The 60,948-nt window shown below is 36.3% G+C and overlaps 1 protein-coding gene across 1 annotated transcript; it reads left to right on the plus strand.

Moving 5' to 3' along the window:
- Nucleotides 1-23,272: 23,272 nt before the first annotated feature.
- Nucleotides 23,273-58,613, plus strand: LOC105439546 (GATOR complex protein MIOS). The gene is made up of 23 exons (XM_030990457.1): nucleotides 23,273-23,361; nucleotides 27,491-27,694; nucleotides 28,582-28,691; nucleotides 29,297-29,488; nucleotides 31,637-31,706; nucleotides 35,292-35,363; nucleotides 36,547-36,648; nucleotides 37,533-37,669; nucleotides 39,229-39,352; nucleotides 39,829-39,864; nucleotides 40,797-40,921; nucleotides 41,290-41,430; nucleotides 42,786-42,861; nucleotides 44,066-44,279; nucleotides 45,729-45,800; nucleotides 46,542-46,648; nucleotides 48,649-48,821; nucleotides 49,545-49,730; nucleotides 50,931-51,064; nucleotides 52,514-52,679; nucleotides 54,065-54,197; nucleotides 55,368-55,473; nucleotides 56,232-58,613. Exons 2-23 carry the CDS (start codon nucleotides 27,553-27,555, stop codon nucleotides 56,329-56,331), a joined length of 2,718 nt encoding a protein of 905 aa, XP_030846317.1. The 5' UTR covers nucleotides 23,273-23,361; nucleotides 27,491-27,552; the 3' UTR covers nucleotides 56,332-58,613.
- Nucleotides 58,614-60,948: the final 2,335 nt, after the last annotated feature.

Here is a 60,948-nt window from a genome sequence, read left to right on the forward strand (position 1 = left end):
TTTTATAGCTCATTCTTTTTCTTTTAAGATTGCTTTTTTTCACGTGTATTTCATCATATTTTATTTTCTTGCATTTATACCCTTATACTTATTAGCTTTATCTGACATTCATCGGCATTTAAGTTTGATTGATGGATTTAAAAAAGACTTGAATCTTCTTACTTGATGGTCTCAATATGTTTGTAAATTTTTATGTAACTTGTAGTAGTAGTAGTAGTAGTAGTAGTAGTCGTAGCAGTGGTAGTAGTAGTCGTAGCAGTGGTAGTAGCAGTAGTAGTAGTAGTAGTAGTGGTGGTAGTAGTAGTAGTGGTTGTAGTAGTGGTGGTCAGGCGCGTACGCAGGATTTTTTCAAGGGGGGGGGGGGGGTTTAACAATTTGAAATCGAAAAATTTCGCAACGCCTCAGCCAGCCGCTGAATAAGTGGGGGGGGGGGGGTAAGAGGACATATTTTTTAAATTTTTTGGGGGGTCCCAAAAATTCTGCAACGAATCAACCTGCCGCTGAATTAACAGGGGGGTGGTAAGAGGACATATTTATTTATTTTTTGTCTCAAAAATTTCACAACGACTCAGCCAAACGTTAAATAAGCGGCGGGGGGGGGGGGGTAAGAGTTTTTTGTTTTTTTTAGGGGGGGGGTCCCAAAAGTTTCGCAATGACTAAGAGGGGGTAAGAGGACATTTTTATTATCTTTTGTCTCAAAAATTTCGGAACGACTCAGCCAGTAGCTGAATAAGCGTAGGGGGGGGGGGGTAAGAGGACCAAACAAAAACTATGTTGTTGTTTTTTTTTACAAGGGGGTGGGGTTTTCATCAAAAATCACACACATAAAAAGTGAAAGGGGGGTTAAACCCCCACCCCCCCCCCCCCCCTCCCTCGGTACGCGCTTGGTGGTGGTTGTAGTTGTGTTTCCAGTAGTACTAGTAGTGGTAGTAGTAGTAGTAGTAGTAGTAGTAGTAGTAGTATTAGTAGTTGATTTCATATTTTTTCATTCAATTTCGTCCTGTAACTTCGGGATATTGTACATCTCGATGTCGCTTCCGTCGTTGATCATTCATTTTCTCACTTTGTCCTTAATTTTAATAATTTTGCATCCAATTTCGGCAAAGTCAAATCAAGTTTTGTCATCCCCGGCTGCCAAAGTACCATTGCACGAATCGATTTCTCTTTGGAATGATCTAAAATACGAATTAAGGATATGAAGTTTGGACACCAAGCCACCGTTTTAAAGGAATTCACACAAATAAGATATCGATTTCATAAGAGGAAAAAATAGGGCTTAGGAAGAAAGATCATTCGAGAAACAGTTTATTTTGCTCGCATTTTAAGTTGATATTATTTTGTTTGTGATAAAAGGTCTGTTCATTCTTTCATGATTAGATTGTGCTTAAATCCCCTTCAGAATTGTATCTTTTCCCCCTTATAAAATTAAACTTTTCGCACTACGATCAACCTCACAAATGTAAAAATAAAGAAAAAAACATCGCTCACAAATTAATATTCGGACCATCTCACCTGACTGCTATATATGATGCTAAAGCAGTATATTGAACCATGTTAAGAGAGAAGCAAATATTGTAATCATCCCTGATAATGTAATCGCAATATAGGGTTATCTACCAATGTCTAGAAGTTGTATATTTTCGCTTTGAAGTTTCCCTTTGTAGGTGCCAATTTTTTTTTGGTGCACCCCCACTTTGAAAGAAGCTCCGCCGCTCCTGCCATTGGATATGTGACATTACGAAATACATTGTTCATGCATCACTAATAAGTTGGACTATTGTAATGGTCTACTATATGGGATCACTGGCTCTCAAATAGTGAGATTGGAACTGGTTCAAAACACCTGTGCAAGGCTGATGCGTGGTTTTTCCAAATTTACACGGATCATCCCAGTTTTAAGAAATGTACAATGGTTACCAGTACGCCAGAAAATAACATTTTTAAATCTTGCTGATTGTACATAAAGCACTTCTTGGTCAAGTTCCCACTTATATCAAAGAACTGTTAAATTTTAAACTTAATCTACACAATCTTTTTGGAACACAACCATTGGAAGTCAGGAAATCACCATCTGTGAATATCTTTAAATCAAAACTGAAGCACATCTTCTCAATTAACTGTAAATCTAAGCATATCAGGAGCTCTTATAGCACAGTAGAATATATAATTAATGTTGGATAATTTCTGAGCTCTATAAAATGAATTTTTATCATTATTATTATTATTATTATTGTTGTTGTTATTATTACATTTTGCAAGGTACCGTTATGTGAGACGACTCTGAATGAAGTCTGACGACATTTAAAGGACATGTGTTGAAATCGATTGACCGTTGGCCAGCTTAAAGGACACACGACGAGGTTAACTTTGAAATGTGAACGTTAACGGATTCTCAGGATGAAAAAGAAGTGCACATTTATGACATTGAATGAAAAATAAGTGTTAAAATCGACAGGAATCCTGTAGTAGTGGTGGTAATAGTAGAAGTAGTAGTAGTAGTAGTAGTAATAGTATTAGTAGTAATAAAAATAATAATAGACGCAATTACCATACTGACAGAGCAAGCCATTGCCTGTTTGGTTTGTTCTAGGACTCCATGAAAATGATCCATCCTGATATGACAGTTCAATACAATCCCCTGAATTTGAACTTGGAAATGGATATTGCCAAAAAAAGCGTTCGATGTATTTCCCACCTGAGAAAAACAACGATCAACATGAGAAAAAAGAAAGAAAGAAAGAACATTTATTTCATCTTGGCATTTGCTATTTAGCCCGTCTTCCATTCAATATCTGTCCTGTTATTCTTGCAAACTTGCTTCTGAATACTATTTCTTCATTCATTTTTTGTGTATCATTATCATATTACTTAATCATGTTATTCGTGTTATATTTATTTAACTTGAAAAAGATAGAATTCATCAAATGTCATGTCGATGTACGTCTTACTCTGTTTAGAAAATACGCACGTGACTGCATCCATAATTTAGATTAAAATAACCATTTACTATAGAGAATCATTAAAGAGAATTTTGAGAAAATTTATCATTATTTCGTTCGGGAATTGTCCATTTTTGCATTACGAGACGGTAATCTTTATTCTGTCACACTAATAACCATTGCTTTTTTGTTTTGCCAATAATAGGCTACTGAAGATTGTGAAAATAAAAATACAAATGAACTTAACAAAGCTAGAGATAATTTACTATGTCTCCAAATCCAGTCTTGTCCTTCCATCGCTCCAATCCAAACACTGTTGCCGATTTGATCGCCAATGAACTCGACGAGAAACGTGTGTGTCTCAGCATCTTTCACGGTGGCAAGTAGCTCTCCGTCAGCATTGCAAAGGTCTAACGAGTCCATCCAATTTCTCGCATTACTAACACCACTTCGACGGTAACAAGTAAGATCTGAGTATCGTATGATTTCAGTGGATGTACCGCCGCAGTCCCCTTAACAAATAGAACAAGATTATAAAAATTGTATAACATTTTCTGACTGTTGAGTTTGTACAATTTACCATTTGCATCATCATATTTCATTCATTTTTAAATGTGTTTTGTAAATTGTGAACAATTGAGTCATGATCTGCTGATCACGATTTGTATTTAATCATTAATAATATAAGTAGAGCTTAGAAACTTTACATTTCTTTAGAGGTAGAGATAGTCATTAATACTAATAACGCAGTAAACAAGATCAAATATGTGGTCCTGGTTACAAAAGAATAAACCTCTAAAAAGGGAATCAAAATAGCTGCTTACTTTGACAAACGGGAGGATCGTTCTCCCAAGTGCCATTTTGTAGACATTTATTCAAGTTACTTCCAATCAGAGTGTATTCAGGGCTGCTGCATGAATATGATATCGTCTGATTTACCAAGGGAGCTTGAGCCAAGAGAGGATCGAACTCTGAATAAGCAGCTATGGGAGGCGATGGACACTCAATAGCTGAAGAAAAATGAGTACTGATTAATAAACATGATCACAGCTACTTTCCCAAAATCAATCTAAGGCAATGCATCAGTATACTAACATAATATGTATGGATGTTTCTTTCCTGGAGACCTCGTGACGAATTACTCAATTAACCTGTTAACAATGAATGAACTGCAATACTTCAAATGCAGTCTACATGCATTACTTGTTGCTATGTCGATTAAGCCTCGGGCAAGTTCTTGGGCTCTTAAAAACGACCTTTATTTAAACAGTATGCATAACACTTGACTATGTTGAGAACCGTTCTATTCCAATGGCCAATATGCCAGCATTACACTGACGCATTACGTAAGCAAAATATAAAATCTAATGGTCTGGCAATATGGTTCGAATTTAACTTGAGTAGTTTTCTCGGATGACTTATTGTCGCTATATTATTATGCCATCGATTATCTATCAGTTAATTGAATGAATTCGTGCCGCTTACTAACATGATTAACCTGTTAACAAAAATATCATACCGATTTACTCCATAAAAAACAAAAAGGATCATGATTTAGGAAATTGTTGTAGGTATAGGCCATTGAATTCCATAATTCAGAAAGAAAGATTAAATAGGGGTCCAAAAGCTTTAAGACACAAATACAATATCTACCATATAAACGTTGTTACATGGCTATTGTTTGTAAACTTTAGTCATGCATAGTGGGCTTTTTACTTCTAAATTTAAAGTGACATATATTTTCTTTAAATTCTCTATATTATGCGCTGATTTAGATTGATTTATTTGAGCAGGTCAAGCACTTACCCGTGCATATGGGTGTATGAGCCAGCCAAGACCCGTCCTCTAAGCACACCCATACAACTGCGTTTGTCAGGCCACCCATTATGTATCCATCAACGCATTCCCATGTGATATAAGAACCTGTATCCAGCGTTTGGTTCGGCAAGCTTGTTATGGTGTTATCTATAGGTCCTGGCATGGCACAACCAGCTGATATCAAACCTGTGGAGAGGATATAATGTTGGAAAATAATCGCAACTATACTTTAGAGTATCAATTCAAGGGCAAATTCAATACCCTATATCGTTGTCCCATAAAAATCATGCTCCGGCTACGTAGCACGTCATTGTCATGTTCACACATTTCAATGTATGACGATTTAATTGCCCTAGTTTGATTTTGTTAAAGTAGTTGCTATCGAAACAAAAAACCACCCCACCCCTAGAAAAAACACGAAGGTTTTCACCTCCCTAATGTCTTTTTGCAGGGGGAACAATGATCAATTTAGGGGGAACAAGGCTCCCTCTTTAAGGTACTATGTCATATTAGTAGGCCAAGAAAAATTAAAAGCTTAAATTCCGACCGCATTTGAAAGACAATACTAATTTAGAACTTCCCTCAAAACGAAAGGGCTTGAAAATGGCTCTTAGTGGGAAAATAACGACCATTAGTTGTCTAATCGACTTAAGTGATTGCAATCACCTAAGTAATAGCCTGATTTCAGACCCTTGTACAAAATGGTCGTACGTTTTGTGCTGCACAAAGATTCAATCGGTTCAATGTTGGCCATTAAAGTAGTGGGTTATTGATGTAGCGAATGCTCATGTACCTGTTACAGCTAAATTTGTGTATGTTATTACCAGAAAAAAAAGATGCCAGTCAATCATTAAATACTATCTGACAGTGAAGTCTAGAAGGTAAAGAGGTTTCCTTGCATAAATAGAATACTAGGACACTGCCAATGTTTATATTTTACAGATAGGACATACATGACATATTCATAATTCCTGCAATATTTTACAGAATTCGATGTTGGCTACAAAAAGGGACATAGTACTTTAAATGTCATCACGTATCAATTGACACCTGACCTGGATGAAGAGCGGCAAATTTAGAAAAACGTCTTATCAAAATACGATGATGCAAGGTTATGCTTTGAATAGCGTATCTTAAAACACCTTTACATTATTTTCATAGCTTTTCTTCTGTATAAAAAAGGGCAAGTCCACTCCAAAAAAAAAACCTTACTTTCAATAGAAGCAGAAAAATTAGCCAAACCAATCAAAAAAAGTTTGTGCAAAATCGGATTTCTAATAATGATTCTATAGCGTCCAATACATCGATCCAACGATGTGCCTAAGCGCTTTACAGATATATTATTGTCCCAGTCATCGGATTCAGGCTTACCCGCACACAATGTATGCACATTTCCCACTCCCTGGGAAGCATTCCAGCCAGTCGCCATTTTACAAGCGCACACTTGCTCGTCCAATCACAGAAACTTTCGCATCCTACCGGGTACCCATTTAACACCTGGGTGAAGAGTATCAAGTGCAGGTAAATATCTTGCCAAAGGATATTAGTGCCGTGTTGGGATTCTATATGATTAAGATAAGCCAAGAAACAAGAGACTACAGAAACTAAACACATGAATATACTTTTCCTCAGAAAAACGTTGTAAACTCACTGACACAGGCATGAAATAAATGTTAAACAACACATGTATATTATATGGCTCTATTTAGGAAAACTCATGATCATTTCCCGATGACATCCCTTAATCGAATGACTGCCTTTAGTATATATACTTACATATATAGTGAGACGATGTGACTACGTGAATGACGACAAATATGAATTGATATGACAAACACTTCATTTTGGCGATAGGTCAGGAAATCAGTAACAAGAGGAGGAAATCGCTGAAAGCACTTATTTTGACGTACGCAGGAATTGTGTCTGCTCGTATTCCCTGGCTATCATGAACAGTCATTCACCAGTTAACAAATCTGACTGAGTTTCTTCCGTGTTTATTCCTCTCATATATCCCGATGGAATGATCATATCATATCGAAATGATGTACGATATCCATGATCCATGGTATTTCTTATTTGCCTTGTCTATTGCTCTTGCTATCGATACATCCACGTGATCTTCGAGCAAGTGTGAGAACTGGACTGCCTTTATAAAGTGATTTTATGGAAAAGGGGAAGTTCCTTTGACCGTCAGTACACAAGTGCTTCAAGACCCTATCCGATGAAAATACAACTTGTTATTAATGGAAAGCTAAATGAACATAGAATACAAATACAAAGGAATTCAAATATTTCCCGTTCCAGCATTGCACAAGCCTTATTTTCTGCACCTCTCCAAATTACAGGTCAACAGGGGTCAAATTTGCAGCAGATACAGTGACGACGTAAGATGAACAACTGATCGGCTCGCCTATATAGCTGAGGCGATGAGCCGTGCTTAATCAATGCAAGGAATATACGTACTCCACAAACGATAATGTCATCAATTCGATAGCTAGTTTTAAGGTAAACAACTCCTGATTATCAAAGATTTAAATTTCGAGTTTTCAGAGATCTGTTACTCATCTGACTGGTACCAACGTATGTAATCGGTATTATTGTAATATATGGCTTGTAAGCTTTTGTTTGATAAATAATTTCTCTATTTCATTTTTCACTTCCGACAAGGTCTTTGAGACATGTGGAACTTAGGGTGCGTTTATTGACCAAATTTGTGCCTAGAATCAGGTTTCTCAAACGTCTTTCAGGCAAATTTTGAAGGTGATAAACGCAAAGCCTTTTTTAAACGTCTTTAGATATGGGGATATCTGAAGACGCAACAAGGTGTGTTTTGAATGTGACATACAGCCAGAATCACGTTTCTGAGAAATGATAAACGCAAAGCTGTTTTTTTACCCCACATACAAATCGGACCTTCCCAGGTTAATTTCCGGTTCGGAGGCTAGCGCGCAACATGTGCTGTGTACACGCATGCAAGCGCGTACACAGGGGGGGGGGGTTAAACCCCCCCCCCCCCCCTTTGGTATTTTTCTGTGTGTAAACACCCCCCTCCCCCCCCCCCCATAACCCCCTTAAACCCCCCCCTTTTTGTTTTTGTTTGTTTGTTTATTTTAAAAAAAAAAAAAAAAAAAATCCCATGGCTGACCTAAAAAAGCTGACCTTACCCCCCCCCCCCCCCCCCCCAACGGAGCAAAATGTCAAATTTTCAAATTTCGAGACCAAAAAAAAAAAAGTGTCCTCTTTTTTGCGCGGTTTACCGCGTCGTATATAAACGAGCGAAATAGTTATTCTGTTTTATTTACTAAATGTAAAGCGCTTTGAGCATGTTTATGTAAAGGCGCTATATAATTATTATTATATACCTCACTTAAGTAATCCAGCAATCTGATTGGTCGAAATTGCATTCATAAACTTTAACTGTTCCCGAAAATTCCAGGTAACCATGTTTAAAAAACAGTTCAAAATCCCAATAACCATGGTTATTGGGAAAATAGGTCAGTCTCCATGGTTACCCCATAGGTTTACATGTTAAAAAATGGTCTGAGCGATCGAGGATACCGTACGTGTGCGAAGAATTGGTCGGTAATTTCAATACAATTGAATCTCGATCGATCTTACCGACAATTTTATCTTGCATTGTTGACATGAAGACGAAAATAAACTTCCAAAAACAAAAAAACAACATCTGCCGATAGATCTTGATCTAAGTTCGTGCCAATATGCATTGCAAAAGTAAAAGAAGGGCCCGTTTAAAGTTGATACTCTAAGCAAATAAATGTCCCTTAATTTGTTACCTACGGCAAGTATATGTTATTTTTAAGTTTTTCAATTACTTAGTATATCACAAAAAAATTCTGTCTACTCGAAATCCTCAATTGAAATGTCTAAAATATCCGCCTCTCTTTGCATAGAAAATCAGTCACGACGTTGGTCTACTATTTATGACCTCACGTCCGGCGAAGCATCGACCACGCGAAGCCGTTTTCAATTCATTTTAATGTATATATTAAAGAAAACTACTGTACATGGTGACATAGCGCGCTGGCCGAGCGGTTTGAGGCGCTGACTTTATTATTAGCATCATCTTTGGTACGCAAGAGTACGAATCCCATCTCCGACAAAAGTTTTTTTTTTTTCTTTTTTTTTCTTTTTTTTCGGCATTTAAAAGTATTAATGACTGCTTTAATATTCGAGAAATAGTTGTTTTTATACGCTCTCGGGAAGGTTACAATTGGGCTATTCCCCTCGGCACGCCTCGGGTAATAGCACAATTCTAACCTTCCCTTGAGCGTATAAAAACAACTATTTCTCTCAAAGCAGTCATTAATACTATAATATGTATGTATGTAAACGATTTTTTCAAAAAGGCCATGATTAGCCTATTAGCTAATCATATTGAAATCATATTTCTCTTTAAATTTCAACGTTTCCTCTTCTTGCAAACATGACCTTTACGTATCTGTAATCATGTACGTTTGAGTTAGTTGCTAAACAGTGTGTACATGATATGCAATTTGTCGGGGTAGCTGGCCCATCTGTATGGCCTAGTTACAGTCTGCATTAGATGAACATCTATATACGTGAGTGTGAGCAACACTCCCCTAAACAAAAATTTAAAAAAGAGGGAAAAGGCAATATGGGTGTATGCTTTTTTACTATATTTGCCCTTCCATACCCGGGAGAGAAATGGGGACCCGGTAGGATGACGATAGCCTTTGTGTTAGTTATTGCAATATGCTCTCACGGTGACCATAACGTAGGAATACAGAATACAGCGAGTAGAGATGGTGCACATTGTGCGTGAATGAATCCAATGACTGTGGTACACAGTTAAAATTTTAGTGAACATGTTGTTTAAAAGTTTAAACAACTTTGGATTAACGGGTGACCTGATCTAAGAGTTGTTTAAAATGTTAAGCAACTCGAGTTGTTTAAAGTTTAAACACTTAGTTGATCAACATTTTGAACAACTTGTTTAAAATCACAATTTAAACAACCGGTGTTGTTTAAAGACGGTTGTTTAAAACGGAGCTGTTGTTCAGTGGGGGTTGTTTACACCAACTGGGTTGTTGAAAGAAAGTTGTTTAAAACGGAGCTGTTGTTCAGTGGGGCTTGTTTACACCAACTGGGTTGTTTAAAGAAAGTTGTTTAAAAAGGAGCTGTTGTTATTAAATAATAATAATACTATTGGATTCTTATATAGCGCACGTACCGACCTTGCAAGGTCCTCAAGGCGCTCCAACATTACCAGGCTATGCTAGGCTGCCAAAGGACATTAGTGCCGCGGCGGGACTCGAACCGTGGACCTTGTGATCGACAGTCCGGCGACGTTTCCACTCATCCACGATACCTCTACAGCTTGGTCGGCCATGATGTGAAACAAAGCTTTTAGCCAACGCGCACTTTACTGGCACGTGACACATGCCGTCATATGTAAACAACACTGTCTAAAAGCTCTCGTGTAGTAAATATAGCAGTCATTAAATTTTAAACAGCGAATGTTTAACAAAATTACTTTCGTTTCGAGCAACATTGTTTACAATTTGTTCAACTGTTGTTTAAGATAGTGTACAACTGTAAGTGAACATCACTTTTTTAAGCAGCGTTTTTACTGTGTAATAATGTCTCCAAAGCGCTTAGAAAAGGTTTTTCGTATTAAGCGCTACATAAATCGGGATTATTATTATTATTATTACTATTGTAATTTTCTGTTTTCGGTCTTGTGTTGGTTTCATTGGTGTGACAGAGATATTAAGCCCGAATGAAACAAGGTTGCGCATTGAATTTAGGTAAAAAAAGGAAAGAGGAAGTGAAATAGAATACATACATAACTACAATCATTTCGTCACAATTAAGTGGGTTTCTTTTAGGTAAATATTTGATTAAAGATATTAGTAACTATCTGTGACGTACAATCTGGGTCAATCTCCCACTTTGGTGTATTCGTTCACAGAACAGTACTGTTAATATCTACACAAATATTAAGTTAGTATGTATCTTCTTATTTCATTTAAACACGTTGTCAAACTACGCAATAATTTAATCTAATTCTTAACTAATAAGACCAATAATATTATTTGATGTTAGCGCTCTGAGCCTTATGGGAATGGCGCCCTAAATGTTCATTGTATTGTATTGTATTGTAACTAATAGGAAACAAAATATGATTAGTAAATCTATGCCAGTAAAAAATTACTGGTTTCACAATAGTCAGAATGTATTTTCTAGTACAATGAATTGTTTGCACCACTGTCAAGTCACATTAGACTTCATTTGCTGCCATGAGATCATTCATATCCGTATGCAAATCATATAAGATGTAGATTTGATCATTTTTGAGGGGTTCTTGCATAGCTTCAAGTTATATTTTCAATGAGTTGCCCTTAATTTGTGATTATTAGTACTACGTGATCAAACGCAATAAAATCGTTTTTATTTTCTGGCTTCCTATATTCTTTCCATTTTCCTTACATATTCTTGACGAAACCTACGTTTTATCCTGAACGTATTTCTTATCTTTACATGGTTTGTGTGTATGTATTATTATACATGTTGTGTTCTGGCATTTTCGGAATAAAGTTGAAATGAAATATATATATTTTTTAATACTTCCTTTCCCTACAGCCCAGTTCTTTCCTTTTTCTTTTCTTGTGTACATGTTCAAATGGGATTAGCCAACTCTTTTTATTTTTTTTGCTATGTAATTCAAACCCATGCCCATGTCAACACATTTAGTCTTATAGTATTCTCCCTATCCCCTATCTCTCTCTCTATCTCTCTGGTGGTTAAAACGATTACCACTAAGATGAAAAGGATGACCACCAAGCTTCCAGCTGCAATAGCTTTCAAGAGGAATAATATAAATATATGTATTTGTGTGTATATATATTTGTATATATATATATATATATGTGTTTATAAATAAGAAATACCAATTTTAATGCAATTGAAAAATAACTTTCGGAAGAAATGTTTGATACATCAAACTGCGACTTGATTAAATTATTTTCATGAAGGCAAAACACTTATATATTATAATAATAATAATAATAATAGTAGCTAGTTCTTATAAAGCGCTTTTCAGGACCGAAGGCCCTCTCACAGCTCTTTACAGATATATGATATATGAACGAGTCCAGAGAAGAAAATCTTCCGGTGTCAATGTTTCGGAAAGAAATGCTGCAACTACCAATCAATTTTGAGTGGAGGCATGTTTTAGATTTTAAATGTTAAAAGATCAAAGACAACAGAGTAAGACAATTCGATTTCAAATTGCTCCATAAAGTTTTACCCTTCAAAGATGATCGTTATAAGTGGGAAAATCACACCCGATATGCTTTGTACATATTGTATTGAACCAGAATCGTTAATACACATTTTGCTTTGCTGTCGTCAAGTCGCAATCTTTTGGGAACAATTTCATCGAATAGTAATGAATTTGTTCCAAGAAGATAATTGTGTTAGGAGAAAGACTCATATTTATTGGTTTTAACATTAATGACGCGGAGTCTCTGCTCATGAATATACTACTTGTTTACGCATAGTATGCACTTTATAAGGTGTATATGCTTAATCAGTTTAAAAGTAAATTCATCAATATTCATCCAATTTGGATGACTTTCAAAGGTGAATTTATGTTTTATGTCAATTGGCAATACAAAAACCAAGAAAAAGTAATAGGTAATATCAAAATGTATCTTTCTTAATAGTTAAGCCTTTAATGCGTTTCTATTCATGTCTTGATCTTTCCTTTCCACTTTCTTTTTGTCTCCCCTATTTTATATTATCAGTCTGTTGATTTTGAATATATATTGTAATTAAACTCTATATGCAATGTTGTCAAAATGATATTAACAAAATGCCTCGTTTGAGGAAAAGAGAGAAAAAAGTATGTGTTTGTATTCAAAATGCAGTTAAGATATCATATCATGCATAATACTACCAGTACATATATCTTTATCAATATCTACAATAGCAGTCGTTCCGAATGTCCTGTTCGAGTTCCTCAATCATCATTAGAAAAGGGGAAAAATCAAGTGTCTTAGTCTTGCTCAGACTTCCGTGAATCTTTATTCAAACGATGAGTCGGTTCATTATAACTTTTAAACTAAATTTAGTAACATCTAACATATCTCATATTGTATTCAGTGGAAAGGCTAAAGGTCATACAGACAAATTTTATAATTATTATATATATACTAGACAATAAATAGTGATCCTCCGTACGTAAAGAAATTATTTCTGTAAGTAATATATACATCTACAATATAATTTTGTTCCAAGTCAAATACAGTCATTACTTGGCAAAGCCTCATTGCGAAAATGTGTTAAACAATTTCATCGTGTATGGAGCATCATAATTGCTTGTATTTATATATATATATATATATATATATATATATATATAAAGGTATGTATTCAAATGCCATCATATTAACATATCATGCATAAAAATACCAGTGCATATTTGTTTATCAATATCTAAAACATCACTTGATCCGAGTGTCCTATTTGAGTTCCTCATTCGTCATTCTAAAACAAGGTGGAATTAATATGTCACTGGCTTTCCTCAGGCTTCCGTGAATCTTTAAAGGAGATAATGATATCTAAATGAACGACCCGGTTAATTTTATTAGAACTTTCAAACACAATTTGCTAACATATCACGTGTTTACAGTTTGACTTGATGAAAAATAAGGAACCCCTCCTCTTTCAACCTACAATATTCCAAGATCCGGTTAAAAGTAAAAAATAAAATTAAGAAATGCAATTTATTCGATTCATTTTTTTTATCTTAAATTAGATATATATATTTATATATATATATATACAAACATATAAACATACATACTTATTTATACACTCAGCAAAAAGAAGAAAGGGGACAGCTTATTGTATCCCACTTCAATGAATTCACATCCTATTATCCTTACTAGTTTGTAATTATTAAATACAAAGGGCATTGCTCCAGGCTAACTTTTATTGGAAGAAGTCCGGACTGTTCTTTTACAGTCTGTATGCATGAGCCCTTTGTAAAAAAAAAAAAAAAAAATAGGGGTTCCGGCCTTCGATATTAGGCTACCATGTGCCCCGGACCCCAAACAGTGTTTAGCCCTGCAAGATGTATACACAGTTTATATCCTAAATTTACAAAAAAAAATCAAATTAAGGGATTTGGCTCGGGACGGCTCACACGACATTATTTATTTCCACCATGAAAAATAAGTGGATATGGAATTACGTCAATCAAGGGATATCCTAGCCAATTATCCATTTATTCTAGTGTATACTAGCAGCGCTAGACTCTTCTGCATCTTCTGACAAAAAAATGGAGATTAAATACTTATGTTCAACTTGCTATAGTTTACACCTCGTACTTCAGATCTGTAATTTGTGTTTTGATGATGGATATAAACCAAATACATGTATACCATGCACTTCTTACAGGTATCGATAAAATGATATATTCTTTTTGGAGAACTCCTAGTTACCTCAGAGAATTTATGATTTCAACTGGGCCTGTCAGTGCATGGCATTGTTAATTAATATACTTAACATCAAAGGATAATATGATAGCACAATATTGCTAATCAAGTCTGGTACTTTTATCATCATACATTATCTAGCATAGATTTATTAGTAAAACATTTCTCTTCCACTCAAAAGAGGAAAAGGTTTACGTAGTTGTAAGAATTTTCAAAATGTTAACGCATACTAAGTATGTTCTTTTTACTGCCTGAAAGAATAGTATACTACATAAAAAAAACAGTTAGATTATCATGAAAGCGATTATTTTTTTAATTCCTTTGCAATGATATACATAGTTACAATATCTTCCTGGAATACCCAATAAGAAGATGTATGTCCAGCAGAGGGAAATGCTTGCAAATATTCCCCTGGTGTTGATGCAAATAGCTTACCAAGAATAACTTCCAACAATCATCAATAATATTTAATACCACCTCACATAATATTGCCATCGTATATTTAGTTATCACTGCGATGTTCTGTTCATATTTCATTAGTCATTCATCCTAAGATAAGTCTTCATAAAAATACATAAATTCAGTTGGATCGATGTTATTGTATGAAATGCTGCAGGAACAGATCGAGATGGGGTGTTAGAAATGAGTGTTAGGGTTATAGCTGGAACGTGATGGATGAGATAAAATAAATTTCAATCCCGTGTAATAAAGTTCCATTCTTAAACATTTGCATGAAATTAGAAGAAGAAAAACAACCACTGAGATACATTAACTCGTTCCTATGGTTATATAAAAATACAGCAATGTCAATGCTGCTCAACACTTTGAAATAAAATGCATATAAAAAAGATGTCCTTTTACTAAATTTTATTTCCATCTACCTCGAAAAGGGTAAGTGTGTGGGTGAATGTGAGTATCCTGTTTACGTCTACATTGGCACGCACTGGTGGTAGCACTGTTGATTGTATTTCCTTGTGGAGTTGGATTCCTATCAACAGAATTTAACGATGTGATTTATTTCACTGTTGTATCATTATACTGGTACTATTTTAGTTAGATATCTATTTAAAATCACTGTCTTCTTCACACGAACAATATGATGAAATATTAAAGCTAATAATTAGGTTACGTGACATTTCCCTGTTCTCTCCCTCTCGCTCTCTCTCTCTCTCTCTCTATCTCTCTCTCTCTTTCCCTCTCTTTTCCCTTTTCTCTGATGTCTCCCCACCTTTCTACTTAAATCGTTTCCTCGTCATACTACAGTACTAAACAATTGCAGTAATTTGCAAACATTTAGGACCACCCATACAGGGGCGGCGGAGCGTCTCTCAAAGTTAGTGTGCACCAACAACAAAAGGGCACTTTCTTGACAAATTTGGCACCTATAGCTACAACGGGTATTCTTAAAGCGAGAACATACTATTATTGGATATTAGTATATACCCTTACATTGTCATTAATACATTATGATCTTCAACATTCTCTCTTTATGTGGTCCTAGATACTGCTTGAGCTTCATACCTTGCAGTAATTGTGCGTGAAAGTCTAAAGATTAATTTGTGAGCGGGCGTAAGTAAGATTTTGGAGGTCGCATTGCGACCGATTAGATCTTTGTACTTATATGAAATTACCAATCCTAATGAGATTTTAAGTACAATCTCATAATGAAAAAATGGAATGAATAAGACCTTTAATAGGTTACCATAAATTAGGGTCGCGTGTTAAGGAGGCTATGAGAAATCTATTGTTTCGGAAGAGATGAACCGGGAGATCAATCATCTTGTCATAGCACGTATACATTATGGTAATATTATGATTGTCTCTTTTTAACATGCATAATTTGAGTTTGGAAACCCCTTCATTGTTTGAACCTTTATATTTCTTGAACATAGAGCAATTGATTAGCTTAATGCTCTATGAAGTTCAAAAGGGCACGGGGATTAAAAGATGAGAGGTTGGAAGAGGCCTCTTTTTTTTATTTTATTTATTTTATTGAAATATATTTAATCAGGATATCAAGAATCAGATATACATTGTAGATACAAAATCTGTTTTACATCATGGTCCTGAACAGGATAAAAACACGGAAATATAAATAACGAATATCACCAAAGCTCACAGGCAAAGGTAAGAACAGTATAAAACTAACATATAAGCATAATACGCATTAAAAATAGTAAAAAGCACAACAAAACAAAAAAACAAACAAAAACGACAATGAAATAAATGAAATTAACAGCGGAAAAAATATCAAATCACATTTAATAAAAGGCATTAAAATATCACCCTAAAAAATAGAAGAGGAGAGAAGATATAAGGAAACTGGTAAAAAGTAAAGGAGGAAAGAGGGAAAGAAAGAAAGAGGGGAGAGGGAAAGAAAGAAAGAAAGAGGGGAGAGGGAAATGGAGAGAGAGAGAAAGAGAGAGAGAGAGAGAGAGATAAGCCATGTCAAAGCAGTAAATGAATCGGCATTGTATTACACAGGTTTAAAAAATTTGTCCTTGTACATACGTTTAAAAACATCGATAGATTTAGCATTTTGAAAAGCAGAAGGTAGACTATTCCAGATTTTACCTCCAGCGTATCTAAAACAATTCTTAAAACATTCAAGATTAGGCTTAGGTAAAACAACATTCAGCGTATTGGCAAGTCTAGTGTTAAAACCATGTCTGTCAAAAACCATTTCCACTTCATTGCATAATCGTACTGGGGCTTTTCCATGAATACAGTTGTACATTATACATGATAAAAAATAGTCCCGTCTAGTGTCAATGGATTGCCATTTTAATGAATTTATTATACTCAAGCTATTTATATTATAATCAAAATTCCCTACGACAATACGTGCAGCTCTTTTTTGCAGTCTTAAAAGAATATTTCTGTTTTGTAAAGAACAGTTTCCCCATACGGAACAAGAATAATCTAAGATTGGCTGTATGGTACATTTGTATATTTTATTTAAAATGGAAGAGCTTAAAAATTTACTGAGCTTTCTCAAAGTAAAAATCTTATAACTTAATGATTTGGTAAGAGATTTAATGTGGATATCCCAAGATAATCTATCATCAATTTCAATCCCTAAATATCTGATACTTCTTACTTGTTCTATTGTTTCAGTATCAATATGTACCTTCAGACTTAATTCATCGTTACCTCGTGTGTTACTACTCAACAGCATAATATTACTCTTATTAGTATTAATACGTAATCTATTTTTACAATACCATTCATTTATAGCATACAAATCTGCTTGGAGCTTAGATGTAATGACATTAATATCCATATCAGAAACATATAAGACAACATCATCAGCGTATATATTACATGTACTTAATCGTAAGCAATCAGTTATATCATTTATAAAAACAAGAAAGAGTGAGGGGCCTAAAATACTCCCCTGAGGAATTCCTATAGTTATGTCCTTTGATTCGGACAGTTTACCATGACAATAAACTGCTTGTTTCCGACCAGATAAAAAGCTAGAAAACCATTTAAGTTCAGTATTTAAAATACCATACTTATTCAATTTGGACAACAAAAGTTCATGGTCAATACAATCAAAACATTTAGAAATATCAAGAAAACATGCACCAACTTTTTCCTTTTCATTAAAAGATTCGTACCAGTCATCAATGACTCTATGTAAACATGTATTCGTTGAATGATTTGGCAAAAAAGCATATTGGTCAACACTAATAAGATGATAAGTCTGCAAGTAAGATAAAAATTGAGACTGAACTTCCTTTTCAAGCAGTTTAGCAATATGACATACAACTGAGATGGGTCTATAATTTGAAATATTATTTTTATCGCCTTTACCTTTATAAACAGGCGTAGTTCTGGCCAATTTCCAATCATTAGGTAAAAATCCACAATTTAAACTTTCATTAAAAAGACAATTAAGAGAAATATTAATATAAGGAGCTGAGATTTGAAGTAATTTTCTATCAAATTCTAAGATATCAAGGCTACTCTCTTTCGACAATAGAGAGAGATTATGTTTAGTTTTCCCGGGACTAATTGATTTCAAGACAAAGGTATGTATACTTTCAGGGTGGTTCCATGATAAATCGTGATTACTGAAAGTTTCTGAAATCTTTTTACCAATATTTACAAAATAATCGTTCAATTTATTACTGTCTAAATCAGATGGTAAAACAGAGTCTTTTTTCCCCCTTCCAGTAATTTTGCTTAACTCCTTCCATAACTTCTTACTATCATTACTGTATCTCTCAGATACTGAATCAAAATATTCTCTCTTCTCTTTTCGTATGAGCTTGGTGACTGAATTCCTGAGATTTCGATATTCAGTCAATAGATATGGAATTTTTAGTCTATCATATTTTTTCTTTAAGTAGTCTCTTTTATAAATAAGTTTAATAATATTAGAATTTATCCATGGGCAGTGCCTAGTTTTAACCCGACATTCTTTTACAGGAGCATGTTTGTTACAACAATTTAAAAAAGCCTGTTTCCATTCAACCCACTTTTCTCGTAGGGGAATACAAAAAGTACAATTATTATTAAGTACGTCAGAATGTTTTAAATCATCAATAAAAGCATTCTCGTTAAAATTCTTATAGTCTCTAAATCGTACTACATTATGAACATTCTTAGAAGTATTGTTGACATTTATACATGTGTATATAAAGTAATGATCACTTAGGGATATCTTAGCTACGTCACTTAGTATATGCTTATCTGGTACAGAAGTAAGAATATGGTCTAAACATTTAGAAGAGGTGCCTGTAACCCTGGTGGGTTTATGGATCAATTGTGTTAATGAGAAGAGATTTTCAATCATATTAACAGGATTATCACTAAAACTTGCAGCATCAAACTTATAATCATAATTAAAATCACCCAATATAACTAGGTCCTTATCTTCAGATGCTACTTTCTCAAAAATATTCAGCATATTATCAAAATAAGAAGAGTCAGAATTCGGTGGTCTATATAAACACCCAATGATAAGTTTATCAGATTTCAATGATAATTCAATCCAAGTGGCCTCTACGTTAATACTTAACAAGTTATATCTTTCTGAAAAAACAATGATATTACGAACATATATACAGACACCACCTCCTCTAGTGCTGTTATTCCTGTCTCTTCTTATTAAGTGATAACCATCAATTTTAACTACGCTATCATCTATCATGTCATGCAACCATGTCTCAGTAAGACATAATATATCAAGATTGATCTTAGAGGTCAGAAAACGAATTTCGTCTATCTTCCCATGTAGACTTCGAACATTTAGATGACCAATTTTTAATCCTTTTACTTTGGAGAGTTTACTAGCACACTTGTCATGCTCATTAGGAAATGAAAGTAAATCACTTTGCTTCAAAGATACTTCGCTTTCAAAGGCACACTCTTCCTGGCCTGCAACCTAGTAATGGCACATTTTTTCTTTGTGTCCGTATTGTAAGCATCGTCGGCATTGAAGCTGGACACCATGTTTGCATTTATGTTCACGATGGTTGAGTTCGCCGCAATAAGTGCAGCTCGCTGAAGCGTAGTTGTAAAAGGTGGGCGGGGCTGCTACCGAAGCGTAGGAGCGGCGTTGGCTCTGGTTGTATGGAGAGGGGGGAAATGCGAAACCTTGATTCTGGTAGAGGTCATGGTTAAAGAATGTAGATGGTCTGGGATGATGGTGGTTGATTGTCGGTTCATTCAGAGGTGGTTGCATAGGACGCGAAGGGGGTTGTAGAAGCGGCTGGTAACGGGATTGGTCCAATTGTGGGTTCAGTCTACGTTGAGGGAGGGGTGCTGGGAAGTCTGAAGTGGGCGGGACAAACTGCATACGTTGATGAGGAGGAGGGGGTTGCGGTGGATACATGTATTGAGACTGAAAAGCGGCCGATGATATCTGATCTTGTTGACGATCTGACTTCTGGGCGGGTGGTGGGGTTCTCCGCTGCTTCTTGGGGGAGGGGTTGGTCTTCACATTCTTAGGAGCATCGAGAATAGCTTCAACTGCATGTTGGACTTTCTTAAGATCTGATGACAGCTGGTCGATTCGTTGATTTATGCATTTACACTTCATGCAAATGCGTTCTTTCTCATCACATTTCAATCCACACAATTGGCATTCCTTTGTTGCGTCATCAGACAAATTGATGAATGACTCATCACAGGTAGAGTTATATAATACAGGTGATGTTGGTGACGGTGCTTGAAGATCTTCGGAAAATTCCGTAACTTCTCGGGTGGCAACAAAATGGCGACAAATTTCAAGATTGAGATGCGGGTAAATCATTGTAAGTTCACCTAGCATAAAATCCGCTGGGGCTAGGCCTTCAGGCACTCTAGTATGGGCCTTACCGATCAAATCTAGAGCGTAAGTAATGCATTTAATATTCAAACCAGTCGGCAATTTATACTTAAACGTAGGTGTACCTGGTTTTCCCTTGTACTTATTCGTCCGTACTGCTCCGGCCATGAGTGGGACTATGGCAAAACAAGATGACAGAAGGGTCGAAATCCAAAGATATAAAACGCTCAAGATGGTAGAGTACAGAAGTCACAAAGAAGTATAGGTCCGAGGATATATTCCAAAAGCTTACTGATACGATGAAAACATAACATCCGCCAAAATGTTATAAAAAAAACGTGATAAAAACGGGTGAAGATCTAGACGTTAAATCCGAGATACGTGGTGCGTGGTGGCGTGGTTGATGAGTAGAATATGTGATGTCAGTCTACATATTGCTCCGGTTGTCTCATTTTCGCTCGCTGGACCATTAATTGCCAGCACAAACGTAGCTAGTTCGCCGTCACTACCAAACTAGAATGTTCCACTATGTTGCAGGGTGTATGTCATTGGGTATGATGTGTGAAAATGCGGAAATGGTGTGTTGGGGAGGGGGAAGTGAGAGTGTTCATGTGTGTCAACAATTTATTAAAGACTAATACATGACAGATGGCTAATCATAAATCTACAATGACGAGTAAACTGTGCACATCACATTCGGTGCCTTGAAAGTACGTATAGCAGACGGCAATTGGCGGATCAGACGACACTTGATAGTGACTTTGTATGTGAGATTGCTTTGCTAAATATGAAATACAAGAACCTATTCCATATATTCAAACTATCATTGATATCTGATAATTAAACAGTTAGTAAAATAAACCTACCAAACTACATAATACAATGAAATACTTGACTGAAAGTATAGGGGAGTTTGATGTGGTGCACAATTGCACCCCTCTGTAAATAATCGAATAGTTCATGGCGTTCATGAATATTCATGTATTTGCTTACCTCGGCAAAATGCTTGCCTATACTAAATGGAAAAATTACGGTGGGGGGTTGGCTGAAATGGACATAATGAACAAATCTATGATAATTCATGCTTAATTGTTATCCTTCGTGTGATTGACCTATAACCTTACAATCGCGTGGCAAATTGAATTCAAAGTTCGACTTGTTGCACATGTGGTATATAGGCAATGACGATCGAGCTTGCGACCTATTTTGATCAAATTACGATGGGTGAACTTTTAAAAGTCAACGGGACAGGAGGGTTCCAATGAAAGAGCTAGTGATAACGTACGTCGGGGTGGATGTGTTTTTCGTTTAAACAAAACAAGAATGTTTAACGATTTGGGAGGTAAAAGTCCATAGGCTAACGTACATGTTTAGGCTGCTGGACTCTGCCGATAGGGGGCATTGTCAAATGAGACTAAACGGAGCTATATGTAAGCGGATCCGAAGGGTCAAAGTCAGAAAAGAGTAGGGGTTTGGTTGCCACTGATTCAAAAACTTAGCATACTTTGTTTATTCGAAAGATTGTATCATAATAAACAATCTTTCAAAGGTCTTTTTTTGTAGAGGTCACCCCTAAATAGATGGGAGGCCATTTTGACAAAAAATAGTATGTCGTAAATCAAATTACAAGGAAACCTTAAACAACAATGAGCTTGGTATCATATGAAAGAGAAATAAATTACTTACATTTTATATCAATTTCAATGGAATTGGGGCTAATTAACAAACAGGACATTTTTAATTTTTTTCCATAAACACTTTAAACTTTCCAGGAATTCGCATATGATTGTGCGAGGACAACTAATGTCTTGTATACATTTTGAGAGTAACCCAAAGTTAAAAATGGGTTGATTTCAACAAAAACGACATTGTTTGGCCCATATATGCATGTGTTATATGCCTTAAATAGATCTAGTGTATTGCGGACGTAATTACTGTGTTTAAATCGAGTTAAAAGCCGATTATTATTATTATTATTTTTTTTTTTTTTTTTTTTTTTTTTTTTTGTTAAAGTAAAACCTCAAAACACAATGGGTTTGGTGTCATGATGGATAATTACATTATCTTCAAATATGATCCATTTCATTGAGTTATGTAATGTGTAAAATATATTTTGAGCCGAAAATGTGTGGGGTTTGTTGTTGTTGTTTTTTCATAATAACTTTTTTCTTCATTTTGGCCAGTGTCTGGGGACAAATTTAGTAATGCAGAATTTTGAGTGCAATAGACAAATAGACTTCTTCTATATATACTTTGTGATGTGCAAGTTGGCAGTTGCCCCTTCCCCGCCATCTCTCCATCTGACTGCTTGCTATAAATCTCGCAAACGGCAAAGTCAAATATTTCAACAAAATGAAAGAAAGGGAATTACTTTTTAATTTCCTGTTTTTGATCTAGAAGGGATTACATCGACAGCCCACAAGACCGTCATGTACCAACAATGTTTTTCTCTATATCGAACCCTCAGAAAAGTTGTCAGAATTTAATGCCCACAAGACTGACTGCATGTCTTGTGAATCCCCAAGTCATTTTTCCAGAAGACTAGCTATGTGGTGTAAAATCTTTTCATAAGGATATCAAATCTGAGCCAAAAATGAGTTTTTTCCACTATTGACAAACTAGCATTTTGCATAAAATTACACCTGACAATAAGGATTTTTCGTGTATGTACAGCAGTAGTTCCGTGATCGAAACGTATTGGTCGCCGATGCATGGCGCTTATTGGTCGCTAGTTTCGATTACAAAACTACAAGTACAAGGAGCCCAAATGTGATGCCGATAATTATGATAGTCTGTAGATCTAGGCCTACATCGTATTATAATATTTATTAATCTAGAGGTAAGAAAACTCACTGTTTAATTTGTGTGAATATTATTAATAGCTCGGTGTCAATTATTTCGCTCCTTCACCTGTAAATTGTAGATCTGACCATAGATTTCAAAATCAAATCACGTTATTCTCGCAGCTAAAATTCAGATAAGGTCCCACATGTAGTAAATGGTGTCGGGTCAAAGCAAATGTTGAGCCTATTATTTATTAATCTTTACTTTTTTTACCTTCACTTTGTTTTGGCAATAGGAGCATTAGTATACTATTATGAGTATGAACATGTTTCTCAACAATTGTTGTTTCTCAACAATTTCATACAACACAGACACCACAGACACTGTACAAAACTTACCAGATTTCTCAAAATATTGGCCCTGGCGCAGCTGGTCTGGCTTGAAGTTGAAGAGAAGGTTGAGCGTTCTCATTGCTATTAATATTATGCAAGTGTGGAAGAGTGGAAGAACATCAAGGAAAAAAATGTTCCCTGAAAAGCATGGCTCTTCAAATGCCTTCATATTCTAAATATGACAAGTTACAGCTCTGGACAATAGACCCTACTCTAGACCACACATAGGAGCATCACTATCCTGGCTGTGTAGTAAAAGCTGGGCTTTTGATTTACCTTGATTTGATTTAACTTTACCTTGATTTACCTTGATGTTGGGCTTCAAGTATAATTACTTATATGCCCCTCTGCAGCAGGATTAATGTCTGTATGTACTGGGGATTGCGCCTACGTCGGAGCTTCGGACAATGCAATAGCAAGGAAACATTTCTTTAGGGTTGTACATGTCATATTATAATTTAGCTCTCCATGCTTTTTCTAGGTTGGATTTGAATGAGTTTACAGATGGGCTATCAATTACATAAACTGGAAGCGCATTCCATAAATTGACGACTCGCTGTGAAAACGATCCCATTCGGATAGAAGTGAAGGCTCTAACTTTCGATAGTTTGAAGCTGTGGCCACATGTTCTGTCATTCAAAGGTTATTGAAAGAATTGGTTGAGGTCACTGCGGTCAATCCCATGGAAAAGTCTATATGTTTGTCAACATTTCAAACACCACTGTACAAAACTCAACTGATTTCACTCAAAATCGGTACTTTAGTGACAATAGATGACACCTAAATAGCAGTAAAATACATTTTTTTTAACTTACTGATGTTAAAAAGAATAATTTAAAAATTCAAATTGTAAGTCTAGTGTCAAACTTTGCTTACAGCTGCATCGACATGATTGTGTACAGTCTATGCGATTTTGTGTGGTGTGTATATTTGTGTATGGGTATAATAATACCTGCCTCACAGCAAGCATGCAGTGCTAGAGGTCAATACGCGTTAGCATTGACTCTCTATGCTTTGCTGGAGTGCCCTAGACCTAGTGCTGATTTCTAGCGATGTCCGAATATGAATTCCATTCAGAAGAACAGCCTAAAATTATAAAAATGAGGCCTGATTTTTATGCCACCATTTTGTGTCTAAACGATTTTTCAATTTCCTTTTGGGATTGTTTTTCACCATTATGGTTGGATCATTCGAAAAATCTAGGCCTAGTCTACTCAGAAGAACACATTTCAAATTTCAAAACTCACTGAATTTCTATCAAAAGATACGGTTCCCCAAAATATAGGCAGTATATTCATCTAAGTTTTGTCCAGAATGGACAAAAAAGTGGTACATGCAGAGTTATAATTTTTGCTGAAGAGTAGACCTAGACCGAAATCTTCAGTCTCTGATATCAACGTTTGTTCCGCTTAGATCGCATCTGGCTCCTCTGACTGCCTCTATACATAGACTGAAGATCGTCGTATGGGGACTGTACGGGAGGATTTGGTTCGGTTCGGCTGGACCGCAATGAATGAGATATATGCAACAAGTTTTTCACTCTTTAGTACGTCTTCATATATCCATTCTGGCTGCAATATATTACACTGATTTTTATTAAAGATAAAAAATAACACAGAAATATCTACTTTGACTTACGATAGCTTGCTCACATGATTAATTCGAGAAAGTCTTGTAGTCGACATATTCGTTGTCAGTCATCTTGGTTTTAGCTGATGAATATTAATTTTTTCTTTTTCGAACCTCCAATAGCTACGTACGAATCAGCCCGGCTTGACCCAGTGATATATAAATATTGATAAACCCAATATTAAATGAGTGCTCTGATTGGCCATGGGCTATGTTTTGGTAGGTTGACCCGGAAATATATCGGACGGGTCATGTCATAGATTACCAGTTCAAATGCATGAATGTACCGTTTCACAGTTCTGAGATAAAAATTGGATAACTCATATAAGTAAGTCAACTTTATCTTTAAACTTTAGGTTTAACCTAATTTAAGTTAAAAGCTGCTTAAATTAAGATTAAGAATAACTACACCGTGTCCACATAGAAAAAATTCATCTTATAGTTATAACTATCCTAAAACGGTATAGAATACCGTTTCAGAATAGCCATACAATGAAATAGTGTGTGTGTACGCTTACTAACTATACGTCATATAATGAAACGCAGGTCTGGGCATCGTTTTGAACTAGAACTCGATAAAGAATCACAGAATGTTTTGTGTGTGGACGTACGATCAAACTAGAACGGTATAAATGGGCGGGGCTTCACGTGACCGCACTTCATGATCGGCCGGCTGTCATGTCAACCGATCTCATCAAAATCAGTTTCTTTATACATTTCTTTATACAATGTTTCTTACTGTGTGTGTGTGTGGACGCCCTGTTTGCTAAACGACGTTTCTTTTGTATGGACGCCCTGTTCGCTATATACAATGATTCTTTATACGACGTTTCTTTATAGAGTTTTGGGATAAATTTGTGTGTGTGTGGACACGCTGTTAAGCCTATAAGATTAAGAAGTTAAGTGGCAATTTTTGCTACTGCAACTAAGGTATTTGGCCATAGAGGGCAGCACTAGCCACAAAATAAAGGAGTAATTTAAGGCCAAAGTCACTTTTATTTGTTTTGTCATGTATTGCATCAGTATATTCACATAGCCCAATATCCGTGAATAAATAGGCTTGGTCAGCTATAATTAGCATGGCAGCCATCTTGGAAAAAATTGCAACAAAAAAAATTGCAAAATAGTAAATACCGGTAGTAATGCCCTGCCTTCTCTTTTTTTTTTAAAGTCCGGACTAGAAACACATTATTTTTTGTTATTTGGCCTAATGTGTTTTGATATAAGACCTTTTTATTAGTATAACTAAAAGTAGGAGTAAGACCAAAGCTAAAGTAATATTTTTATGCCAGAATAAAAATTGAAAATAGATCTACTACTTGTATGATGTGAGTGTTACGATCGAAGCTCATTACTAGGCATATTCATGCACCACTAGATGATGCTCTTGCGCAGGTGCAGAAATCTGGATGCCCTTTGTTGGGCTTGGCACTGAACTGCCCACAGCCATAGATATGGCAAGAGCCATGTAATCAAAAACACAAATGTGAACATAATCACCTATTCCTGCACACAATAAACCTTGCAAAGTACCTTCAATTTACCCTGAAGGATCCTTCTTTCTTGTCATCCAACACGTGAGATCGGTTCACAAATGACACAAAATTGGAATTTTCTTTACATGAATGACAGAGCTTTCTTCTCCTTGTACATGAATCCTGTACCTGTAAACGTTGACGGGGGTTCATGGTGTTGATCCTGGCCGGAATCGCAGATAAAACTGGCGTATAAAAACGTCTGATTTCGCGTTGCCAACTTTACGGATTTTATGAAAAAAGCAATACATTTTATAGTTTAAAAAGGAGCAGTAAGCAACACTGGACATGTTCGCTGACACACTGACTTCCAAATGTAATTTAAATACAATAATTCCAACTTGCCCAACACCAATGTTAGGAAATTGTTGTTGTTTAAATCGGCAATCTAATCTTCTGTCGTTCCTGTTGAACCAGTGGTTGGTAATCATTATGTACATCTGTCAATATCTCTTTGTCGATCTGCTAGTGCTCATATTTGTAAGAATTTTTTTTTTTTTTTTGGGGGGGGGCGTCTATTTGAGCAGTTTTAGATGAAGCAGTTTGATGACTTTTGATAACTAGTCCATTATTTTTAATACAAGAGTACTTTTGTGTGAAGCGACTTAACGATTACAAATCTTCTCAGCTTTATCATCTTAGTAGTCATGCTGAGTAGTAACCTGCCACTGTAACTTTCTGGATACCAAGATGACAAGCAAGTGGACGCAGGATATTCAATGGTCCCCGGTGCATCCTGATACCTTTTTCTCCCTGTCGGTTGGAACAAATCAAGTGGAATTCAACCAGTATGCTGTGGAGTCACTCTCCAATTATGACATAGCAGGACATGGTAAGAGGATGATGTACAAATGAAGAGATCAATTCCAAAAGGAGCTAAATCCACTTTTGATGAAAATTGAGTTATTGATATCAGAACACTGTTCACTTAAGAACCCGTCTTTCAACAAAATTATCGGGAGCAATTATGAAAACCTTCTAATATCACTTTTCCATAGACGCCTGTACAAAATCTGGTAAAAAAATTCCCTTTTCTCTGAAGTTACAAAATGAATTTAGCTCCTTCTGGAATTAAACTCTTCAAATATTGACTGCTTTGATGGGTAAGGTGAAAACTGTCACTGAAGGTGATCTTGAATTAGTGCTGTGCCTTAAGATGAAGTTTAGGGGCGTAGAACATTCTCAAGACAACCGAGAAGCTATAGTTCACACCATGAGAGGACTAAAAGCCGTCAGTCCCATGGTTGCTTACTTACAAGTAGATTTCCGAGCAGTCGGGTAAAACAAGCCATTAAACATATCGTCATGAATTTTGTGGATGAGACTCTCGCACTGAATGTCTTGGCTCAGCCAAACGCTATGCTTCCATGATTTATGATACCTTCAGTGTCCAGACTGATTAGAGTATTGTCCATATTTTTATGAATGCTGTAATTATTGAATTAAGCTACATTTAAAGATGTTCCTTTTTATGCTCTTATGTTAGATCAAGACTTTTAATTGCAGGCATCTACCTCTCATAATATTCAAAGTCCTTTATATTAAGCCCTTAGAGATGTTATATCATAATGTGATATGCGTTGTAATACAAGAAGGTCACAATTTGGCTGTACCGGTATGATTAAACTTGAGTCTGTTAGATGGTGCCTGGAATGTTTTGACTCTTTATATAAGTCTTCATGATTATTCACATGAAACTTACTTATGCACTTTTTGCAGGATCTTCTAAACCATCAGGTCGGCAGGTTTCTGAAACAGGATTTGCACGCCTTCAATTCTCCAAGTCGGATCTCTTTACGAACAACAAAGACGAAGTTCAGAGAATAAAAGTAAGGTTCATAATATAAAACACGAACGACAAGAGTAAAACGGTTACGGTAAGTCAATCGTACGCGCACACACAACGAAGTGAAACGTGAGAAAACTTATCAGTGAAAATTCATATGGAATCATCTTTCCCCCTAATGTTCTTTTGTTTTTAAACCACTTGTATGTCTAATAGCTTTAGGGGTGATTTGATGCAAATAATCTTTACCGGTAATGGTAATTGTCCCTTCTAAACTTGCTTTCAGAAAAGTGTATAGCAAAGTTGATGGTATAGAGTATATCATTTTATTCAGATAATTATACTAAACTCTTTTGGGGGGGTTATCTTCAACACTCTCATCTCTTACCATTCTGTCTCATTTTCCTGTTTGTTTCAACTTTAATCATTCTCACCTTCTATTCTCCTCTTCTGTTTTGTATTTACCTAAACCAAGGTTTCCTTCTTCTCTGTGTCTCTTTCTTTCTCCCCTTTCCATCTGCTTTCCAAAGTAATTTGTGCATTTTCCCTCTTTAAAAAGTGCTCTTTTTTTTTACCATAGCTCTTTTGGGCAAAATATTCTCACCTAACATGGAATTTTGTTTGTCCTTCTCTGTTATGATTGTGCAGTGTTTTGCCTGTTACCCGAAGGCAGTACCAGAGAACCTGCTTGGTCTTGGTCTCTCTACAGGAAAGGTGTTGCTCACTTCGTTTGTATCAGATCCGCAGACAGATCCTACTAATCTCATCGGAGCAGAATTCCCTCCCAAGCATTCCAGACTATGTACCAGCCTGGCATGGAATGCTGTCGACTCAAAGTTGGTAAGTAATATCCGATGGCTTGGCAGCATTTTGCTCGTTCGTGTCTCCTTAGAGCAAGATTAATGTATCTTGATCTTTGAAGTAGATGCTACAACCGGCCGTGTCAGACACGTTGCCCCAGGGTGCGAGATAGGACTCTTGTAGCATGCCCCCATTTAAAACAATTGTACAATAACAATTAACATTACATTAAATTAAAAGTATGAAACTATTAAAATTACTCTCATGTTATGGGGAAAGAAAAAAAGAATATATATATATATATATATATATATTATGATTCAATTGATTTGGTCAATTTAGTTTGATGGCAAAAACACGGCACTACTGGACAGAGATCCTAATAATAACAGAGTTTGGTCTTGTTGCTCTGTTCGTGGATATGGAATCCCGCGGCACATTACTCACATGAGTTCTAACAAGCCAAGCTTATACAGAGCCTATGATAAGTAATGTTGTGCATGGACCACAGCATTACTTATTATAGGCTCTGTATAAGCTTGGCTTGTTAGAACAATAATACAGGGGAAACTGTTTTCAGGTAGTGGATTGTGTGTTGAATTTTTTTTTTTATAAGATTTGTCTTGATTATCATCCTACTTGCATGGCATACAGATTCAGTACCATTTTTACATGGTATCATTTCTGTTGAGGCCTGTATCTTTTGATATCATACTGTGTAGTGGTGGTTGATTTACCCGACTGCTAAGAAAGCATAAATGCTTGTAAGTATTAAAGCAACCAGAGGACAGACGGCTTAAGGTCCTCTCCGAGAGACCTGGTAATGAGGATTAATGCCTTACAAAAGGGCATAAGCCTTGGTTTCGAACCCGGGTCACCGGATAACGAGACCACTGCTCTACCGACTGAGCTATCGCGCCTCCTCTGTATTGAAATTGGGTTTTTTAACATGATTTGTCTTGATTATCATCCTCTTTGATTTGCATACAGAATCAGCAAGTACCATTTCCACATGGTATCATTTCTGTTGAGGCCTGTATCTTTTGATATCGATCGTATAGAGGGGGCATAAATTTTATATCAGTGTATTCTATACCGGGTACATAGAAAACATTCAGTTTGTCATGAATTTGGGCATAATTTCAGCTTGCTTGTAGTCTTGACTAGTATAGTATACAAATAATACACAGGTGTGAGTGCGTTATGGTTAATGCAGTGCATGAGGGTATTCACTATGGTGCAATAAAATTCATGAGACCTAGCCGAGTGTATTTTGTGCCATTGTGAATACCCGAATAGCGCTGCATCGCCATAACGTCATAAACGAAAACCTGTGTATTATTTGTTTTATAAAATGGGTCAACAATCTTACTTAGCAAGGCCATAAGGAGAAGATGTCTCCTTGCGACCTTCATCCACGGTTGTTATCACCCAAATGCATCCCATGCAGATGGTACCGTGCAGATAGTAACAAATAATGCACGGTCACATGATCCATTTTGACGTTTCTCATTGGCCACCTTCTTGAACCCATTTCATAAATATTAACTGTGACATCCATATTGGAGCAGGGCATCCTTTGGCACCTGCACAAATTTGAGCACATTTTTTCCCCTGTTGCGTAGATAAAGTATACCTTGTATCTGTCACTGTCAATATGACACAAGGAAGGAGAGACTAGATTTAATCAATGTTTGCACCATTTATACATTAAGGCTATGTATATTATTATTTTTTAATGGGGTTGTTGTTAACATATATCCTGTATGATTTCCTCCATGTGTTTTTTTTTTTTCTTGTAATCTTCCCGTCTCCGATGTTGATGTGAGAAAAAAAATATATTTTCAAATTTTCTAAAAAATGTTAGTCCTCAAATGATATACAGTTTACTACCATATTCAAAGTTTATGCAATCTTATTACTAAAAGGTTGTTCCTGACAACCTGAAAGCTTGCCTGATGCTTTCCTGACATAGCAACAAGTAATGTATGCAGACTGGATTCCAAGTATTTTAGTTCATTCATTGTTATTTAACAGGTTAATGGAATAGCCTGTCACCAGGTCCTCATGGAAAGAAACGTCCATAACTTTGAATATATGATGGTAACCCGGTCTATTGCGTAAAGTGATTTTCAAAGCTTTTTAATAATTGTGTGCTATGTACTTTTCTGTATAATTTTCTTTCAGTTGGCTGTTAGTTTTGACAAGTACAGAACAGACTGCAGTCTATCGATCTATGACATCAATGTGAGAGGCGGTGAGTGTAATAACAGTATAGATATGTTGACTCTTATGAGAGGCATCGCTGTTTCTATAGGCTCAATCCGAGAGCCAGTATAGAAACAGCTATGCTTTGAATATATTCAAGCAGGCCATATATCTTTTATATACCAAATTCACAAACTAATCTACAAAGAATTCTTACCTTATCCTTTTCTTGAGTAAAGACTGGTTTAATAAAACATCGCAGAAAATCTGAGACACTGTTTGTAAATCTTCGCTGGAAAGTTGCCTCAATGTTAGGATCTGCATTCGGGAATTGCACGCACACTTCACTGTATTTTGTATCCGGGCTCGCACAAAGAAACTTTTTACACTGAAACCAATGGGGATCTCAGCAAAATTTATTTATGCGGCCCGTTACCCGGGGCAATGGGCATCTTTTTAAAAACTATTGACCCATAGGCAGGCATGGCTAAAATCACGACTCCAATTTCAACCAATCAGATGACTAGATTTATTCAACATATTAAAGAGAGGTACATGTATATAATGAACAATAATAGTGAACATTTGTAATACGCCATGTCTGTCAACATTGACTCTCCCGGCGCAGTTGTGAGAAAATTGTATAATTGTGGGCATATTCACATCTATCAAGTCATTGCAAGAAAGAAGGCAAAATACAAATAAGTTTAACACACTTCAGGATATCATTTTGAAATGATAGAATTAGAACATCATTTTCAAGATAGCAAGGTTACATACATGTACGCTTGATATACAAGTATAAATTGAAACGAATAGCATTTACAGGAGATACTGCTAATAGCCGGTACAAAGTACTGGTATATGATTTCCAAAGCTCTTTGGAAGTTCACAGGGATATACAATCTGAAATTCACTACATGCTATCAAATTTTGAGTACTATTTTTATAGCAATATCAACTAAAGGAAAGAAAAGAAAAACATTCACCTGCATAATGCGCCTATATTATGTTACACTTGAATATTTAAATGGATTTGTTACATACATGTGTATCCCGGTATGTATCTCTAATAGGGTTTTGGGGTTGTTCAGGTTCAGCTGATATGGCTCCAGATGTTAATACCAGCAGAAAAGAGTAGGCTTCAGACATTTAGTTACAGGATGCAGGCCAATGCATCATCTTGAATAATTCTATCCTTAATTCCTTATGATGTCATTTTAAAGATTTTTTTTGTAATGGAAGTCCACTCTAAAATTAAGTTGGTTTTATTAGAGGCAGAAAATATGAAAAACGGGTCAGTGAAAGTCTGAGCAAAACCCAATTAGAAATAAGAAAGTTATGAATTTTTTGAAGGTGCAATCCGTCAAACAAAATTTGGCAACTGTGTGACCTATTTTGTGAGGTCACCTACCATTTGCCTTGTATGAAAAAAACTTAACAAAAATTTATATTTTCCCTTAAGAAATTGTTTAATCATGCATTCCCCCCTTAATATAGTTATTGCAAATATGTTAATGTTTTTATACAACCCCTGTATGAAACAAATCTATTCACTCATCAATAACTAAGAAAATAAAAGTTTATTAAAATTGTCAATACAGAGCTTATAAGAGAGGAGTTAAAATAATTTATAAAATAGCTCTAGTATTTTAAGCATCGTGATTGGTCAAAACATGTCACATGACATGCACCCATGTTTGGTGCATGCACGATCGTGACAAAAAAGCGCTGTCAAAAGTGATATTGCACACTAAAAGATCAATATCCAGCGCAGCGTACGTGTAGAGTAAGTAGCAAGGTCTTATCGTATAATTTTCTAGAACCAACATAACCGTTCTCCTGGAATCTAAGGTTAGATCTAGACTTTTGTTTGTTTTGATTTTCATGTGTCGCTATTTTATAAAACAAATAACCCACTTGACCCTGTTGTGTGTAATGTACAGCAGTGTACACTCTGTTTCATTGCATTCACCACTAACGAACGCTGGGCCGTTGGTTATTTGTATAATACGTCACAGTGTTGCCAATTTGTGTTTGACTGATGACAACTTCAAAACTTGTGAAGAGGTTTGATGGGCAGTGGGCAGTGCCATTTTGTAACCAGGGCTGGTTCATACTCAACTCTCCTGCATGTATGAGGAAGGAAGTTTTAAAGGGATCCGGTAACTTTGTCTCAGATTATGGATTTAGCTCATGCTGCAATGATAATGATAAACCTTTAGGTCAATCAGGACCCCCATGATTTTTTACAAGCCGATCGCCTGTCTGATCATTAAGATATTTAAGATTGGAAATCGAAACCAAATTTTTGTTTTTTCCTAACGGTATTCATAACACTACAATATATTGGGGAAGAAAAGTATGGTAAAACAGGTCACTCTAAGATTTTAACTTTTTTTTTCACAGAAAACACGTAGGGCCGTGCATCTCAGATTTAACATTGTTAAACGATGCCTTTAAGCCTTATGGTTTCCCCAAGTTCAAACAAGTTTGGCAAGTTTGAGGATAGGAAATAGGTCTTGAGTCGTGACTGACCCTTCGTGCCCCTGTTGGTGATGGTTCTCCAAAGTGAACAGTTCTATCACCCTCTCCCTATCTCTGTCTCCTTCTCCCTCTCTTGCTCTGCCTCCCTCTGTCTCTGCCTCTCTTTGTCTACTCTCTCACCCTCTCCCTTTCCCGCCTCTGGTTCTCGTTCTCCCTCCAATATGATGGACCAAGACAAGTGATAGACCTGTTAACTGTCTTATTCAGTTGGGCGTTGATCCATCTAAGCTTCTGTTCACCTCATCTCCATTAGCCTTCAGTGCATCCTTGCGGTATTATCTTTTTCAGTTCTAGTTTGTATTCATATTCATATGCCTTCATATGATACTAACGTTCTTCCATTACAGTGAACCTCTTTAAATTTGAAAAAAGGAAGTCAAGCTTATCTTTGTCCTGAAATATTTGACTCTATATCAGCACTGAAAGATGTGACCTATCGTCCTGGTAACATTGGACCTACATAGCATTGGGTGTAGCGCTACACTAAGTTTAAAGGATAGACATTGATATACATATATATGTGCATCAATGTATTTTGGCAAGATATTAATCTTCATTTGCCATACTCCACCCAGGCGAGGTAAATGGGTATTAAACCGGTAGTAGGAAAATCCCTTGAATGCTCGAGCACCTTTTCATGGGAGCTCGGCTAAAGCCGGTGTAATGATATGATTGCAGGGCCCTCAGGGAGAACAGTATGAATACTGATGAGGCTACCCTGGGTAAACAAGACATATTAACATTATTTATTATTATTATACCTTATTTATAAAAGGATTATTTTTCGTAATAAGTATGGATATGATAATAGAGATTTGAATTTGATTTATTTAAGAGAGAAATGACTAACAGAATAAAAATAAATGAGCATTTGAAAGTACAAAATATGAAATTTCCTGCAAATGTGCTTATTTATTTAGATCTGAACAAATATTGTGTGTATTATTGATGTTTCATTGTTTTGCTAAATTGTAAGTAAAATTATATTTTTGTTTGAATATTGAATAAACACCTCATTAGAGGGAAAAAGAGAAGACAAAAATGATAATACCTAATGTGTTGTGTGGCTGGTTATATTCCCTTGTAGGAGGTGGAGGAGGGCAATCTAGGCCTTTGTCAGTTGGAAGTGAAAGAGATACCAGAGGGGTAACAGAATTAGGTAAGTTCTATCGAAGTAATGCCCTACTCACACTGCGCATCCAGCGTTCCAATTTGGGGAGTCTTGGCCACACCGGATCCAGGATTTCTTGGGGGGGGGGGGGGGGGGGGGGGGGGGGGCCAACTTTTTTTTTTTTGCTCCCGAAAATTTGAAAATTGCGCCGGCCGAAACTTCGCTCAGTGGGAGGGGAGGGGGGTGGGGGGTAGTGAGCACTTTTTTTTAGGGGGGGGGGTCCTCGAAAATTTAAAAAAATTAAAAAAAAACCCAACCCCCAAAAAGGTAAAATTCACGTGTTTTTACATCTGGTCTTGGCAGCCAGAGAAGGGATGCTGGAGGGTGCGGGCCTATGCTGGACATGCACGACAGACTTGTAAAATGTTGAATTTTTTGGTGTTTTTAAATGTTCAAACATGTTGTCCTTGTTTTTCTTGATTTTCAAATTGGCAACAGTAATATTTTTCTTTTAATACCTAATGCAATGTCTCCGAAAACAATATACATGTACATACAGAGTCACAAAATGACCAATTTTGATAGAAAGACAATGATTTTGAATCTCTCAATGTGTTTCCAATTTCAGGATTTTAAAGCTTATTTGTCTTCTTTTTTAAATCCAAGTATCAAATGCAATATGGACTTGACACAAAAACGGAAACGATGTATATGCAGAATGTCTTGCCCTTTCTTTTCATGCATGTGGTATATGGGGGGAGGGGGTTCTGAATCAAACATTACTGAGCCAAACTCAAGTTGTAGAGGTGTCATGGTCTATAGAATACATCACCAGACTGTGGATCACATGGTTAGCAGTTCACTAATGTCCTTTGGCAGGACATTAATCTACATGTGCCACTCTCCACCCAGGTGATGTAAATGGGTACCTGCTGGGAAGAAATTCCCAGAATGACAGAGCCCCTAATGAGAGTAGCTCGGCTAATGCAGGGGTAATTATAGTATGCACAGCACTTTATACAACTATTAGAATCAAGTACTTTATTAATTTTACTATAAATATTATTATCATTTAACCTTAAAAATATGGAATGCTTATCCCACAAGGGAGATAATACACAGTCATTGTCTTTGATTTGACAAAAAAGCACTAATAACATGTGTTTTGCTTCAAGCAAGTACATGTCTAACACCAAATGAATGATTATTTTTCCACAATTTCTGTGTATAGTATACAGTGATGCCCTGCATTCCATGGCCTGGCTACTACACCAGCCCTGCAACCTCATGGTGGGACAAGGTCAGAAGAATCTAAGGCTCTATGACATCAGAGGTAAGCCTTTAGCTGTGTTCATATTCGGCAAATGCCGTAATATTGCTGGCGTGCATCGGTTAGCGATTTTCTCTGACCACCGTTCATATTTGAATAGGGAGGCATTATTTATCAATATTTCAGCATTTTTCATTATATTTCCCTTAAGTGGTTTTTCGACAGCTGTACAAAATTGTTTGATACTGGATAGTGAGCTAGCCAGGCCGCTGGTGTTCCAGCTTTGATGATTTGAGGGCTATAGGTGTAGTTGTGGAGGCAATTGGCCTTACATACACATCCTGTTTTGAGAATTAAAAGTTTATGGAACGGTTCCGAGACGGAATCTAATGTCTAGATAACAACACTAACTTTGAGGTATAACGACAGGCAAATAATCGCCATAGGTATGCAACGTATGTGTACCATACCGTATTTCTACAGTTTTGCATAGTTCAATACTGAAAGGGAAAATATTTGTTATTCCTTTTTTATATGTATTCTACGTTCATTCTCAAAAAGTTCAAATATTCATGTAAACAGTTATTGTTTAAACACATGATGTGCACTGTGTAGATTTTTCTGTACAATGTTCTGCCTGCGGTGTGTGTTGGTGTGTCTGTGTGCATGTGAATGAATGAGTTTTACAATATTTGTTATAATAATTTGCTTGTATGTTTATTTTTGTACAGGGCCCCATTCTCACAAGCTTTGCTTTTCTTGGGGTCCTTCCGAGTTTGCAATGTATTTTACTTTGAATTTTAATGGAAAATAAATGAAATGAAATGAAATGAAATGAAATTCAGCTTTTCATTGATATAAAGTTGTATTTTGGATCCTTAGTTGGAAGGATCTTATAGCATTTCATGAAACTGTGTAATGGTCTCTTGTTTTCTGCTCTTCTTCAGATCCCTCAAAGCACAAAAGCAGTGCCATCACCAAGGCAGTGTATGGAATCTCTGCAGACCCACTTTATGAACATCGGCTAGCCTCATTCTTTGAAGACCAGACCATGATCTGGGATCTGCGCCATTTTGAAAAACCAGTATCCTTTCATGAGAATGTTCATCGTTTTTATGATTAAGATGATGATGATGATGATGGTAGTGGTAGCGATAATGATAATGAACATAGGGATGATGGTAACGATACATGTACATGTATTTTTTTTTTTTTTTTTTTTTTTTTTTTATTGATTTTTTTTATATTTTAAATAATGGTAACTACTCTTTAATAATGATAATAATATACAGGGCCTGAGAAAATCTAGTTGAATCTAGGTTGGGGTCAGTGGCCTATTTCCTCAAGGGGCAGCTAGTAGTCAAAAGGGAAATTTACTGTAATCGATGAGACTGACCCCATAGATTCAACTAGATTCTTGAGCAAAGGCCATTTATTTGTTTTTATGTTCCACATACTAAGAATCTTGCTCTACGATTGGTCAAAAGTAAATCACGTGATGAAAGATAGATCGCCCATTATTGATGGGAAAAACAAAAAGTTTGTTACACTATGTAGATAGTACTACTATCTACACAGTGCAATGCACTTTCACTGAAGATAGAGGTACTATCTACAAAGGGCAACGCACTTTCACTGAAGATTATCCAAAAGCGCACTAAAACAGGCGTAATTAAGCGTGCATTACCAATGAGCGCAATTAAAACAAACACATGCGCGCACCGTACCCTCAAGGGGTTGGGTTAAACTACTGTTTAACTTTTTTGGTGTGCATTTGGGCAAGGTGTCTTTTATGTAGATGCAAACACGTCCTTTTCTTTTTTTAGTTAAATTGTTTTAGATGTGGAATATAAAGCAAATAATCACCTTTTGGTTTCAGGCGATGGCAAACTATCACTTCCTCGTTGATCAGAATGTATACGCTATCTTTCCTCAGCTTCACTTCGGAAAGATACATGTAGCTACATCCAGATCGCCTCAGAAGTGATAGTTTGTCCCATCACCTTCACCAACGGTTGTTATTTGCTTATTATATCCCCCATCAAAAAACTAAATAAATCCTAAAAATCATGCTAGATTATCAAACTGTACTAGGATCCAGACTACTAGGGAAGACTTAGATGTTAATTGTACTCACTTAAACGCTTGCTGTAAAGTTAGATCTAGTTTGACATAAAGGCAGTTAGAGCCCTAACATTAATCTGGAAAAAACTCCCAGAGAGATATGAACCATCTGTACCGATAGATCTTAACTGTTAACCTAACTTATAAGTTTCATACAGACTTTAGACTATAGTCTAATAGACTATAGAGTATACCGTGTGAGTCAACAAAAAGTTTACACTTAGAAAATTGCTAATTATTTAAAAAATCATGTATTATTATTATTATACATCTTATGAAAAAACGTTTTATCCCCAAAATCATTTGGTATCATTTTTGTGTGGTATGTGTTCACGCATGGATGAACAGGAGGCATTGTTTGCGAGAGTGAAAAAATCGACTTGCCCCAAGGGGATGCCTAAAGTATGTGATATGTTGGGATTAAAGTGAGAGAAAGATTGTAAGTTGAACTTAACTCTAAGTTAGACTATTGAGAGGGAGATGAATGTTATTATCTTAACTGCAGACTGTGCTGTATAGGTACTCAGCTTCCGTGAAGCAAGGGGCGTGGTCAAGCTCGGGTGGAGTCCAACTCGATACGGCACCTTAGCTTGTCTAACCAAGCAGAGCAATGTCATCAAACTCTACAACATACAACATGTTGGTAAGATATCCTCTCTTAAAATCTTATTTGATTTCCTTCATAGGCTTCATTTTTCTTCACCTGTATATTTGTATAACATTTTATTAGTTGTCTTTCTTGCTCTTGTCATCCATTGCTTTATGTCTAATATTGCGTACATTGATTATTGCTAGGTAGGACAAACATTATGGCTTGTCCTACCTAACAACATGTAGTGTATGCAATTCGCAAATCTGACTATTGAAGTACAATTATGTGTTACAGGCGAATGAAATTATTTGTAACAACCTTGCACTTAACAAAGATCTGTGCATATTAAAATTTGATGACTTAACATAAAATGGCCTATTGAAAGGAGTTTAATTCTAATCACACATGCATGATTCTAACATTCAGGGTTTTAACAATTAATATTATTTCCAGTTTTAATCAATGGAAGCGGAATTCAAGTAAAAATGTTGGGAAGTTTAAGCATTCTTTCTTTCTCATTATTTTAGGTCAAGAAGTGGAATACACTGAAAAGCATGTCAAACGTAAGTGTTCAATAAACATAGACCTCTATAAACTAGTCATTTTCATTTAGTATTTCTTATGGAATTCATCTTGGGTAATGTCTGGCTTTAGTATTTAATAAATTAAGCACCTGCTGTAACACCAAAGGTATATATCAACAATTTTGTGGGACAAGTCTGTTTTATTATGCTTCCTTATTTCACTGTGAATCTTGGTGTATTCCATGACTTCTAACGGCACTATTCATGAATATTGTTGACAGTTTTCTTTGTCCAAATGAAGCGGTTTGGGCAGTTTGAACTATTCCTATGTTTATTGGTATCTCATGTTCCATGTGGTGTAAACATCTCTTCTTTGAAACCTTTACTTCGCTAAAAATCTGTTACCAGCATACAAATAGTTGGAAAGTTATATCAGGCGCATTATGTTTAGTATTTTATGTGGCATATGTAGTACAAATAATACATGTTTTCATTATTATGGTTACTTAACGAGGATGTTACTTGACGATTGCTGTTTTTATCATAGAGAACCTTTCAAGAGTTAAATATAGTTTAAATCTTCTTCTTTTTTTACTGTGAAAGTGGGCATAAAATACTGTGTATGGGAAGAAACCTTTGAAAAATCTTTGATTCTGATCCTGTTTCATAGTGGAAAAAATATAGACTGTCTCTAAAATCAAAACACATTCTAGTTAGATTTATTCCTGTGAATGATTTCAACATTCCTAAATATATTACTCATTGCGGATGTCATCTTTTAGATCCCTTGTTGACCATACATGGGGAGACAAAAGAATATCACTAGCAATATTTTTTTCGATTTCAACATTGTCAGGTGTTTTGGTTTTTTTTGTCGGGGGAGGGAGTTCAATGAGAACTTCAGACTCTCAGTCGATTTATTTTCTTTTATTTATGTATTTCTTTCTTTTGTTGTTGGCGTATTTAAATAGCCAACTATCTAAACCAGCATCAGGTAGCCATCTTTGCTTGGCATCCCAACCAGGAGAATAGAATGCTTGCTCTGTCACCAGGGGGCGCTATGCAGGATCTTACAATCTATGATGCCATATCACTGGTGAGCTTTTTTATAATCCACTGTTGAATTTTTTACAGCAACTTTTACCAGGAAGTAGAATCAGTTTCCTTTTGTGTCCATCATCTGATCTCAAATGTTTTGCCAGACTTTTGCACACTGAAGAGCCTTCTCCTTTGCTGCCACTAGGTCTTCAACAAGCGATCACCTGTATGGAAAGACCACCTGTCTATAAAGACCACATTTTTCATTTCCCTTGAATATCAGTTCTCATTGCAAACCTGTACTAAAGAAACCTGTACATAAAAAAACACCTGCCTATAATGACCACTTGTCATGGCTCCCTTGAGCGGTCTTTATATACAGGTTTCACTGTATATGATTTGTTTCTTCATTGTGTTTCCTCTTAGGATTGGTCTCCCCACTCTTCCTATTCCGTAGCCTCAGGGAGGCATCTTTTCTACTGTCTTCCATCCTCTGATTGCACTATGGAAGATGAGGATATATCAAGTACCATGAAGAGAAGGGCTTCTAATGGCTACGGTATGAAGGTTAGTATGAAGCTCTTTTTTTTTTGCTTACCAAAGGAGATTGTGTAAAAAATGTCTAGAGAAAGATGTCGCGTGTGTACAGTGAAGGGGGAATACACACAGGATAATCATCCATAGAGTTATCTCCATTATGTTATTCTCATCGATATCCAACTCAGTGTGCTTTGCAAGCTTTAAAGGGATCCGGTAACTTTGTCTCAAATTCAGAAACAAAATTCTAGATTTAGCTCATGCTGCAATGATAATTATAAAACTTTAGGTCAGTCAGGAACCCCATGACTTTTACAAGCCGATCGCCTGTCTGATTATCAAGATATTTATGATTGGAAATCGAAATCAAATTTTGCGTTTCCCTAACGGTTTTCATTACACTACAGTCTATTGGGGAAAACGAGTATGGTAAAACCGGTCATTTAAAGATTTTTACTTTTTTGAGGCACTTCTTGGTCATTTTGACGTGCAATTTTTTTAGGGCTTCAATATTACACCATATCACAGACACTGATAACACGTAGGGCCGTGCATTTCAGATTTAACATTGTCTGATGTTAAACGATGCCTATAATGTGAGATCTAGATTATCAACAGGAGCAGATGAATAACACTTCTGTCATGTAAGGAGGACATATTGATATCATCATCATCATAATCGTTATAATCATCATTTATCACCATTATCATCATCAACAAGATCATTATCATTATCATCATCATTACCACCATCATCATCGTCATTAGTATCAACAAGATCATCATTATCATCATCATCATCAGTATTGTTATAATCGTTATTGTTAACGATCGTCATCATCCTTTATCATTATCACCTTTATCATCATCACCATTATCATCATCATCGTTATCATAACCACCACCATTATCATCAATGTTATAATCATCATTTTTATCATCATCATCATCATCGTCATCATCACCACCATCATCATCTTCATCATTATCAACAAGATCATCATCATCATAATCACCATCATCATCCTTTATCATTATCATCCTTTATCATCATCACCATTATCATCATCATCGTTATCATAACCACCACCATTATCATCAATGTTATAATCATCATTATTATCATCATCATCATCATCGTCATCATCACCCCCATCATCATCTTCATCATTATCAACAAGATCATCATCATCATCATTATTATCGTCATCATCCTTTATCATTATCATCCTTTATCATCATCACCATTATCATCATCATCGTTATCATAGCCATCACCATTATCATCAATGTAATAATCATCATCATTATCATCCCCTCATCATCATCATTGTACTTGTTTATCTTACCTGTATCTTGTATTCCCTTCTGATTTTCTCTTCCAGACCGAGCCCCTAAGCCAGAATGCAGCATTAGCAGGCAATGACTTGCAGGTCAACAAACTATGGCATTGGTTACACAATATCCTTTTTTAAACACTTGTAAATGAACTGGGCCAGTATTCAATTCAATACTCATGTCAACGATATGATTATATTAAGTTGTATCGCAATAGCTTAATCTGGGGGTAATTCAAGGTTGATTTCATTTCCATAGTTTCATTTGCCGTCAAGTTTTTCAATCTAGGAAAAGTCAAGATTCCAATTCCTGAAAGGTAATGCAAAGTTTGGGGAAATTTTGAAAATTGGGGGGATAGTGATTCTTTACATTTTTGATACATTTGGATGCCCCTATGGATGTATTATAAGCACTAGAAAATTTAGCACCTAAAACACTTCTGCTTTCGAGAAAAATTGAATAATAAAATTTACCGGTGCTCCCGGTAAATTTTGATAAATTTCAAATAGCGCCTAAAGCCGTACAATAGTAGCTGCGACCATGAAAATCTCAGAACATGTAGATACGATATATAATTTCCAAACGGGAATAGCTAATCGGTCAATTTTGGTCGAGAAACATTGTTTTATAGCTTAATTAATATCTTGACCTTGAGAGGGAGCTATACAACATAAAGAGTTTATTATTTACAATTTCATAACTTTAGACTCGACTTGAACCGCGACAACGATCACTGCATATTGTAGGATCGCTGTTGCTTCCAATAAGTTCATTTGAACCAAATTCATGACCCATACCAAAACTTTGTATTACCTTTAATTCAGAAGGGAGTTATCAAAGGGTACTTTCTTCTGTTTACTATTATATTCATACAATTGTGTATTTCTGGCCTGCAAAGGGAAAAACATTTTGAAGTGTTATATGTAATAACAGCAATCATTTTTTTATAATTATCAATTGATTTCAGGCATAGCCAGGCCTGTTTAGCCCATAGCTACCAATCTTGAAAAGCATGAAAATCCAGAATGAGGGATGCAGATGAGAAATTTGTATTTTTTTGGTTAGCTATGTAAAATAGTTCTATAAAGTGATGTATATATCAAGCCTGTCTGCACTAGTTTAGCCAGGGGGATTAGCCTCCCTGCGAGGTCACTGACAGGTGGTTATCTCATCAAATCAGCTCTTGATTATCATAAGAAAAGGGGCATCTTGGGGGACCAACAGGCACTGATTAGGCATTGTTTTCTAAATAGAGGGCGCAAGTAACTATAAGTAGTGCAGTGGGGCATTAACAAAGGTCTACATTTCCCTTAACCTACATGTGTACGAATAAAATCCTTGCAGACGATCAGCCGATCCGCATCGTCTTCAAAGTCCTCCTCGACGCCATCAGGCATGATGGACTTCTGTGGGGTGAAACAGCTGATGTGTAGGGAAGGCTCCGAGAACCAGGCAGGAGGACTGAGAAGCAAGCTAGACCCAATGGCATGGGAGGGATTGGACGGAACGCTGGAGGCTAATATCTATAGAAGCAAAGAAAGGTCTCTACATTAGGCCTTAAGAAAAAGATGTTGTATACATTGCCCTTTAGGTGCCAAAACATGGGTTGGTCAGTCGGAAATCTTTTCTTTTTTTCTTTTTTTACTCCCTCTTTGGGCTGATATTTCTCAATTTTGAATGCTTTAATACATTTTTTTTCTAGGAACAAAGCAGGGTGGGAGGGTAGATGGTGTTGTATAGGAGAGACCCAATAGCATGGGAGGGAGTGGACGGAATGCGGGAGGCTAATATCTATAGGAGCAAAGAAAGGTCTCTACATTGTTTCATACAGGGCGGGGGGGGGGGGGGGGGGCAAGTAGTAAGGTGGGGTATTTTGTGTGGGAAAGGAGAATGTTTAGATAGACTACTGGAGGTTTTTTTTTATTGGTACAAAGCAGGATGCGAGGGTTAGATGGTGTTTTAAAGAAGAACGTCTCTGCACAATTTACCTAGAAAGAGGGAGGAGTCTTCAGAGCATCAGTGTTTGAAAGCCGTTGTCTGTCCCTCCCTGGAGGGGTTATGTTTTCCTCAATAAGATCCAAGTTGTAATTGCAATTCAATAATTTTTCCAGTAACCATTTATAGCATTGATACCGCAGAAGTATGCATTTTCCTTCTTCTTCACAAGAAACATCTTAATTTTCTCAGTCAGATTTAAAGCAGAAAAATAATGCAAGTCTGAATTGGTCATATATATGTTTTCATATTATAAAGGGCCTTTTACAGGTTTTTTTTTTTTACTTGACCTCAACAATTAGAACAACTACTCCAATGACTATTAAGACTATTAAAACCACTTTGAGTCACCTTGAAAGCAATGTCCCAAACGCTATGGCTTAATATGCAGTGAAAGACAGAGGGAAGAGGATAAATAGAAGGGAGAGAACGATGGACATAGTTTATCAATCACAAATACAATTACTTCTCTCTATTAGATTATGAACTGTGTTTTATGATTAATGATGTTTTTTCTATTTATGTTTTGCTTCAATTATTCAAACCACATTGATCTATGTACCCTACGTATATTTTTACCGTTTTTAATATCGCATTTTATGTATTTTTAAAATTTGCTCCTAAAATGTGAATAATTCAGCCATTGGCTGCTAATAATATTTATTTTTTGATTCAATATGATTTGATTTGATTTTCTTCTGCATTCATGTTAAAGTACACAGTTTTTCGATAACAATAATAATATAAAGTACAAAAGTATTTTTCTGACAATGAATCATAAATAAGCAAATATATATATACCAGTATATAAAAATTATTATTTTCAAAAACGAAATGATAAATTGTCACAAATACTAAATTTCCTCAAACATTATAAAACATTATAAAATTATATGCGGACAAATTATATGTGGTCTTGAATATATTTCAAGACCATGAATAAATATAATTTGAAAAATGAAGAAATATTTGTTTCCTATTTCTCTGTTTGACAGGTCCCAAGCACTCAGGTTATGTGGATGGGACTTTGATAGTGATCCTAATGCCTTCAGGGATTTCACACAGAGGTAATACTCATATATTGGAATAGACAGAATTACTATCGCCCCTTTTGTGTGGCATGATGATTTTTAGCATCCATTATGTATACAGTATGACAGCACAAATATGCATTTTATAAAATGGAATTACACAGGGTATCTAAATAGGCACTCAAATAGGGCATTAGACATATAGATTATCGTTTGAGTGACACTGAAAGAGATTTCAAACGTCTTTTGACAGCCAAAAGCCTGAGGATTGTCTGACAAAGCAACAAATAATGCATGTAAGAATTAGCTATCATGTTTAGGAGGTGACTTTACTGGCTTTTTACAAGGAGTTTCAAAAAAGAAATATTTATGGATTCTAATGCATTGATAAACAGATCTATTGAAATATACATATGTAGATCACAAAAGACATACTTGCATAGTTTGATGGCTTACAAGTTATGTACTGCGTGTAATAGTAAAAAGATACTTAACACTAAAGTTGCTATAATAATATAATGATAATACATCTTGTTTACCCAGGAAAGCCTCATTAATATTAATACTGTTCTCCCTGAGGGCCTTGCAATCATATTATTACACATGCTTTAGCCCAGCTGCCATTAAAAGGCGCTCAAGCATTCAAGGAATTTCTGCCTACCGGATATGTAAGAATGTTGATTGTAATAGATTTATGCATAACTCAAAGAAATTACCAAATCTATTACAAAAAAAGTAACAAAAATGTACCTTTTATGTACAATGCAATGTTTATAGGTTAGAGTCTGAGGGAAACTATGAGAGAGCAGCAGCTATTTGTGTGTTCCATCTGAAGATGAGGCAAGCCATTGATATCCTCAACAAAGGGGCTGATGCTGCTAAAGGTACGAGCAAATCCTAGTCATCTCAATACTGGGCGATTGATATCAACTCTTATTAGGACGGGATCCTGGTATAGATAAAATTGTATTTTAAGAGAAATTGTTAATGGGTCCTTCAGAGTACTGGGCCCTGTCTTATAAAAGGTTGATTGATGCAATCAATCGTAAGTCCTCTAATCAATTGCAACTTTGCAGTCACTTTATTTGTCATGGACATACAATGGAAACTTGTTATAACAAGGTCCTTGGGACCAAGGAAATTACTTTGTTATATTAGGAATCTTGTTATAACGGGATAAAAAAACAAAAGAATATAAAGAGCTGGGACCAGCAAAATCACCTTGTTATATAACAAATCATACCTTGTATATTCTAAAGCACTTTGATTTGATATTATATATATTTATGTATGTATGTGTGTGTGTATGTTTGTTTCAATGCAGAAATCATATATCAATCACATATGAAGATTTATATTGACCTGTATTGTCATCAGTCAAATCGAACCAGCCAATTAGTTTTTTTGACCCATTACAGTTCATTATTAAACTTCCTGATCATTTGATGTAGTTATGCCACACACTCTTTTTTTCTGACTTTCTTCTTCAATCCAAAGCAATTGATAGTTAAGGGGTTGTGCTTCCTTGTGTTGTACAGTAGAAAGTTTTTATGCCTCCATTACGAAGTAGCCGGAGGCATTATGTTTTCGGGTTGTCCGTCCGTACGTACGTCTGTACGTACGTCCCGTTCTCGTGATCGCGTTATCTGAAGAACCGATTAATGGATTCCTGCCAAACTTTGGTCATGTATGTATCTTGCAGAGCCGATGAACTGATTAGATTTTGGGGTCACGAGGTCAAAGGTCAAAGGTCACAGGGCTCATTATGTATGCAAAAACAGCTTGTGATCGCGTTATCTCAAGAACCAATTGATGGATTGCTGCCAAACTTAGGTCATGTATGTTACTTGCAGAGCCGATGAACTGATTAGATTTTGCGGTCACAAGGTCAAAGGTCAAAGGTCACAGGGCTCATAATGTATGCAAAAACAGCTTGTGATCGTATTATCATTAGAACAGATTGATGGATTCCTGCCAAACTTAGATCATTTATGTATCTTGCAGAGCCAATGAACTGAGTAGATTCTTGGTTCATAAGATCAAAGGTCATGGGCTCATTATGTATGCAAAAATAGCTTGTGGACGCATTCTCATTAGAACTGACAGATGGATTCCTGCCAAACTTAGGTCATGTATGTTACTTGCAGAGCTGATGAAATGATTAGATTTTGGGGTCATGAGGTAAAGGTCAAGGTCATGCGGCTCATTATGTATGCAAAAATAGCTTGTAATCGTATTATCATTAGAACAGATTGATGGATTCCTGCCAAACTTAGATCATTTATGTATCTTGCAGAGCCAATGAACTGAGTAGATTCTTGGTTCATAAGATCAAAGGTCATGGGCTCATTATGTATGCAAAAATAGCTTGTGGACGCATTCTCATTAGAACTGACAGATGGATTACTATTTAACTCAGGACATCTTGCAGAGCCAATGAACTGAGTAGATTTTAGGGTCATGAGGTCAAAGATCAAAGGGTCATATATGTATATGAGAAATTGCTTGTAATCACGATATTCTGAGAACATGTTAATGGATTACAATTGAACTTGAATTTGAAAAATTTCTTCCGTTTCGGTTTGTAAAATTGCTCTATGACGGAGGCATCATTTTCAACTGCGCGCAGTCGAATTCCATCTAGTTTATCTCATAAAGTAAAGAAATGCTAACATAGTTTTCTTCATAATACCAAAACTTGTGATATTTTTCTGTCTAAAGAATATAGTTGTCATCACTACGCCTTATGTATTATCTGTGAAGATAATTACATACACTTACATTTTTGTTAACCTTTCTCATTTATAAAGAGCTTTTTCTCTGTTGTAATGTGCTTTACCTTTTCTAACTGAAATCTCACCCTATTTTACATCATGTGGTAAAGATGGCAAGCATGACCTGCATCCGGTTGCCATGGCGCTGTCGGGATTTACACCAGACAAGGACACCCTCTGGTGTTCAATGTGCAGCGCTCTGTGTCGTCAGCTACGTAATCCATACCTCAGAGCAATGTTTGGGTTCCTGACAACTAGCGATGATAAATACGAGGCTGTCGTTGTAAGTATAAAAGCAGAATGCATTTTGTACATCATAATGTCAAGACCTCGTAAAGGCTTTCTAGATGATTTAATCGCAGAATGTGGAGCAACAGGATTTGAAATGCTGAAACGGATGGCTAAAGACCGAGGTACTTGGAGAGACACTTGATGTAGAATTCTGATTGGGTCACTGAACCTGTCATAAACTGACAGATCACTATTGATGATGAACGTCAATGTAGATTGAACAAGTCCAGTTTTGATTGTAGTAGATTTCATCATCTAATGGTCAAGATTATGGCAGTTACATGTCACAAAATTATCAAATTATAGCAGTGAATATGTTTCCATTCACATGTTTCTTGCTACATAATATTATTCTCTGATGGGCTGTTTGCAACAGTGTCTGGTTTTACAGTGATCATTTAAAAAAAATTCATTTCATTTATTTATTTCCACATCCAGATAAAAATAATAGTATATAATCTTATAAAATCAAGATTACCAAAAGAGGGGGAAGATAAAGAAAATAGAGAAAAGAAGGAGGGAACATTAGAATTTACCAAAAGGAAATTTCTTATGTAGTCATTTAAATTTGTTGATTGGCTTACTATTCTTAATTGATATAGGAATGTTATATCAATTCTCATTCTTATTCCTATAGTTTTAAAGTAGTCATTTAAGAAATCTTGTAACTTTATCAGTTTCTAATGTGTAAAACCGATTCTCATTGTTGTTACAGAGAGAATTGGAGATCAGCATTGAGGATCGTGTGGCCTTTGCTTGCATCTTCCTCAACGATGTCCAGCTGGTGACCTTTGTGCAGGAGCTGACCTTGCAGGTCGTAACCGATGGCAACCTTGCAGGTGTTCTCCTGACTGGACTCACCAAGGATGGTGTGGAGCTCTTGCAGTCATACGTTGACAGGGTAAGACAGTTGTTGACTGTGCATTCACAAAGGACTGTGCATTTGCGGAGCAATGGTCCTACGTGTGTACATACATGTACATATCGAGGGGTCAGTGACACAAAGACGTAACTCCATTTTGGCCATTTGAGAAAAAGTGATTTATGTGTCACTGAGCACTTGGGCCTTAAGGAGTTAAATGAGTCTATGTTTCACTAGACATTGACTTGGGTGGAGTTAAGTCTTTGTGTTTCCTGGAAAGCCCACATTTTTCTGAACATACTCATTTTGGCAAAATATGGAGTTACGTCTTGTGAACCCTCGATATATACAATGGAATCTATGTCCCTGTGTTATGGAGCTTAGAGTTATTACAGGACACCTCACCCTAAAAAATAAGTGTAGGGTTGCTGAAGTATAAGATTCTATTGATTTACAATATTCCTTACAAAAATGTACAAGAGATTGATATATGAAGATGCTCTTGGCATGATGTAATGCCTTTTAGCATGACATGGGCTCAGCCATTTTCTTGATAATGTGACGTACCAAGCGAACTTGTACAGGTATCATGCACCAAGCTGTACATGTACTTGGAAAGACTTTTTAATTCAGTAATTAAACCTTTACTTTTCAATTAAGGGAAAATCATAGCTGAGAAGGTACAAATTATATTTGGTAACAAAATATTCTTAGGGTGAGGTTTCCCTTAAATTTGAAAAGTTTTGTGGCTGTTTCACGCTTAGCACACAGTATTCTATCACAGGTTTGCAATTATCTTAGTATTGCTGATGTCTCCTAATGCCTTCTTTTTTTTTTAATATTTAAGTGTTTTTTTATTCGGTCAAAACTTCTCATACATAATACAAATAAATATGAAACACATGTATTTCAAATACATAATTATCATAATACAAAATGATGGCAAATATAGTACAAGTAGAAACCGAAAATTATGGATAAAAAAACAAAACAAAGACAAAAACAACATAAACAGGTTACTATATCATCCTAATTCTAGCACATTACATTTTTTGCGAAATCTGTGCATGGATCTATCCTTATAACAAATATATTTTTCTGTAAGGTATGTTTGGTTTAATTTAATTAGAAATATATTAAAAGAAGGGAGTATCTCAAGAGGTCTCCTAATGTCTTGATGATACTGCTCTTTTGCTACTATTTGACTTGATCCATGACTTTATGTTTTGTACCGTTCAGACTGCTGATGTACAGACAGCAAGTCTTGTGGCAGTGCAGGCTCTACCACCAGAGCTCTACAGGGAAGAGTTTGTGCAGCACTGGATAGAAAGCTATCGACAACTCTTAGATACGTGGAGACTATGGCATGAAAGGTGAGCATTTATTGAACCCAAAATCGTGGGTAACGGGGTACTTTTCACGCAACAAAGTCTGGCTCGTAATACCGGTACACAAAAAAAAATGGCTCGTATTAACTTTACACATCGGACTTAGGGGGGGTGCTTTCAAAGGGAGGGAACATGCATACGCGTACCCTAAATAACACTTGAGTACGGGGGGCCGGGACTGGCATTAAGATAGAAGGTATAATTTTATTTCCAGAAAAAATTAGGAAACAAGATGATCATAACTCCAGAGACTAGATGGTCATAGTGTAGGATTATGTCACATATCCCCTCTCAGGCACAGGTGATGACGAATACAGAATAGTTTGAGGAGCGACGGATCAGTTTGATTGAAAGTGTGTGTGTGTGTGTAATTGGGTTTTTTGATACAGAGGTGTCTCAATAGACCAGTTTGTGCATACAATCTGCCCCTGCACAGATAAAGGTCACTTGCACAAAATTTGTAAAACCCACTGAGACTAATACTAGATACATGCTCACAAAAGTTATGTAATCATTATTCATGCATGCACCTGTGATACATTCTTTTGAAAAGAGGTGGAAGTAATCCTTTCAAGAGGGCAAACAAAGAGTAATTATTCCAAAAGGCACAAAGTGGGATGTATCTATGTCTAAGAGATCTGTGGATATTTGGGGTCATCTGAACCATGTGCCAACTACGATCTGGTCTATTAGATATGATAATTTACATCTGGGGACAGACCTTTAACGTCACCATCCAAAAGATGTGACTCGGTCTCAAATCAGGGTACGCCTGAGTTGGCTGTAGGCAAAGACAGAGAGCTGACCGTACCGCTAGACCAACTCACATCTCTTGATTGCTTTATTCACGAGTCTAGGGACTGCTGGAACGATGAGATGTTAACAATTATGTAATAATACATATACCTAAATCAGTCATTGTTTGCAATTGCACAATATACAGTGCGTCCCAGAAAAAATGAATTATTGATGTTTTATCATAACTTAAAATTAATAAATGATACATGATTGTAAAGCTTAGATCCTCCTCTTTCATTTGATGCAGCACATATGATGCATATTTCATGCATGAGTGATTAAAAACAATTTGAAGAGAGGGTAACAAAAAGTCATTTGGTGGGCGGTATCTGAATTTCAACAAGAAAATCACATTTCTAGAAAGTTCATTTTCTGCCCAGGAATAACAAAGTTCTGTTTGTTTGAAACTAATGCTTGCATTTCCATAATTTAATTAAACAAATTTGTTTTCATGCACTGGCTGCCTGCCATAAACAAACAGTTGGTAAAAGATTTAACTCCGTTTCGTTGACGATCAGCCATGCACAAAGAAGATGAAAGACTTGATGCATTGCAATTCAGATACCGCCCACGAAACGACCTGTTGTCACTTCTGTCAGAGTCCTAACCTTGATTTTGTTGATATTTTCTCTTCAGGGCCAAGTTTGATTTGCTATACCAGGCTCATGCTAAAGAGAAAGTGTCCAAACAGATCTACATCAGCTGTCACTTCTGCCAGAGTCCTATCTCACCTAGCGAGCTAGCTAAGGGAGGTAAGGCTGGCTACATGGGAGGCTACGCAAGAGGATTTCAGCAGAGAAGGGTAATTATTGCAATCATCATAATTTATAATGTAGATTGTAGAGGTGTTGTGGTCGAGTGGATACGTCACCGGACTGTCGATCACAAGGTCCGTGGTTCGAGTCCCGCCGCGGCACTAATGTCCTTTGGCAAGACATTGATCTACATTTGCCACACTCAACCCAGGTGATGTAAATGGATACCTGGTAGGAATTAATTCCTTGAAATGCTGGAGCGCTGTAATGGCAGCTAGGCTAAAGCCGGGGTAATAATAAATTCGCCTCAGAATAGAATTTCTAGATAGACGGCACCATAGAAATGTCTATTATTATTATTATAGTCAATTTCATTTTTCCTGAGATACAAAGCCATGATTTCTTGTATTAACGAAGCTTTTAAAACAAAGCGGCTTCCGTGTTAAGGTGCTCGGGTGTTCAAAATATTCCTTTCTATTTCATACCCATGAACTTCACCTGGGTGGAGAGTGGCAGATGTAGATTAATATCCTGCTATAAAGCACTGGTTATGTAACATGTACATGTAGTCCAAATTACATGTACACCTTAGCCCCTAATACTGTCTGCCATTCTGTGTTGATGCGTGCCATTTTTTTTATTGAAGGGGACCGAGTTTTTAAGCCAATGGGCCTTCATTTTTTATGTGCAGAAGGTCGCTGACACCAGACTTGGTGGAAATACCATTAATGGGTGCCCAAATCTCGCCCCCTTGTCTCTCAAAGAGTCTTTGGATGATGCAAATGTCAGATATTGACTTGGGAAAAGACAGAGCCTGTTAGACATAAAACTGAAGGCTAATCCTGGTGATTGACAACACCTGTTACTGGGTAAACACCCGACGGTGTCAAGTTCCCCTTGAGAGCCCACTTCTATTGTCTCAATAATTAGCTGAATAATTAATTTGACATGTCTCGTTCTTTATCCCATTGTGATTTAACCTGCATACAGTGCATATTCACTAATGCACAAGAAAACATCAAATATATGAATAACATTGGAATTCAAGATGAGCCATCTTGATTCTGAATAGATATGTATTTTGTAAAATCATTCACCCAAGATAAATATCCATTGATATTTGTCCAAACTCTAAGGAATAATACCAATATTCGAGGGTTCAGTGACACAAAGACGTAACTCCATATTTTGCCAAAATTTGTATTTGATATCGAAATGTTCTAATAAATGTGGGCATTCCCGGAAACACAAAGACTTACATTTACTCCACCAAACATCCCCATTGAAGTCAATGGCTAGTGAAACATAGACTTAACTCCTTAAGGCCCAAGTGGACCTCTATCTCTAAACCACTTTTTCTCAAAATGGCCAAAATAGAGTTATGTCTTTGTGTCACTGACCCCTCGTATTCGTGTGTGCCTATTTTTTTCAGTCGAATACTTGTTACAAGTGCAGGAAGGCGCTGCCTCGCTGTGCTCTATGCTTGATGCACATGGGTACCAGGTCTGGCGAGTCCAAACTCAGTCCACAACAGAGGAGTTACAAACCTTCCAGCAAGCAAGCAGGTAGCTATATACAGCTTACATACAATCAGATTGAATCTTTGAAAAGCCCTTTCTCGTGTCTCAGTTTGTATAGTGAATTAGTACAGTAATTGTCCCATAGCTGCCAACCATTCCCATTTTGGAGGAATAATTCCTATTTTTGTTTTGGTCTTCTAGCTACTGTTTTGTACAGTACATTCCTCTAGTTTTTTGAAATATTCTGTGTGAAAAGTATACAAAATAGACTGTATTCCTATTTTTGCCTTGGGAGATTCCTACTCTTTGCTGTGAAAGATTGGCAGGTACATTGTTAATGAGATGTTTATCCCTTCTATATTCACTTGCTACATTCACACTGCGGATGAAGGTTTTGATCAAAGAGACTAAAAGCTCATATTATAGATGATGATGAGTGTTTTACGTGACTGCCAATAAAGCATTTATATGCTTGTAAGTAAACAACCGGGGGAAGGACAGATTTTAAGTCCTGTCCAAGGGACTTGGTAATGAGGATTAATGCCTAACCAAAGGGCACGAGTGCAGTGACCCGGTTTCAAGCCCCGGACCTCCCGGTTACTAGATCACCTGTACTGGCACTGAGCATCCGCCCGTCCCTATAGCTACAGCTTACAGTCAGATTTAATCTTTGAAAAGCCCTTTCTCATGGCTCAATTTATATATACAGAATTACACATGTCCTAAAAGTGATATATTCCTCGTTCCCCCCCCCCCCCCTCCCCCTTCGGAAAAGACGTTAAATGGAGGCCCTGTGTAGAGGCGATTCACCATCTTTGCTCGTTATGAACCCACTGCACTATTCGTATAAGATTAGGGTTGTGGGTTTGATCCCCGACACGGCACTAATATTTTTTGGCAACGCATTAATCTACATTTGCCACTCCATAGCAAGGAGAGAAATGGGGACCTAGTAGGATGACAAAAGCCTTTGTATTAGTAATTGCCATATGCCCTCATGGTGACCATATGGTAGGAATACTCCCCAGGAAGAGGAGATGGTGCACATTGTGCTTGAATTAATCCAGTGACCGGGGTATCTATAAAGCGCTTAGACTAGAGATGGTATTTCGTTTTTAAGCACAATATAACTCCAGATTTTGAATATTAATATTATTATTAATATTTCTGTAAACTGCATTTACCCTTCTAGTGCCCTTGTTTTTGTAATCTTAGCTTCAGTACAACCTATGATGAGACAGACTGATTTTGGTGAATGGTTTTCATGGTGTCAGAGCTGTAGACATGGAGGTCACGCTGATCATCTCACAGAATGGTTCCGGTATGCTCAGATCACAAACTTCTTTTAATTGCAACAAAAGTGCCATGAAAATTCAGATTGATTTAAACAGTTTCTCATATTTGTAAATTTGCAGAAAACGATAATTATGTGATTGTGTTGTTTACAACTACATGATAGTAATAATGATAATAGTAACTACATGTAGATCAATTTATATAGTGCAGCTATTATTTAAACGTACTCTACTGTGCTGTGATGTAAAGAAAACTCCTAACAGTACTACTTTATAAACACACTGTACAAAAAAAATGTTTAAAGGCTCCTAAAAACAAGTGTTTCTTCCACAAAAATTTGAAGACAGCAACAGATTAAACTTTCCTTATGTCTAGTGGTAGGTTATTCCAAAACATACATGTAGAAACATCAAAGTTAAAGCAAAGAAAATCATCTTGCTTGCCTTTTTTCTATTTATTTCATGTAATTTCATCTTCCTGTGTCCCCACATTTCCAGATGAATCGAAATTGAATATTTCATGATACAAGCTTTCATCATGATTCATCTTTCAGTTGTTTATCTTAATATTTACTGTGCTACATGATATCAAACATCACAACTTTTACGCCTGTTAAATTTTTTAAGAAGAAAGATTTAGTTTTAGAGTATTAGATGCCACATTTACCAGAGGCCTGTAGCTCTATTTGGATTATTATTTCACATATACTTTTAAAGTTGTATCAAACATGCATTTTTTTGATATAGTTAGTCACTCTCTATATGTTATTTTTCTTCTATGCAGGACCCACAGTGAATGCCCAGTCACATCATGTATGTGCCGATGTATGCTTCTAGACTCCGTAGCAGCCGTCTCACCTTCAACAGAGATTTCAGTCAAGTGACACATCACATGATTTCATTATCATGCTTATGCCACCTTCCAGAGACCTCTTGGTCACGTGACTCACTTGTATCACCTGATTTGAGGTTTGGTACACCTTCCACAAAGCTGTTAGTCATGTGATCTATCACAAGGTTTGGCTATGCAGTCAGATAACAATAACAATGATAATGTTTACCGAGGGATGCCTCATCAGCTTCAATGCTGTTCTTCTTCTTCTTCTTTGGGTAAAGTCTACCTCCTTCACAGTTGAAGATTCTTGCAGACTGATGAGTGTGTGTGTGTGCTTACGAGAGCCAGGTGCATGGTGCAATGCTATTCACATGGTGCAAGTAAAAAGTTCCAGGACTTAGTAGCGGCCTCCTGAGGGCTCTGCAATTATTATTACTACAGCAAGTGACAGGTATCCATTTACATCTGGGTCTAGAGTGGCAAACGCGGATTAACGTCTACTCTTGCTGAGCTGAGATTCAAACCCTCAAGCCTTGGATTGAGAGTCAAGTGAAAGAACCACTATACCACTATATAGCACCTCCACTGTAAATCTGCTTATATAGCGAGTTAGCAACCACCTTCATGTATATAGAAAGACTACTTTCCTATAAAGATGAGACTAGGCGTTGTGGCGTGCGCCTGTAATCCAGCTAACAGTGGAGGTTACAAACCGATTCAGGCGAGGACGCAGGTCCAAAACTGAGTCACGCCTATCGGATGGTGACGTTTAAAGGTCGGTCCCCAGACGTAAATAATCATATCTGATTGATACACGTCTGTAAAAACCCAATATACACACACTCACAATTGTTTGTTTCCCTTGGACAGTGTTTCTCTTTGAAATACGTATTGAACAGGTTATCACGATTCATTTCCAGAGATCAGCTGTTGGTCATGTGACCTTTCACGTGATCTAGACAATCGTCACAGGTTTTATCAACCAAAGTGATTTGAATGAAAATTTCATGAATATAGTGTTTGATCCCATTTCAAATTGCTTTTCACAAAGCTCTCGCGAATTCCTCCACTTTACACCACAAAACTTGTTCACCCTGTATATTTTTATTTTCAAAGATATGCACAAAGAAAAAAAATGGAATTCAAAATAATGCACATTTTGAAAATTAAGTATTAATAACCACATTCAACCCTGTCTCTTATTTGTTGCAGTACATCAGTGTCCAAAGTTTCTGTGCTGTACATACACATAGCTACAGTGCACAGTCCTTAGGACCAAGGAAATTACCTTGTTATATCGGGAATCTTTATATCAGGGTAAAAGCAAAAGAATATAAAGAGCATGGACCAGCAAAAAACGCCTTGTTATAACAGATACCCTGTTTAATATCAGACCTCTTTATACTGAGTTTCCACTGTATTACATTTGTTTATACATGTATCATCTTTAAATTTTTCAAAAAGTTCTGTGTGATTTTCTCTGAATATGGATTTGTTCTGCAGTCAGAAATTGGTTGGTAAAAAAAGCCAGCAACAATGTCTTGATTCACCTTTCAGAGAGCTTGACATCATGTGACCTTTCATGGCCTTGTTGCAAAAAACTTACCATTGATGGTAACTTTGCCATCAATGGCAACTACCATGGTAACAGGGCTCAACAGCCAATCAAAATCAAGGTTTCCATGGTAGTTACTATTGATGGCAAAGTTACTATCAATGGTAAGTTTTGTGCAACGGGCCCATATCTTTTTTCATCTGTTGAGCAGCTAAGATGATATATATAATATCGGTCATAGCTGCAGTAGTTGCATGTATGTTCAGTTTATATCCACAATGGACCATAGTCATGTGATGATAACATTCACGTCTCAGACTGTCATGCAGTCTTAATATTGTCTTCCTTAGTATGATGTACATGTATCCCTGGACCAAGAATATTTTATTGCCAAGCAATACTCCTTTAATCCCCAGCGCCATCTAGGGATACCAGTATTTAGGCGATTTCATGTGATGCATTTTGGGGAAAAGTTGACAAAACTATCAGCTTTGGCATTCACTAGGAGATAAAGGGTTTTCATCAGAATTTGTGGCTTGCCAGAAGGGGTTCTGTTAATTGTGGATTTACTCTATGGAGGAAAACTCCTTCAAATACATTGCATGTTTACATTCTTTTTGTTGAATTTGAGCAAACAAAAGATATTTCATGGAAGTAGAAGAAATGTGAGGGGTAGTTGAGTGAATTTTACAGCATTGTGAATAAGCCCAGCGTGGATTACATGTACATTTATTGGATTGTTAAGGCTCCCCATATCACAGCTGTCAACACCATAAGGAAAACAAACGTGGGCAGAAATTTACAAAGGTTTATAGTTACCTTTTTGAAGAAGAAAGAATCCGTGTTTACAAATTTATATAGCACCAGTACAGCTGACCAATTTATTTTACTCCTGGATTGTTTAGATCTAGGCATGTTATTTCTTATACAGTAGGTTTACGGTTGCACCATGTGAGAGAGGGGGGGGGGGTGATTTGGGACTCTTGAAAAGGACTGTCTGTAATTTTTCTTTCTTAAGAGTGTGTAGTCCTGAAGAGGACTGTTGGTAATCTTTCTTTGAACTTATAGTTCTAAAGAGAACTATAGCACTGGTACAGGACTACACTGAATCTCAAGAGAGGAAGATTACAGACAGTCCTTTTCAGGACTCCCCAATCGTCCCCAGGCCCTCTCTCACATGGCGCCACCGTAAACCTACTTTATATCTACATCACCATGCAAGCCGACACTTATCAGCAGCATCATTTTATTTCTTGTTTTTGTTTTATATTCAAATTATAATAGTCTATTTGAATGTTTATAATAATGTCAAACCAATAGAGTAATATTTATGTACATAATGGGTACATATCCTGTGTGTCCATAGGGATTATACACAATAACAACTTTTTGTGTCTTCTATAATTCTATTATAAGTTACACAAGGCTGTGGGTGAATGAGTCCAGGTTGGTATATTAGCCATGAATTTTTCGTTCTTTGGCAAGGTTTTAATTGCAGCCATTCCAAACACAAGAAAAAGTAGGAACCTTGGGGACGTTTCACAAAACTTTGTTATAAGCTACTGATTGGTTATCTGCGTATTTGTCACTGATTTTTGTCATTTGTCATTGAAAAAAGGCTTGGTGAAACACCCCCTGGAGGGTGTTTCACAAAGACTTTTTTCAATGACAAATATCAGTGACGAATCTGCTGATAACCAATTAGAAGCAAGGATTTCAGTAGCTTATAACAAAAACTGTCATTTGTCACTGGTGTCAAGTTTTGTGAAACGGGGCCCAGAATAGGATGCATTGATGCTGTTGTGAATGACTTCCCCCGTGTCTGAAATCGCTATTGCACCAAGATTGGCAGAATATATCTGTTCCATCTTCTTCACTTGATGCTGTACACTTGTGTTGCCTTGCTCATATTATCATCACCAAGATGACATCGTCTGTTTGTGGAGCCAGAAGGGCGTGTTAACTAATATGCTGTAACACAGAGTTAATGCCCTTCTGGCTCTGAATAGACAATATGCATTAGGCCTTTAAAAAAAAAGATGTTGTATTGCCCTTTGCAACCGACCCAAAAATCTTGAAATCTACGGTCGGCTTTTAAACAGTTTTGGGGGGGTTTTTTAGAAGAAAAAATGTATTAAAGCATTCAAAACTGAGAAATATTAGCCCAAAGAGGGAATTTAAAAAAAAAAAAAAAAAATTCTGACCGACCAACCCATGTTTCAGCACCTAAAGGGCAATACAACATTTTTTTTTTTAAGGCATTATTGGTATCTGTGTGTATTAAATCATTCTGAAATAGGTACCACTACACAAATGTGCCATAAAAAGTTATTATACATTGTCGGGCTATTAAAAGTATTGCAGAAGTTATTTTCCTTTTATTATTAAATTGAGATATTGACCTAAATCTGGTCTTTTTTATGAAAGCCTCCTCTTTAACTGTGTTTATCAATGAAAATATTATCTGCCTATTAATCAAGTTAAACGATAAATGAGAGCTAAATTTTTGACATTTGTTTCATTCCAGAAGTAATAAATACCAATTTATGCATTTATTTTATTAATGCGACAAATTGTAACTTAAGGACTCTGCTGTATTGGAAAAATTAAAATATATGGTAATGGAAATAGATATTATTTCTTATAATGAAAACTGTGTAAGGGTGTGCGTTTCTCTTTACTAGTCGTGTGTAGTTCTGTGAAATGATTGAATGGCAGAGATGTAAAGGAGAAGGCCGGGAAGCAGAACAATGAAAGAAATGGAATGCTGAAAAGTTTGAGCCAAATCAGATTAAAAAAATTAATGAGTAAGGTATGAAATTTTGAAGATGTAATCAAGTGAACAAGTTGACATCCATGTGTCTTTGGATATTTTCTATCTAGTACAGACAATTTCATGAAAAATTCCATTTTCTTTGTTGTTGAAGGTTTTAAATTGTTTTATACAGGGGTTATGTAAAAACATGTGCTATGATTATTTGTATATCTAGGGTGCAATTATGATTAAACATGTTCATCACCATCATCCTCATCAGGATCACCATTACCACCAACAAATTACTATCATCAAAATCCACCATCATCATCACTATCACCATCACCACCATCATT

This window comes from Strongylocentrotus purpuratus, unplaced genomic scaffold (assembly GCF_000002235.5).
Source record: "Strongylocentrotus purpuratus isolate Spur 01 unplaced genomic scaffold, Spur_5.0 spur5_scaffold_19, whole genome shotgun sequence".
Classification (NCBI taxonomy): Eukaryota; Metazoa; Echinodermata; class Echinoidea; order Camarodonta; family Strongylocentrotidae; genus Strongylocentrotus; species Strongylocentrotus purpuratus.

Coding starts and splice junctions, on each gene's coding strand:
- LOC105439546 (XM_030990457.1), top strand. CDS start 27,553: ATGACAAGCAAGTGGACGCAGGATATTCAATGGTCCCCGGTGCATCCT. Junction 39,865..40,796: donor CACTGAAAAGCATGTCAAAC/GTAAGTGTTCAA, acceptor GTATTTAAATAG/CCAACTATCTAAACCAGCAT. Junction 44,280..45,728: donor ATCTATAGAAGCAAAGAAAG/GTCTCTACATTA, acceptor TCTGTTTGACAG/GTCCCAAGCACTCAGGTTAT.